Source organism: Jaculus jaculus, chromosome 5 (assembly GCF_020740685.1).
Source record: "Jaculus jaculus isolate mJacJac1 chromosome 5, mJacJac1.mat.Y.cur, whole genome shotgun sequence".
Classification (NCBI taxonomy): domain Eukaryota; kingdom Metazoa; phylum Chordata; class Mammalia; order Rodentia; family Dipodidae; genus Jaculus; species Jaculus jaculus.
Genome location: NC_059106.1, coordinates 103,846,130 through 103,912,433, shown reverse-complemented (window position 1 = coordinate 103,912,433; position 66,304 = coordinate 103,846,130). Strand labels below are relative to the sequence as shown.

General features: G+C 46.4%; 2 protein-coding genes across 10 annotated transcripts; one reads left to right on the top strand and one right to left on the bottom strand.

Annotated features, from left to right (window-relative positions):
- The first annotated feature begins 6,682 nt into the window (after nucleotides 1-6,682).
- Prr36 (proline rich 36) lies at nucleotides 6,683-13,210 on the top strand. 3 transcript variants are annotated; one of them, XM_045150758.1, is made up of 6 exons: nucleotides 6,683-7,004; nucleotides 7,587-7,861; nucleotides 7,954-8,053; nucleotides 8,277-8,389; nucleotides 8,481-10,535; nucleotides 10,647-13,210. In XM_045150758.1, exons 2-6 carry the CDS (start codon nucleotides 7,594-7,596, stop codon nucleotides 11,132-11,134), a joined length of 3,024 nt encoding a protein of 1,007 aa, XP_045006693.1. In that variant the 5' UTR covers nucleotides 6,683-7,004; nucleotides 7,587-7,593; the 3' UTR covers nucleotides 11,135-13,210. The 3 variants fall into 3 exon arrangements, with proteins under 3 accessions (XP_045006693.1, XP_045006694.1, XP_045006695.1); XM_045150759.1 differs by lacking the exon at nucleotides 6,683-7,004 and adding an exon at nucleotides 7,069-7,148; XM_045150760.1 differs by lacking the exons at nucleotides 6,683-7,004; nucleotides 8,277-8,389 and having other exon boundaries at nucleotides 7,673-7,861.
- A 902-nt stretch (nucleotides 13,211-14,112) lies between these two features.
- Nucleotides 14,113-53,312, bottom strand: Evi5l (ecotropic viral integration site 5 like). Of its 7 annotated transcripts, none has more exons than XM_045150761.1 (20): nucleotides 53,162-53,312; nucleotides 43,670-43,853; nucleotides 41,371-41,560; nucleotides 40,268-40,492; nucleotides 40,101-40,175; nucleotides 39,368-39,493; nucleotides 37,696-37,839; nucleotides 37,440-37,529; nucleotides 36,270-36,367; nucleotides 36,117-36,177; nucleotides 22,204-22,257; nucleotides 21,334-21,366; nucleotides 20,248-20,388; nucleotides 19,145-19,273; nucleotides 17,094-17,234; nucleotides 16,803-16,958; nucleotides 16,570-16,716; nucleotides 16,391-16,486; nucleotides 16,206-16,301; nucleotides 14,113-16,079 (listed from the first exon to the last, which is right to left on the bottom strand). In XM_045150761.1, the coding sequence occupies exons 2-20, from the start codon at nucleotides 43,804-43,806 to the stop codon at nucleotides 15,789-15,791; spliced, it is 2,430 nt and encodes an 809-aa protein (XP_045006696.1). In that variant the 5' UTR covers nucleotides 43,807-43,853; nucleotides 53,162-53,312; the 3' UTR covers nucleotides 14,113-15,788. The 7 variants fall into 7 exon arrangements, with proteins under 7 accessions (XP_045006696.1, XP_012807601.1, XP_045006697.1 ...); XM_012952147.2 differs by having other exon boundaries at nucleotides 14,113-16,064; XM_045150762.1 differs by having other exon boundaries at nucleotides 43,670-43,849; nucleotides 53,162-53,287.
- Nucleotides 53,313-66,304: the final 12,992 nt, after the last annotated feature.

Sequence of the window (66,304 nt, the reverse complement as noted above, 5' to 3'; positions counted from 1 at the left end):
TCCAGATGCATCTCTGTTTATTTCTTGCTGAGGTGATCTGTCAATTGAAGAGAATCGGTGTTGCAGTCATTCACTACAACTGTGTTTAGTGTTATCTGTGACCTTAGTTCTAATGTTTGTTTGATGAAATTGGGAGCCCCCATGTTAGGTGCAAATAATATTTAGGGTTGTAATATCCTTCTGTTGGAGTGTGCCTTTAATCAACATAAAGTGACCTTCCTTATCTTTCCTAACTAGTGTTGGTCTGAAGTCTACCCTGTCAGATATTGGGATAGGACCCCGGCTTGTCTTCTAGGCCCATTTGCTTGAACTGCTGTTTTCCAAGCTTTCACCCTATGATAGTGTCCATCTTTTGTGGAAAGGTGAGTTTCTTGGAGGCAACAAATTGGAGGATCCTGCTTATTAACTCCATCTAAAAACCTGTGTCTTTTGGTTGGGGCATTGAGGCTGTTGATATTGAGTTATTATTGAAAGGTGTGTATTTATTTTTGCCATTTTTCTTGTCTTGCTGTTCTTCCAGTTTTTTGTGTACTCTGTTGTGTTAACTAGTATTTGAGTTTTTTTTTTCTTTTTCTTTCTTTCTTTTTTTTTGTTTTTTCAAGGTAGGGTCTCACACTGGCTCAGGCTGACCTGGAATTCACTATGTAGTGTCATGGTGGGCTCAAACTCACAGTAATCCTCCTACCTCTGCTTTTTTCATGGTGGGATTAAAGGCATGCACCACTACACCAGGCTGGTTTGTTTTCTCCAGATTCCTTATGTGTGGGCTTTTCTTTCTCTTCAGTATGGAGGATCCTTTCAAGTATTTTCTATAGAGCTGGTTTGGCTTTATATATTTCTTTAGTCTGCTTTTGTTGTGGAATGTCCTTATTTCTCTGTCTACTTGAATAGGTAACTTAGCAAGATAAAGTAATCTTGGTTGACAGTTATTATCTTTCAGAACTTGGAATACATCATTCCAAGCCATTCTGGCTTTTTAAAGAATAATTTTATTGTGTTAGAGAAATGGCTTAGTGGTTTAGGCATTTGCCTGCAAAGCTAAGGACCCTGGGTGGATTCTCCAGGATCCATGTCAGCCAGATGCACAAGGGGGCCCTTATGTCTGGAGTCCATTTGCAGCTGGAAGCCCTCATGTGCCCATTCTCTCTGCCTCTTCCCCTCTTTCTCTCCCAAATGAATGAGAGAGAGAGAGAGAGAGAGAGAGAGACAGACAGACAGAGTCAGAGACAGAGACAGAGACAGAGACAGAGATTGGGCACACTAGGGCTCCCTGCTGCTGCAAACAAACCCCACATGCATGTGTCACCTTGTACATCTTGCTTAGGTGGGTCCTGAGGAATCAAACCTGTGTCTTTTGGCTTTGCATGCAAGTGCCTTAACCACTAAGCCATCTCTCCAGTCGCCTTCTGGCTTTTAAAGTTTAAGTTGGGTAATCTACTGTTATCCTGATGGGCTTGCCTTTGTATGTGACTTGATTTCTCTAACTCTTTCAATATATTTTCTTTAGTTTGTGTGTTTTGTAGTTTAATTGTAATATGATGGTGAGAGGTTCTTTACTGATTTTTTGTCTTTTTGACATTTTATAGGCTTCCTGTATCTGTATTGGCATCACTTTCCCTACTTGGGGGAAATTTTCTGCTATAACTTGTTGAAAATTTTTGTTATGCCTTTGGAGTGAGTTTCTTCTTTTCCTACTGTGCCCTGAATTCTTATATTTGATCTCTTCATAGAGTGCCAAATGTCTTGTAATTCCCATTCATGACTTCCTATTAGTTTGCCTTTCTCTTTGTTGGACTGCATTAGGTCTGCCACCTGGTCTTCTAGTTTAGATATTCTGTCCTCTCCTTGATCCTCCTGGTGAGACTTTCTACAAAGTTTTCCATTTGATTTACTCGGTTTTTTATTTCTAGTATTCCTGGTTGGTATTTTTCATTATGCCTATTTTCTCACTCATGTTTTGTGTTGACCTCCTTATTTCATTAAGCTGGTTTCCTGTGTTCTCCTTCAAGAGTGGGTTTTCTTCTTTGATTACTTTGATTCCTTTGATTTCTTTGAACGTAGATGTAATCATTTTTTTAAATTTTTTTTGGTTTTATTTATTTATTTGAGAGTGACAAACAGAGAAAGAGGCAGAGAGAGAGAGAATGGGCGCGCCAGGGCATACAGCCACTGCAAACGAACTCCAGACGCATGCGCCCCCTTGTGCATCTGGCTAACGTGGGTCCTGGGGAATCGAGCCTCGAACCAGGGTCCTTAGGCTTCACAGGCAAGCGCTTAACCGCTAAGCCATTTCTCCAGCCCGATGTAATCATTTTTTTTTTTTAAATCTTTGTCAGGCATTTCATCTAAAGCAGCCTTACTAGAGGTCATTTCTAATGGATTTATAATTTTTGGTGGGATTGTATTGTATTGTCTTGAGTTTTGTGTTTCTTGTATTATAATGTAGAGATTTTTGCATCTTGAGTTGATTAGATGCTTGGGTTTTCTAATTATCTGCAGTGTTGTTAGGTATGTAAATCTGATTTTATATATATTTTAGTGCAGGAGTTTAAGGTGCCAGGTGTAGCTCTCATACTCCAAGAAAAATAGCAGAAATAACCCTAGTGTTGAGTTTGCCTGCTGTTCAAGTATTGTGGTAGACTGGGTGAAGCAAATTACTGGCAACTTCTAAAATTCAACTGAGCAATCTAGAAATTCAATCAAAACCAGCACAGTATATTTATATCAGTATGGGGATTAAACGAAACAGATAATATAGTAATGCCAAAGTCCCTAAGGTTATGTGTTGCCCCACACCCTTAATCCTTTCAACTAGGAGGTCGAGTTTTCTAGTCTGAAATGGGTTCTAAGTCAGCCTGGGGCCAGTCAGTCCCTGCCTCCAATAGTGCCCTAAAAATCAGAAAACATCAAAGGCAACAATAGTCAACACCAAAATGCAGCTTATTTGAGAAACAGCTGCTCAGCTGGTCTTTGTTGTCTTCCCCTTCAGGTTTCTTGACTTTGTGTGGAGACTGATGTGAGTGGAAAATGCCCTCACTTTATTTCTGTTCCTGCCTCTGTGTGTAGCCAGGCAGGGGTGCTTGCAGGTTGGGGCTGTTGTCACCTTGGCAGGACTCTGGCCTGATTCCTCCTTTTTGGAAGATCTTGGTCTCTCCTGCTTCTCTGCTGTGTTTGATAATAACTTATACACCTTCACTTTTCAGTAGAACAGTATATTTTGCTGTATTTCTTTTCATTTCCCTCCCTAGGCTGCTTTGGTGTGGCTAGTATACTGTTATCTTCTTACTTTAATTTTTTTTTGTTTTTCCTTCCGTTTTTTTAAATTCTGTTTTTAATTCTGGTAAGAACATAAATTGATCAGTCACTGACTTTTTAAATTTTATTTTTATTAGATATGGTCATACTTATTATGTTAACAACACATGTAGGTACCATCTTTTCCCTCATCCCTGCCTCTTTTCTGGAGAGGCCCACCTTGTTGGGAATTTAGGCCAACCCCATGGGAATTGTGGGTCATGCATTGTGGCCACAGCAGTCAGGTATGGGGGAGAGGCAACATCTCTGTGCATAATGTCCCAACTTGTGGCTCTAACAATCTTTCTGCCCCTTCTTCCACAAAATTCCCTGAGCCATGTTGGTGCATTTTAAGTCTACTTCAGTGATGGGCTCTTAGGAGCCTCTGGATCTCTGCTTTGTTAGGTGTTGAGTGTCCTCAGTGTCTATCTCCTTCACCCTTGGGAGAAAGCAGCACTCTTGCTCATTTCACCAGTTCCTCTGTGGTTCCAGTAGGGGTCAGGGTGAAGTGTTATGGGTGGTTTATCTCCTCAGATCCTGCTCCTGTTTGGCACCTGCTCACCCACTATCCTGTGTAGGGAACCAGAACCGGGGAACTGGGAGGAGCCCGGAAACAGGGATCTGGCTTACTCACTCAGCATTGTGCACACTTTTTTTTTTTTGACTTTGCAGTGCTGGTGTGAGTGGTGAATTCCTTTACCATGATCTGCTCATATTGGTCCAGGCAGGGCCAGAGCATAACTCTTCCCATTGGACTGCCATGCTAGAAGCTCTGGGTCTCTCCTGCTTCTCTGCTGGGGTTAACAATTCTTTACACCCCTTCACTTTTTGATAGAAAAGTGTATTGGAAATTTTTCTGTCTTAACTTTTTTTATGATAAAGAGAGAGGGAGAGAATTGGTGTGTTAGGGTCTGCAGACACTCCAGTTGAACTCCAGACACGAGTGCTCCCTTGTTTGCATGTGCTACCTTGCGTCACTGTGCATCTGGCTTATGTGGGACCTGGAGAGTTGAACATAAGTCCTTAGGCTTCACAGGTAAGAGCCTTAACCCCTCAGCCATATCTCCAGCTCTTTTTAAATTTTTTTTTTTCTGTCTTTTTATCTTCCAGCCTGCTTTGGTGTAGCTACTACTACAACATCTTAATTGGAATTCTCTCCACACTTTTTTAAAAATCACTTACTCAGTCTTCCCTTTTGTCTAAACTTTAGGCAAATATAAAAAGGCAAGAACAACAATGTAATAATCTGAACAATAAAAATAAATATGAGGGTCTACTGTAGTGGGAAATTTACATATTTAATTTAACCCTCACAGTATATGAGAATTATAACCATTTTATAAACAACATCAGAAGCGTAGAATTACAGAATTTGGATTTAGTTCAAGTCTATAACTACAACTCCTAAGCTCTACTATACTGCTCTAGCTCCCTTAGCCCTTCAACTGGAGCTTTACATCTGTATTTGTGAGACTAGGTCTCTGAACCTCACAGACCAGCTAGCCAGGGAGTGCCAAAGAGCTTCCTTTCTGTGCTTCCTGTCTCCCCAGCTCTAGGATTACACATGCTCACCACTATGCCTGGCCTTTTAAGCCTTTTTATTGACACATTTCATAATACATAATTTATTTTGGTCATAATCCCCTCCCATTACCTTTTTTTTTTTTGTCTCCCTTCCCATCCCTTCTCCCTTCCAATGAACCCCTCTTCTTTCTAAGTAGTTCCTGTTCTATTTTGTTGTATTTTTCTCCCTCCTTCATCAGCCATGGGCCAATATGAGCAGAATATTGATGGGCCCAATATTATTCAGGTCTTGTGGAGGTAGCAACAGTTGTATTGAGGTCATAAAAGCTCTCCTTAATTTCTGGCTCTTAAGTTCTTTCCACTCCTTCTTCTTCTGTAGTGGTCTCTGAACCTCAGGGGCTGTGATAGAGATCTCATTCAGTGCTAAGAACTCAACAGTCACTTATTCCACTCCTGGCTTTTATATGGGACCTGGAGATCTGAACTCAAGCCCCAGATTCTTGCACTGCAAGCACTTTGCCCACTGAGCTATCTTCCCAGCCCCTAAAATGCTCTTTATTCTAGCAGTTATCACTTTAGCTGGTGTCGCAATCAGCTTCAGGTCACTGGGATGAACTTCAGACTAGACACAGTTTATAGGAGGAAGGGATTTATTGAAGCTTACAGATTTAGGAGAAGTTTCATAATGGCAGAAACTGGTTCACTTTCACAGGTCTAGACACAGAGAAAAGCCACCACTAACACACAAGCAAGCACACTCCAGGAACCCCAGGCAGAACTCAAGCACTTTGCATATTTTTAGACTGAAATTTCCCAAACACACCTTAGGGCTGGACTCTAGGATTCACCCACAGTGATACCTCCTCCAGCCAGATGGCTGGAGATCTAAGTTACAAGCTTTAATAAACTCCTGAATGTATTGGGGGCCATCCATTCAAAGTATTACAGCTGGTGTATACCCCTACTTCTGGAAGGTGTGGTAGTCTGTCCCAGGACTTGACCCTTTTTCTGGTAGCACCTCTAAGGATTCAATAAGCCTATTGATTGACTTATAGACAGGGAGGGTCTCAATAAGTAGCCCAGGCTGGAACTTAGGCTCCTTCCGCCTCTGCCTCCTGAACACAGCGATTACAGTTCACTACACCAAGTTCATTGAGCTCTTACTGCAGAGCTGTTGGCATCTAGAGGTTGGGTTTAACACCTCCAAGAGTGAAGTGTGCCCCCCACCACCAAGAAGTCTGTGGAATGGTTGGTGAAGAGACTGAGTCGTGACACCCTTCATTTATTCAGACTAGGCTAAGACCCTCAGGCAGGATGTTATGTGCTCCTTTATGCATTTGTTTGACACCTCCCGGACCCCTACGATCATGCACCCCACCCCCCGCAAAGCCGAGTTCTGCCAGAAAGCCCCTGTTACCTTGGCCAACTAGGAAGGTTGAGGTGCCCCGCCTTACAGAAGGCTGGGTCACTATTTTTTTTTCTCCTTTCCTTAGGATCTCCACCCTTTCCCAAGGTTGGATTCTCCCCAAAGCCCCCACACAACCCACCCCAGATAAGGGGTTTTCTAGGATGTTAGGAAAGTTTTCGGGGTAAGAGAGAGATGGACTTGTTCAGACAAGACTGGGCGGCCTGGACTCTACAATTACCAAGACCAGGACAAGGACCAGAAACCCAGAGTGGCTGGATTGGTCTGTGGGCCAGGTGCACGGTGATCCCGCCCCCTGGTTGCCAGGGTCCAGCCTATCCTGGTCCAGGCGGTACTTGGTCTCCAAGTGGTTGGGATGGAGGATTGGAGCAGGTGCATAAATGTGGGTGCTGGGGGTGGGGGTGGGTGCTGGGTTTTCCCGCCAAGCCCCTTGAGTAGGATCTGGGGTTTGGGGACACGGCCTGTAAAACAGGCCTTCTGGCTACTGCGGAAAGGCTGCAACTCTCTGGGACTTGCCTCTGTCGCCCCCATACTCCTTAGGCGCGCTTCCGGTTCACCCTGAACGCGCGGCGCGGCTCTCCCCCCCCCCCCACCGCCCGCGGCCGAGGGGCGGGGCTGGCTCAGCTTCCCCAGCCCAGCACCGATGCCTGCAGCCCCCTCCCCTCGCCTTCTTGCCGCTCCAGCCGCGGAGGTCGCCCAGCACCGGCCGAACTCCACCCTAAACGACCCTGTGTGGAGAGGCAAGAGGTCAGAACCTGAGGTAAGCACCATGCAAGCAGGTGTTGCGGCTGGGCCCCGGCGGGAGCCGGAGGTGGGGGGGGATGGGGTGGGCTTGGGAAGCAGCTCTTTGTCTCCCGGAACCCATTCGCGGGCTACGTTACCAGGCCACTCTTCCTCCTGGCAGGTGGTAGCATCCCTCCGGGGGTGGCTGGTTGGCGGAGGACGCTGGGGTGGGGGTGGGGGGTCGGCTGGTGAAAATATCCCAGCGCGCGCTTTGGTCCGCCTTGCTTTTGGAATCAGGGTGTGCCGTGTTCCTAAGGCTGGTCATCTAAGGCCCCGAGGGGTCGAGGGATAGGGGCGTGAAACAGAGGTGGAGGCGAGGAGTGGACAGGGCATTTCAGCTTCGGGGAAAGGCAATGGGGGTGAGGCTTGGGGACATCATTCAGCAGCCCGGCTGGTGAGCCTGTGTGGGTGGGTGGGAGGAAAGCAGATTGAGGCCCGAGACTGGGGTTCAGGCGCCCATGGGTGGCGTTGCTGGAGAAAGCAGTGTGGTGTCCAGAGCCTAAAAGGCAGCATAGCGGTCCGGGACCTGCAAGGCTGATTCGTCTGTCTTCCTAATCAGGTAGGCGATGGACAAGAAGGATAAAGCTAAGGCAGGAACCGCCTCGCGGACACTGGTTTCTCCATCGCCCGGTCTTCGGACTCCTAAGCTCCCAGAGTCTCCTCTCCCCTCTCCCCCAATAACTACCGCTGCCCTTCGAGTTCTGGGAGCTACTGGAGCTATGGGGCGAAGGCCGCCGGTGGAGCGTGCAGCGGGCGGTGGCAAAACCGCTCTCCCAGAAAATGCTGCCCAAGTGGGACCCCTGCGGAACGCTGGGACAGGTCCTCGAAGCCCAGGTATGTCTGCATCTTCGTGGCCCTAACTTACTCTCTTTCTCCTCATATACCCCTTTTATTTGGGGTATTGAGTTCCATCTTTTTCCTTGCAGCTTCCAGGCCTCCAATTGGTGGAAGAGGGGAAAGAACATCTACGAAGACCCCCAGCCAGGGCTCTGTTTCTAACCCCGGGCGTGCCAGTGGGACCACGAGGTAACACCCCACCTCCTTAATCCCCTAAGGAAGGGTTAGTTTAGTAATTTGGAACCTTTTAATATTACTCATGAGTTAGAAGCTCCCAAGCACTTGCAGATCAAGGAGTGCAAATTGGACGCAAGTCACTATTAGTCTGCGGAGAAGGTATGTCTCCCCTTGTCACTGTTGGGTAATTGAGGTCTGGGGAAGTTAGATAAGAGCTGGTCCCTTTTGTCTCCAGGCCGGTACTTGTTGGCCAGAAGGGACTACGACCCTCCACTGAAGAACCTGTGGCTAAAGCAAAAATCCCAGAGGCTCCCAAACGAAATGCTCTGAGCTCAGGATCAAAAAGAGGTATAGGGCCTGGGGACAAGAAGGTTTCTATTGTCCCGAAGGTATCTATGGACATACCTATTTCCCCTTTGGCCTTTTGTTTTGTCCCTAGACTCTTCAGGGCCTACCTCTGGAGCCCCTTCTCCAACCATCACCCGTCGGTCTAGGGCTCTGGCCACAGAGGTTGGATTCCCGCGGCCAGCTCCGAGTCCTCGGCAGCATCCCCCGACTGAGGCACCTAGGAAATTAGTGGGCAGTGCCTCAGAGCACAGTGCCACGGAGTCGAGCCCAATCACCAGGAGGAGATCCAGCGCTAGTGGCGGCCTCCAGAAGCTGGCCTCACGTTCCCTAGGCTCCCCAGCCCGCTCTGGGGCCTCACTGCGTGCAACATCCCGAGCTCCTGCTCTTACCTCGCAGCCAAAGTCGAAAGGGCAGCAGGCTCTACGCTCCTCTCAGACCACAGTCCCAAGGAAGGACCCAGCCTCAGTGCAGAGCCTGCTTTCTGCTCCTCCATTGAGCACGCCATTGCCACCTGGTCCCGCCACACGACAGGCACCGCCCACCCACGTCCCCGGGGTTCTCCCACAGGCCACACTCCCGCCGTCCCCACCGACTACGCCCCCTCCACCTGCCTCGCTCCATCCTCCGTCCTCGCCTTCTCTACAGGCCTTAAGCTGTCCACCAGCCCCTTGCCCTCTCTCTCTACAGACCCTCCCCTCTCCACCGGCCACGCCTCCTTTTCAAACTCCACCCCCACACCCGAGAACATCCTTTTCAGAAGAGGCATCCACCGTACCTTTGTCCATGGCTGCAGTTTCTCCATCAGTTTCACTCCCTGTGCCTCAAACCCAGGCTTGTTTGGCTTTGTCCCCTCTTACAATTCCCTTGGCCACAACCCCGCCTGCTTCTCTATCTGTAGCCACCTCCCTTCTAGGAGTCCCTCTTTCTACTCCAATTTCTCCACAGAATCTGCCCTCTCCACTTGCTATTCCTTCTTTGTCAGCACTTTCCACTCTGGCCACGCCCTCTTCACGGGCCAGTCTTTCTGAGTCTCCTCATCTTCTCCAGGCCACGCTCTCTAACACGAGTACGTCTCCTCCTTTTCTGGTTTCTTCCTCCGCCTCACGGTCTCCGCAGGCCGTGCCCCCATCTGTGGTCACGCCTCCCCTGTGTCCCTCACCTCTGGCTTTGCCCCCTTTACAGCACTTTTCCTCCCTCTTGACCCAGCCATCCAAGCTGGCTTCACCTTCTCTGCAGGTCACACCTCCTTTGGCCTTGTCACCTAAGCAGGTCTCACTTTCTAGGGGGGCACCCTCTCCGTATGCGACACCTTTTTTCTTGCCTACACTCCCTAAGCTAGCTCAACCTCTGACCTCACCCTCGTTGCAGGCCACGCCTTCTGCTACTTTCCCTTACTCTCTTGCCTCGCCCCCTGCCTTACCCCCACTGCAGACTCTTCTTTCTCCTGCTGCCTCTTCCCCTCTACAGGTCCCTCTTTTTCCTTCAGGCTCACCTTTGGTTACGCCCCCTGCACAAGTCTCACAGACACTGGACTCAACCCCTTGCTCTCTGATCACAGCCCCTAAAGACCCACTTTCTCAGGACTTGCCCTCGCAGCAGGTCCAGTTTTCCTTCGCAACCACGCCCCCTACACTTACCTCACCTTCTCTGGCCTTCCCCCCCCTACAGGCTCCACACTCCTCTTTGGCCGTACCCACATCTTCACAGGTGCCCCTTCAGGCTTTGACCCCCCTGCAGGTCCCACCCTCTCCCGTGGCCACGTCCCCTCCTCAAGTCCCCACTGGCCCGGACTCACCCCTTTTACAGACCCCTCCCTCGCCTCCTGCCACACCCATAATGCAAGCCCCACGTCGACCCCCGACCCCAGGTCCTGATGTTTCCATCTCAGGTCCAAGGCTGACCCTAACACTGGCCCCCGCCCCGCCGCCTCCACCTTCGCGCAGCCCGTCCAGTACTCTGAGCGGCCCCGACCTGGCCGGCCACAGCAGCAGCGCCACAAGCACGCCCGAGGAGTTACGCGGCTACGACAGCGGGACGGAGGGTGGCGCCACAGCCTCCCCGCCTGCTGACGCGGAGCTTGCCGCCTGCCACCCAGCGGCCTGGAGCCGAGGTTCTAACCCGACTCTGATAGTCCGCGGCGCCCCAAGTAAGGGAGATTTCTGGGGCTGTGAGCGGGAGGAGGGACTGCCGAAAAGGACGGGGTTTAGAGATGGAGGCGGAGCTTCCAGGTCGGTGGTCCCAGCGTCTGGTCTTACAGGTGTTTCCCTGCCGTGGCCCCCGACTGCTGGACCGGGTTCCGCTGACGGCTTGTGCACCATCTACGAAGCAGAAGGACCAGAGTCTGCGACCCCTACCCCTGGCGCGCTGGATCCCGAACCGGAGTCTGGCGCAGACGGTGGGAAGCCTGGGGCTGGGGCGGGGGCGTCCCCGCAGAGCCCAAAGTCCGCGCGTCTTGGCGAGCTGCAGCTAGGGGCGCTGCAGGCGAGCGTTGTGCAGCACCTGCTGAGCCGAACGCTGTTGCTGGCTGGAGGCAGTGGAGGTAGTCCGGGGTGCACTGGAAGTGGTTGTGTCTTCGGGGGCGCCCGTGCTCCGCTCAGCGACGCTGAACTGGGCCGCTGGGCCGAACTACTGTCTCCCCTGGACGAGTCTCGTGCTAGCATCACTTCGGTCACCAGCTTCTCTCCAGACGACGTGGCTTCCCCACAGGGTGACTGGACTGTGGTGGAAGTGGAGACTTTCCACTGAGCCACCTCCGCGTATCACATCATCCCAGCTTTAGGACCCGCTCCGTCGGCTACACTTTTGTCTTAGGCCCCTACTCCATTCCCTTCGACACGTCCATCTGTTGGATTGATTTTATCTCTCGAGACTTAAGTCTTTCGGCCCAGGTTCCGCCCCTGCTTTTGGCGCAGGTTCTGGTAGTCACCCACACATTGGCTTAGGCTCTGCCCCAGATCTCTGTCTCCTTAGTTTAGGACACGCCCCTGATCTGAGCCTCGCCCTCTTCCCTCAGTTTAGGCCGTGACCCACGTTCTATGCCTTGTCGGTCTTGCAATAAAACCCGGGGAGCTGGAGCCTGCGCCCCCTCGCTGTCGCCTTAGGGGCTAGGGCTTTGGGGCCTGCGTGGGCCATGCTGGTGACTGATTAGCTCGAGGGGCCAGGCTAGGCCATATTGATTGCTGTGCATAAGCAGGTTGGAGTTCTTGGCTGAACCCTGTGACTTTGCTACTGAAAGGCTAACAAGTTAGGGATCCCGTGAGTGAGTCTCTCCTGTTCATCGTCACGAACCCACTCTTGTGTAAACGTTTTATCGGGTCTTATTTTTGGTTTTCTGCTACCACAATCCTCCAACTGGGTCTCATCTCTAATGAGAACGTTAGGAAAGATCCTGAATGGATGAGACTGGGTATGAGCAACATGAAGGAGTCACGGAAGCTCCTGTCATACCCTTTTCAGGGGAACTCACGCTCCTGTGGATTAGGCAAAAAGGACTTGGTCAAGGTGAAGGGGATGAGGGATCCTTTTTCACAGCCCATCTGCCCTTTGCTTACCTCTTACCTTGCCTGGCCTTCTGGTCGGGTCTGCTTGAGAATTGGCCCTGGAGGCAAGAACTCTAAGGGGAGACCTACCTGAGTGGGTCGTTTACCTCCTGCGTTTCCTCTGCCTCCCTCTACATTCACTAAGAAGGTTGCAGAGTTTAGAAGACAGGGCAGCAACCCACCTAGAGTCCTTTTAGAATGATCCTCTAACTGACCTGGCTGTAGCTTGCAGAAAAGAGGCCTTGGTAGGGATCCAAGAATCCTCACAATGTCACTTTGTGTATTCCATCCCACAGACATTCTTGCTCGGTCGCTTACTCTAGGTGTCTTCATTCTCCCCCACCATCATCTTCACTCATATTCTCCCATTAGAATTGCTTGTCCCACCTCCTAGCCATCACCCGTGACCCTGGAGCTTCTCAAACTCCAGCCAAGGAAACCTGTCTTCCTATGTCACCTCTGAATTTTTCCTCCCTAAAGACCTTTCTTGGCACCAAAATGAGGTGGGCAAAAGGACAGGTTCTTATGGTGAGGTTCTTGCCAGGCACAGACTGCCAAATGAAACGACCACCTTTCAACCTGTCCAAAGAGAATGAATCTTGTCCTAGAGGGGCATTACTGAGAAGCCAATAAAAGTAGAGAGGAGGGAGGCTCGTCACTTCAGTTGTGAGATTTGTGGCAAGCCAGAGATTTTCTTTCTAGTTGGAGGCCCTTATTCTCAGATTCTAAGACAGGCAAGTGAAAGATTTGACTCCTGACATTCTGAGCAGCCAGAGTCTCAAGGCCCATCTCGTGTGTGTGTGGGGGGGTGGATGGGTGGGTGGTGGTGTTTTGTGTGTGCGCGCGTGCACGCACGTGTTGGCATTTGTGGTTTGTGTGTGTGCAGATGAGAATACTGCATGTGTGTAGAGGCAACAGGAAAATATCAGATGTCTCCCCTCTATTGCTTTCCCATGCGATGGAGTCTTACTTATTCTGGAGCTTGCTGTTTTCCTAAGCCCCAGTGATAATTCTCCAGTTTGTGCTCCCACATGACTGGGGTTACAACATTGCAGTACCCAGCTGTTTGTTGGATACAGGAAAATCAGGGCCCCTGAGATCTTTTGCTTGTGAAGGAAGTGCTCTTTCCCAGTGAGCCATCTCTCCAGCATTTCATGGCTTTGAATCCAGAGACCTGTCTCGGTCCAGGGAGCTAGTTTGGATGGAATTCATGACCTCATGAGAGAACAGCAGATATGAACAGTGACTGTTGAGTCTCAGTAATAAATCTCTGTGTTAAGAATGATGTGTGTGGCCTCCTTCTGATGTTATGGGAGAATACGTGAGACCTCTCTGTTCTGACATGTAACCAGTGTGTTGTCCAACTGCTCACAGTTACCAGTCAATGAGGCCCCCTGTGGGTCCACACTGGTATAGAGCAGGGACTAGCTAACATCTGCCTGAAGCCAGTTACATTTCTGCTCTTAGGCACCTTCCTTTGCCATCTCTAGCTTTGCCCCTACTCTCAACAGCTGAGGGTAAGCCTCAGTTGCATGAGGAGCCCTACAAAGATATTTGAGTATTCTAGGGAGCCTCCAACGCAGTCCCCATTGTCTGACTTAGTTTGGACTCTGATGAACTGATGTTATTACTGACTCCTGACACTAGTCCATTTGTTAAAGTCCCTCTCTTCTAAGCCCTCCACCAGCTCCCCACTACTCTATTCAAAACTCAAGCTCTGATTTTGAGTAGACATATCCACAATCTTCCTGGTTTAGCCATGTCCAAGTTCTCCTGTTCCTTCCCTGCCAGGACCCAGCTCCTTCTCTCTCTCCAAACTGGTCCTAGTGACATCTGGCCTTGGTACTTTTACCCTTGAAGAAGCATCTCACACCATCTTCTCCATAAAGCCTTAGATTTTCTGTCCAGTTGTCTATTTGGCATTCACATTAACAGAAGCTCCTCCCTCCAGTACCTGTCTTCATGCCACTGGGGAGAGTCCTCAGAGAAAGGTACAGGGCAGAACATCTCTAGGAGTCTATATTCAATGACTGTACCTGGATTCAACTCTTCTTGAAGCTATTTTAAAATTTTATTTGTATTTATGTGTGCATTTGTATGATGCGTGTGTATGTGGATTCATGCATGTGTGGCATGACATGTATGGGGAGGTCAGAAGATACTTGTTTCTCCTCTCCTTCCACCTTGTTTTTTTTTTTTCTTTTGAGACAGGGCTGTCTTGCCACTGCTGCTTGTGAGCTTTGGGATTCTCCTGGCTCTACCTCCCATTGCCATAGGAGTTACGATTATAGATACCATAGGCCACTTGGTGCCAAGCTTTTCAGGGGGATTCTGGAGAGGATGGAACTCACAGGCTTGTAAACAAATACCTTTAACTGCTAGGCCATCTCTTCAGCCTCAAAGCTGCCATTCTTAATCATACCCCATCCCCTTTACTAACTCCCTCTTGAACTTTTTTCTCAAACCAACCATCTGATGTCCTTTACCTGTCCCATCTGCCACTCCATTAGAATATGGGACACTTCTCAGGGCAATGATGATTACTTGGCTCCTCAGTTAAGTTGCTAGACCAGGGGCTAGGCATTTAATTGCTGTAATTCTTCCCACCCTCAGTCTTACCCCACTCAGCATCCCTTATCTGTGACTGTGTAAATACACTTTATTTTCCATCTTTCCTGCCTGGGCAACATGTGGTGTGAACAGGCAGTGTGTAAAAATGGTGGTGGGCAGTGTGGGGAACATATGAGAGGGCTCCATGGGTGCCCTTTGGTCCCCAGGCTTTGTAACACTGAAGAGTGGGCAATTGGGAAAGGAAACTGAGTTAGGGTCCCCACCTCAGGAAGCCTTGGGGAACTGCTTGTGACACTACTTTACTTTTACTCATGGCTCCAGGAGCACTGAGAAGGTCAGCCCTGAGGGTCCCAAGATGCAGGGGATAGGAGAGAAAGAGGCCTGGGGGGCTGTTGTTGGACTTTGGCACCATTCTCACCATTCTTACTGGACAGATACCATGGGACCACTGTGAGTGGAGGCAACTCTATCCAGAAGTTCAACCCTTGGGACCTAACCGTGGCCTGAAGGTGGGGCTTGGGACACAAAAAGGAAGAGCATGGAGGCTGAGGACTCCCAAGGAAAAAGTCATCTTCCATCACTGGCTAAGATTAGTGATATTAGTATCTTCCAAAGGAAGATGGGGCTCTAGGGAGCAGGGTCTCTTCCAAGCTTCTTTAGCTCCAGAGAAGCAGGGAGACACTGCCCAGGCCTGAGCTGGTTCCCAATGGCCACTCACACCCCAGGTGGCCCTTGCACACAGGATGGGGGGCTTTGGTTTCTGCTACAGGACCTATGATCCCTGCACCAGGCAGGAAAGCCTAGCCTGTCCATCTGTCTCTGGTGGTCAGGAGGCTGGCTGGTCAAGCTGTGTCCCAAGAGCCTGTCTGTGGGGTGCTCAAATTCAATCCAGAAATGCCTCTTTTTTTCTCACACTTCTTCTAGCTCCCCAGCCCTCCCCAACTGGGCCACCCTGATCCCAGAGGAGATAGGAGGGAGCTTCCTGCTAGCCAGGCCTGGGACCTCCTTCTTGCTGTTAGCAGGGCAGACACTCCAGATAACTAGCTGAGGCATCCCCTGAACACAGGAGGGCCTAGAGTGGTATGGACCATGATGGGTAGACACTGCTTTGGAAGGAGAACCTGCAGGTAGGCTCTGCCCTATGGGCGCTGTCTCTTTGACCTTTAGACGGGCAAAGCCATCCAGACTTGGAGTCCCTTAGTACAGAGCACAAGGCAGCTACCTATCACCCTCTCCCAGCAGCACACGTTGGTTGCAGCCTCCTGGCTCCCAGGGCGGGGCTCCAGGCCTCAGTTATCCAGGCCCTGGCTATAAGATGTGGCCAGCTCATCCACATCACTATCTGAACTGCCCTCGCTGTCCTTTGCTGGCCGCTCCAGACGGTGGAAGAAGCGTGCATCCCGGGGAGATAAAGGGTAAAGAGGGTCCTGCAGGGCTGCTCCCACACTGCTTAGCAGCTCTTCATCTGATGAAGGCAGAGAGTCCTCATCCAGGTGCCTTGTCAGACTCAGCCCATCAAAAGCCAGCGGGTCCTTGAAGGGCGGTGGGCCCTTCAGTAGTCGCACCTGGGGCAGGAAGACCTGCGTGTTGGAGGCGTGGACCAACATACACGCAGGAGCCCGGTCATCACCCTCTTTTCTTGCCCTCCTAGCTTCATGCTTCATTCTTGTCACTGCATCGATGTCACCCGTGTGCCCCGCGCTCACCTCAGCCTTCAACTCCTCGATCTGGTCCTTGAGCTCGCGGATGTACTGCGACGAATCTGAGTGGTTCAGCTGGCCCTGGATGCGGCCCTCCTCCCTCTGCGGTGTGTACCAGGGGCACTAGCAGTCAAAGCAGGGCCAGCCCTGGGTCTGCCTCCATCCCTCCCAAACTCATCCCTGAAGCTTACCTGGATCTCTAGCTCTGCGATGCGCTGCCGCATCTCAGCTACAGCCGCCATGCTGTCTGCTTCCCGCAGTCGCACAGCCATCACCTCTTCCTTGCTCTGAGGGTACGAAGGTAGAGTAAGGGTCAAGGGGGCGGCAGAGTCCAGAGCCAAGTCTGGAGAGCCAAGGGCAGGTTTGGCACCTTGCATTCGGCCTCTGCCTGTTTGCGGCGGCTTTCACTGAGTTGTGTCTGGAGCCCTTTGTTCTGCGCACCCAGGTATTGCAGTTTCTCCTGCAATGCTGCGCGCTCCGCCTCCACGCGGTTCAGTAGGTTACGGTGGATGTTGTCCTGGAAAGGAGAGCAGCAGGAGAAGGTCAAGGATTGGTCTAGGAGTCCCTCATGGGGCTTACTTCCACCTGGTATATGCAGCCGACCTGCGTCTCGAGTTCCACCACACGCTGCCGCAGCTCGCGGCCCTCAGCCAGGGCCTGCGCTTCGCGCAAACGCACACTCATTAGCTCATCCTGCAGTTCGCCCAGGACCAGCTTTCTCGGGGACTCCTTCCAGCGGCCGCCACGGGAAAGATGGGCCTTGAGGAGAGAAAGCGAGAGTAAAGCGGTCATTCTCTGCCTGGGATGCAGCCACCAGCCTTCTTCGCAAGGTCCACTAGAGGGGGCACACCGGCCGCTTCCATGCAGGTCAGGCTCTAATCACTTGTCACTCACCTGCCAGGTGTCTGAGAGCTCCTGCAGCTGTAGCTTCAGCTCTCTTGCCGAGGCTACGGCTTCGCCCTCCCGCACCTTGAGCGCCCTGAGCTCCTCCTGCAGTCTGGCCACGTTGTTCTCATCAGGCAGCGAGCTGTTTCTCTGAGGGAAGACAGGGACTGACTGAGTACCTCCGCGGCTGCACAGTCAACCCCATCTGCAGGACTGAAAACCTCAGCCTCATTTCCTTAGAGCTTTGCCTTGGACAACTCAGCTGGGGGAGGCACTCCGCCTTAGAGGAGAGTACCTTAATGTATAACCCTGCTCAGAGGTCATCACCTGCAAAAGGGGTGCACTAAAACACCTACTCTCTCACAGGGCTGTCCTAGGGGAACCACATGAAAGTATGGAGTCCTGGAGCTGGGAAGATGGCTCTTGTGTCATACACGCACATAAATTAATTTTCAAAAAGACTGTGAGGAAGCCCAGCGTGGTGGCACACACCTTTAATCCCAGCACTCAGGAGGCAGAGGTAGGAGGATCGCCGTGAGTTCAAGGCCACTCTGAGACTCCATAGTGAATTCCAGGTCAGCCTGGACCAGAGTAAGACCCTACCTCGAAAAACCAAAAAAGAAAAACCAAAAAAAAAAAAAAAAAAACCAAATTGTGAGGCAAACGGGCATGGTGGTGCACACCTTTAATCCCAGCACTCGGGAGGCAGAGGTTGGAGGATTGGCGTGAGTTCGAGGCCACCCTGAGAAAACGGAGTGAATTCCAGGCCAGTCTGGGCTAAAGTGAGACCCTACCTCAAAAAAAAAAAAAAAAGTGAAGCCTCTTTAAATGCTACTGCTAATTATACCATATATACTGAGGGAGCCTAGGTGAGGACAGGTGTTGTCTCACATCCAGGACTGAGAGATTCACCCCTCCCAGGGCCCATGACCAGTTCTGGGGCTGGGGAGACAGATGGGAACACCCTGTGCTCCCTCCAGGCTAGGCCAGGACACACAGGAACAAACACTCAGGAACAAACAGGCTGAGTGGCTAGTCTACATTCTGTCAGTGGGCTCAATAACTGGATTCATGCACCAGCTGCATGGGCCTAAGGCAGATACATTTCCCTACTGTGTGGAAGTACATGGGGAAGCCCAGCTCTGGGTGTTGATGGAGACTGAGGCCAGTGGCTCCTCACTCAGCTGTGGCAGACATAAGGGAAGTGCTCAAACAGTGTACTCTCTGTGGCAGCTCCTGGAAAAGTTGAGTCAAGAGTCAAGTTATCCCCCTCCCCCCCACCTTAAGACAAGGTCTCACATAACCCAGGCTGGCCTGGAGTAGTCAAGGATGACCTTGAACCTCCTGCCTCCACTTCTTGAATGCTGGCCTGATAAGCATGGGCCACCAGGCCCAGCTTATGAGGTGCTGGGGATCAAACCAAGGCCTTGTGCATACTGGACATGCCTATTGAGCTATATCTCCAGCCTGAGTGGAATCAATCAAAAAGTAGCTGGGGAAGAACTCAGGAGGCTTGGTGCTTTCTCCAGGGCTTCAGGCAAGAAAGGGTGGGCCTCAGTCAGCCTCTGAAGGATATCACCAGTGGAGAGGGGAGGTGGGGCAGTCATGATGGGCCTGGGCCTAACCCTACAGACACTCCTACATCCTGGAACCTATAAGCTGGGGAGATATGGACCATGCAAAGGGATATCCTGGCAGCTCATGAAATCTGCTAGTGCTGGTGGCATTTTGAATGAGAGACACAGAGTAAGTGTGCTTGTTATAGGGTTGTATGTAAGGCGACCATGTGGGTGTACAGGTGCATATGTGCTAGCACATAGCTTGGGAGATACTGGTGAGGGCTCCAATACTGCTAGATCCTTGTGAGCAGACCATGGTGGAGGGGACAGGCCCAGGCCATAATGGCTTCCAAAACTGCAGGCACAGAAAAATGACTTGGTGTGGGAGAATGACCTTAGACACCCCTTCTGTACATCTTAAGCTTACTCAGGATCTTCTGTCCTCTCCTCAGTCTCTGTTCCCCACACCCACCCATCTACCTGCTACCCACAGAAGCATACCTTTTCCATGTCCAGAACTTTGTCTTGCATCTCCCGCAGGGCCCCCAGTGTCTCTGTCTCCCGAAGCCGAGACTGCTCTAACTGTGTCTCCAGGTGGGCCACAAAGTCCTCACTGAGGCGCGGGTTCTCCTGGGAGGCATAGGAGTGTTGGTCCCTGGCAGTTGAGTCTGAACAGCCTCCATGCCAGCTTGCTACAGGCCTATACCTTGGCCTTCCTCTATAGAGACCCTGGTTTGGATGAGGAGCTCAGGCCAAACCCTTGTTCTGTGGCTAGACATCCTGGCACTGGGGATAGCAGAACCAGCTGGGTCATTTTCCTGGAAAGCTGCAGAGAGGCCCTTCGGAAGGGGACTTTTCATGGCCTCAGGATGCCTTCTGAGAATCACCAAGACTGGTTACCCAGAATCAAGTGGGTAGGACTGGAGCATGACCTCCTGAAGGTTACTGGCTGAATCACATGGTGGGTGTGGTCAAAGGGGCAGAGCTAGAAACAACTTGAATCTCTGCACTTGTCTCTATGGTTCCTTCTCAGGCTCTACTTCAAATGATAAGAGTTTTCTTGGTAAGCTAGGCTGCATCTAAGCTGGTAAAGGAGATATCTGGGGTGGGCATTGCAGCATGCTCTTGCTGCCCTGGTGGCTTGGCAGGGCATTTTTCTGAGGGACTGCCCTACCCCATCTTGGCAGAAACTCCCTTCTCCAGCCAAGGCCTCCTATTCCTTTTCCCCAGATGGGCTGTAGGCCTCTTGAAGTGTCCCATCCTCTTGGCCATTTCCTTTTTCTAGTGTTCGTCTTTGGGCTTCAGGACAAGCTCTGGACACCACCCATCTCTTAATCTTCAGGGGCTCTTCAGTTCTCAGAGTTTGGGAGCCAGAGGAAGATGACTACCTAGTCTCAAGACAAGTCTCACAGCCTTGAAAGTAATCCCAGGATGTTCCCTGAGTCTAAGGTGTCTTGCTGGGAGGTGCAGCAAATCTCTGGGTCCCTTTCTCCTTACTCCCTCCCAAGGAAGGAACATTCAAGCTAGGGCTGGTAGGAGCCATGAAGGCCAGCAGGCAAGGAAGTGGTGCTCTGGAGATGTGGCCCCGCCCACTCCCCTGGTACCTGCTGCTCCTGCAGCTGCCTGATGGTGCTTTGAGCTTTCTGCAGGTCCTCTGCTGCAGAACTGCACTGCTGCCTCACCACTGCCAGCTCCCGCTTGATAACATAGTTCTCCTCGGCCTCCTGTGCCCGCGTCACCTGTCCCTAAGCATAGTGAGGATGGGGATGGAAGGGGGGATTACCTTGACTCGCTGCTTCCATGCTAGGCCCTGCTTCTGGCCACAGGAGCAGGCCCAGACAGGATGAAGGAGGGGTAGAGTCAAACAGGCCCTCCTTTGGCTCTCAGAGCCTGGGAAGGGGGCCCCACCGGAGATCAGGGTGTAAGGGGTAGAGGCAGGCAAGGACAGGGCTTCTGGAGGTTCTGTCAGCTTAAATGATGAATGCGGGCCCCAGGCTTGGTTCCCTCCACAATTCTGCCTGTTGGTTGGTCTCTGTCTCAGGTGAGGAGGAAAAAGAGTTCTTATACAGAGCCAAAGGCCTCTCTGGGAGGTGGAATACACCTCTCTGAAGGGGGGCTACACTTCCCCCTCTACCTCATCCTCTTTCCCACCCAACTCCTCCCCCCACATTCCAGGCTCAGCGCCTGGGGTCCTATGCAAAAGCTTCCAGATGTAGCAATTCAAGATGCATCAGCAGCAGAAGCAGGTGTGAGAGAGATGATGATGGACTTGGCAGGTAGGAGCAGAGTGAAAAGTCAAAAGGATTATGTGCAAGTGTGAGAGCGTGTACATGTAAGCTTAGCATAGGACATGTGTCAGGTTCTGAAATGAATAATGCTCTAGTAGTCCCAAACCCTCCTACAACCCCACCCACTGCCTCTTTGGGGAGGAAACCTATCTATGGGTGTGTGGAAATTTATACCCAAGCATACTCCCAGAATGCCCTTTCATGTTTCTCTCCATCTCTCCCCAGAAAAGCTGGGTCTCTTTGGAAGCAGGTCCCCCAGATGCCTTCATGCACAGTGCCAGAACTGTCCCTTTACCCCCAAAATGGCAACAGCCAGAAAAGAGGTGGTTACTGTCTCTGGTGTGCAGGGATCAGGAATGGGTCAAGATGGAAATTGGAGATGGAGACAAAATGCTACAGTACCTGGATTAACCTATCAGCCAGAGCAGCGCTCTCCTACCGCGCAGGCAGGCAGGCGAAGGGGAATTTCCAGCAACAGGGGGAGGAGGCAGAGCAGAAGGGCAGGGACAAGAGAAGGGGAGAGACAGACAAGAACCTTGTCACTAACGCAATGGACTATCTCTAGAAGCAGGGAAGAGAGAAATAAAGACTAGAGAACCACCAGGAGAGGACCCAGAGGAAGACCAAAGCCAGAGCCAGCTCCATCCTGGTGAAGGGATCTGTGTGAGGGGAGGGTTTGGGGTGGCACTGGCTTACTATGCACTATGATGAGGAGGTCCCAGAGAGGCCTGGGACCTATCAAGTACTTTAATCTTGAAGGAAAACAAGAATGGAGGCTTTGGGGCAAGATAGTAACATCTTGCATATGACCCACTCACTATTCGTGGTCAGTGGATGGTCCAGTGAAGAGGAGGAAGGAGCAGGAAGTGGGGACCAGCTTCGACCTGGTGGGATCCAGGGTCAAGGCCATGGCTGCTCACCACAAGTGACCCCTCTTCCTCTCCATCACCTTTCCTTTATTTCTTGGGTGAGACTGACAAGTTACAGGGTGGCCCAATGCTGGGTTTCCTCTCCTACCCATCCAGCTTGGAACTGTCATCCAGTTGTAATTCAACCTCATTCCTAGGGTTAATGACAGTGCAAGAAGGGTGGAGTCTTTCCAGAGCCCCCAGTAAAAGGGCAACCCAAATCTCCTTGGGGTTAGGGAGTTTTAAGTCAGGCTTCTTTAGATAGCTGTTTCAGAGTGGCACCTGGACCCCAGCCCTAATGGCTGCTAGACACTACTAGAGGCCTGGAGATTTGGATTCCTGAGTTGGTGCCCACATTCCTCACCTTCTCTAGGGTCTCAATCCGCTGTTTGAGCAGCCGGTTCTCTGTCCGAAGCCTCTACAGAGAGGGAGGAAGAGCACATCAGAGCCTTTCCTGAACACTTGCAGACACTTAACTCCCTCTCACCCACCATGGAGGCCCCCTAAGGGCCAAGGCAAAAAGATGTAGTTAGTATCTTATATTCTGGGTCAACAATTTCAGAAAACAGGAAGCATTTCTGTTGAGGATTGTTCATTAAAAAGTTGGGGTGGGGCTGGAGAGATGGCTTAGCAGTTAAGCACTTGCCTGTGAAGCCTAAGGACCCGGGTTCAAGGCTCGATTACCCAGGACCCACGTTAGCCAGATGCACAAGGGGGCACATGCATCTGGAGTTTGTTTGCAGTGGCTGGAGGCCCTGGTGTGCCCATTTCTCTCTCTCTAACTGCCTCTTTCTCTATATGTCACTTTCAAATAAGTAAATAAAAAAGTAAAACAAAACAAAAAAATTTTAAAAAAAGTTGGGGTGGGGCTGGAGAGATGGCTTAGCTGTTAAGGCGCTTGCCTACAAAACCAAAGGACCTTGGTTTGATTCCCCAGGACCTACTTAAGCCAGATGCACAAGGTGGCACAAGTATCTGGAGTTCATCTGCAGTGGCTGGAAGCCTTGGCACACCCCTTCTCTCCCTCTCACTCTGCCTCTTTCCCTCTCTCTAATAAATAAATAAATAAAAGTTTAAAAATTGGGGTGGCTTGCCTGGTATGAAGGAAGCTCTGAATAATGTTCCCAGCACCACATTAAACCAGTGAGTGGTGCTACATGCCTGTAATCCCAGCACTTGGGAGATGGAGGCTGGAGGACAAGAAGTTCAAGGCCATCCTCAGATCCATATGGAGTTTGAGGCTAGCTTGAGTTATGAGACACTATTTTGTTTGTTGTTTAAAGACACTGTGTCACTCTAGCCCAGGCTGACCTGGAACTCACTAGCCTCAACCTCGTGGAAATCCTCCTACCTTAGCCTCCCAAGTGTTAGGATTAAAGATGTATACCACCAGTGCCTGGTGAAATGCTGCTTTAAAAATAATAAATAAAACCCCTAAAAGTGGGGGGCTTGAAGATGGCTCAGCAGGCAGGAGTGCTTTCCATGCAAGTGTGAAGACCAGAGTTCAAATCCTAGCACCCATGTAAAAATCCAGGAATGGCTGCAACACTGCCACTGAGCAGTGTTGAAACAGGGCTATAACTTGAGCTGAGCTGGCTGGTCAGCCAGACTGACCAAAAAATGCTGACAAACTTTTCAAGGAAAGAAGGCAGAAGAACAATAGAGGAAGATGCTGGATGTTCTTTGGCCTCTGCATGTGTGTACATAGGGTTCATGAACACCACATACCCCCCCCACACACACATAGAGGTGGGGGGACCTTCAATTAAAAAATGTACTTTCATGGATGTGTGTGGGGCAGGGAGTGGCACATCAGAATCTACACTGGTCTTGCCGGGCGTGGTAGTGCACACCTTTAATCCTAGCACTTGGGAGGCAGTGGTAGGAGGATCACCATGCGTTCAAGGCCACCCTGAGACTACAGAGTGAATTCTAGGTCAGTCTGGGCTAGGTGAGACCTTAACTTGAAAAAACAAACAAACAAAAGAATCTGTACTGCTCTAAGAAGTATGCTTCCAGCCCATGGTTGGGTCTTTCAGGGCCAGAGTTTTTTTTTTTTTTTTTTTTTTGGGGGGGGGGAACTAATGTCAGACAGTCTTTCCCCTTCTTATTTTGCTATTAGCAGCCTCTTGCTTAGTCTCCAGACTAACCCTTTCCGAATTCAGTTCTCCGTGTTGAACATGAAAGCTTTCTATGGTTTTAAACATTCTGAAAATATTTACTGGACTTCCAGTTAAGATGGTGGCATAGGAACCACGCCAAAGCAGTCTAGGGGAGGAAAAGCAAAAAACAACCTAGCAAAATACACTCTTCTACTAAAAAGTGAAGGTGTATAACAAATTAACAATTGTAGCAGAGAAGTAAGAGAGATCCAGAGTGTCTAGAGGCAACAGAAACAGGCAGAAGTGGCTGCAGCAGCAGTGGCACCAGATTTGTGTGGCTGCAGCCACCAGGCTCAGCCTGAGCCACAGAAAAAGCCAGGTGAGAGGATTTTCCACTCACACCAGCCTCCTTGCAAACTCAAGAATGTGAGGGAAGGACAGCAGGAACCAGAGGAGTGGCTTGTGAGGAAGAGGATCACCAGGACCAGTGGGAGAACTTCAGCCACCATCCACAGCCTCCCCTCCCCCTTCTGTCAGCACAAGCACCAGTAAGCACCAGAGACCTGAGGAAGGGGACTCACCTGCACAGCACCCAACATAGGTGATCAGAGCAGCAAACCACTGACCCAGCCAGCCTACCTGAGCCCACAGCACAGCATAGCAAAGTGGGACCATAGCTGAGACCAAAGCTATTTCAAAAGGTAACCAGGATTACACCAGGTCATCCCCACCAAAAAAAAAGCCTGGTATATAGGCTTGCATTGAAGTGCTAATTGCATCTTCCATGACAGGGTAAGATAAATGTTAAACCCCATGGATGGCTGAATTTGCCATTCCTAAATAAACTATATTTTGAGCTTGTCATTTGTTGCTTCCTGATTTATAGTGCCTTTGTTTTCTCTTTTGTTCACTAGAGAAGGGTCTCACTAGATCACAAGCTGACCTTGGGAACCCTCTACAGACCAAAAGCCTCCCAGTTGACAGGATTAAGGGTATGGGGCAAAACACATCCTTAGGGACTGTGACTTTGTTAGAGGATATGTTTGTTATAGTACCTACTCTTACATAAATATTCTGTGCTGTTTTTCATTGAATGTATATATTGTTGTTACAGTCTGGTTCACATTACTGGTAGAAATCACCCAACCAAAAGCAGCTTATGGGAAAAAGAGATTTATTTTGGCTTATAGGTTTGAGGGGGAAGCTTCATGATGGCAGAGAAAACGAAGACATCACCCCCTGGCCAACATAAGGTGGATCATAGCAACAGGAGAGTGCGCCAAACATTGGCATGAGGAAACTGGCCATAACATCCAAAGCCTGACCCCCCAAATACACTGCCTCCAGCAGGCGTTACTTTTCAATTGCCATCAGCTGGGAAACCTAACATCCAGAACACCTAGGTTTATGGAGGACACCTGAATCAAACCACCACAATTATTTAGTTAAATTTTAGAATTAGCCTGTATTTTGTTCCACTCAGCCTACTAGAATATTCTCATAGCAGACAATCCCAACACTTAGGGTCACTTTTGTGGTTACTCTGAGAGTCTTAAGAGCCACACCTAGCATATTAAGCTCCTACCCTGAAGATATATAACATCAGATTGATTGAGACATCCAATAATATTGCAGATAATTAGACAATCCAAGCATTAAAATAATTCATGATGCAAAAATCTCTACATTATAATACAAGAAACAGAAAAAAAATCAAGACAATATAAATCCACCAAAAAGTATTAATCCATCAGAAACTACCTCTAGTGAGACTGATTTAGAGGAAATGCCCAAGAAATATTTCAAAAGAATGATTATAAATATGCTCAAAGAAATCAAAGGAGGGCTGGCTTAGTGATTAAGGCGTTTGCCTGCAAATCAAAAGGACCCAGGTTCAATTCCCCAGGACCCTCAAGCCAGATGCACAAGGGGGCACATGTGTCTGGAGTTTGTTTACAGTGGCTGAATGCCCTGGTGTGCCCATTCTCTCTCTCTCTCTCTCTGGCTCTAATAAATAAATAAAAAAAATTTTGAAAATCAAAAGAATCAAAAAAGACACAGGAAACAAATTTAATGAAATGAGGAGGTCAATACAAGACATGAATAAGGAAATAGAAATAATAAAGAAAAACCAGTCAGAATTACTACCCATGAAAAACACTGTCAGTCAAATAAAAAACTATGTAGAAAACCTCACCAATAGAATGGATGAAGGAGAGAACAGAATGTCTAAACTAGAAGACCAGGTGGCAGATCTAATACAGCTCAACAAAGAGAAAGACAAACTAATACAAAGGCATATGTGGGGATTTCAAGATCTTTGGGACACTATGAAAAGATCAAATATAAGAATTCAGAGTATAGTAGAAGGAGAAGAATTTCACTCCAAAGGCATAGTAGGCATTTTGAACAAAATAGAATAAAACTTCCCCAAATTGGGAAGGAGATGCCAATGCAGATACAGGAAGGTTTTAGAACACCAAACAGACAAAACTTGGGAAGAACCTCTCCTTGTCATATTATAATTAAACTACCAAACATACAAACCAAAGAAAATACATTGAGAGCAGTTAGAGAGAAAAATCAAGTCACATACAAAGACAAGCCCATCAGGATCACAGCAGATTACTCAACACAAACTTTAAAAGCCAGAAAGCTTGGAATTATGTATTCCATGTTTTGAAAAATAACAAATGTCAACCATGGTTACTTTATCCTGCAAACCTGTCCATTCAAATAGATGGAGAAATAAGGACATTCCATAACAAAAGCAGGCTAAAGGAATATTTGAAGACAAAACCAGCTCTACAGAAAATACTTGAAAGGATCCTCCATGCTGAAGAGAAAGAAAAACAGACATATAAGGAACCTGGAAAAAACAAACCATACTCAAATACTAGTTAATATAAGAGAGCAAAGGTAAAACTGGAAGTACAAAGCAAGAAAAATGGTAAAAATAACACATACCTTTCAATAATAACTCTTGATGGCCTCACTGCCCCAACCAAAAGACACAGGTTAGCAGACTGGGTTAAGAAGTAGGATCCTGAGCCGGGCATGGTGGCGCACACCTTTAATCCCAGAACTAGGGAGGTAGTGGTGGGAGGATCACCATGAGTTTGAGGCCACCCTAAGACTACATAGTGAATTCCAGGTCAGCCTGGGCCAGAGTGAGACCCTACCTTGAAAAACCAAAAAAAAAAAAAAAAAAAAAAAAAAAAAGAGCAGGAACCTTCAATTTGTTGTCTCCAAGAAACTCACCTTTTTACAAAGGACACTATCTTAGGGTGAGAGGCTAGAAAATGGTGTTTCAAGCAAATGGGCCTAGAAAACAAGCAGAAGTTGCTATCCTAATATCTCACTGGGTAGATCTCAGACCAACATTAGTTAGGAAATATAAGGAAGGTCACTTAATATTGATTAAAGGAACACTCCAACAGGAGGGCATTGCAATCCTAAACATATATGCCCCTAACATGGGGGCTCCCAATTTCTTCAAACAAATGCTATTAGAATTAAGGTCATGGAGAACACCAAACACAGTTGTAGTGGGTGACTTCAACACCCCACTCTCATCAACTGACAGGTCATCATCCCAGCAAAAAATAAACAGAGATGCATCTGGATTAAATGAGTCATAGAACAAATGGACCTAACATATTGGAAATTTTATCCAAATGATACAGAATATACATTCTTCTCAGCAGCATATGGAACATTCTCTAAAATAGACCATATATTAGGACACAAAGCAAATCTTAACAAATACAGGAAAATTGAAATAATTCCTTGCAGTGTATCTACAAATCAATAGCAAGAAGAGCTGTAGAGCATACACAAAATCATGGAAACTAAACAATATACTACCAAATGATGAATGGGTCAATGAAGAAATCAAGAAGGAAATAAAAAAATTCATAGAATCAAATGACAATGAGAACACAGCATCACATTGGGACATACTAAAGGCAGTCCGAAGAGGGATATTTATAGCCTTAAGTGCCTATATTAAGAAATTAGAAATGTTCACAAGTAAACAACTTAATGCTTCACCTTAAGGCCTTGGGAAAAGAACAAGGCACACTGAAAATCAGTAGATGGGAAGAAATAATAAATATTAGGGCAGAAATTAATGAAATAGAAACCAAAAAGAGAAAAAATCCAAAGAATCAATGAAACAAAGACTTGGTTCTTTGAAAGAATAAACAAGGGGCTAGAGAAGTGGCTTAGCAGTTAAGGTGCTTGCCTGCAAAGCCAAAGGACCTTGGTTCAATTACTCAGGACCCACACAAGCCAGATACACAATATGATACATGCATCTGGGGTTCGTTTTCTGTGGCTAAAGGCCCTGGTGTTCCCATTCTCTCTCCTTCTCTGCCTCTCTCTTAAGCAAAAATTAAATTAAAAAAAAGTTTCAAAAAGACAAAAAGGATAAACAAGATTGATAACCCCTAGCAAATCTGACCAAAAGAAAGAGAGAAGAGACACAAATTAATAAAATTACAGATGAAAAAGGAACCAACACAACAGATACCAGAGAAATTAAAAAATTCATAGGGACATACTATAAGAACATATACTCTATTAAGTTTGAAAATCTTAAAGAAATGGGTGATTTCCTTGATTTATATGACCTACAAAAATTAATTCAAGGCCAGGCGTGGTGGCGCACACCTTTAATCCCAGCACTTGGGAGGCAGAGGGAGAGAATCACCATGAGTTCAAAGCCACTCTTAGACTACATAGTGAATTCCAGGTCAGCCTGGGCTACAGTGAGACCCTACTTTGAAAAACAAAACAAAACAAAACAAAATAAAACAAAACAAGAAATCAAGATTAACCACTTAAATAGACCTATAACAAGTATGGAGATGCAGGCAGTTATAAAAAAAAAAATCTCTAATCTAAAACAAGTCCAGTCCCAGATCTAAAACAGTCCAGTCACTGGTAAATTTTATCAGACCTTCATGGAAGAACTAACACCAATGCTTCTTAAACTTTTCTATAAAATAGAAAATGAAGGAATCCTAACAAACTCCTTCTATGAAGCCAGCACCACCTGATACCAAAACTAGACAAAGGTAGAATAAAAGAAGAAAATTATAGACCAATGTCTTTCATGAACATAAATGCAAAAATTTTCAACAAAACATTGGCAAACAAAATACAGGAATATATCAGAAAGATCATCCACTCTGGCCAAGTAAATAGGCTTTATCCCAGAGATGCTAGGATGGTTCAACATACACAAATTGATAAATGTAATACATTATATAAATGGACTGAAGGACAAAAATCACATGATCATCTCATTAGATATAGCAAAAGCATTTGACAAAAATCCAACATCTCTTCATGATAAAAGTCCTATAGAAACTGGGAATAGAAAGAACATATCTCAACATAATAAAGCCTATTTATGAAAAACCTATAGCCAACAAAATACCAAGTGGAGAAAAATTTGAAGCTTTTCCCCTGAAATCAGGCAAAAGACAAGGGTGTCCACTGTACCCACTGTTTTTTTTTTTTTTTTTAAGGCATGCACCACCATGCCCGGCTGTATTTTATTTTATTTATTTATTTATTTTTTAAATTATTTATTTATTTATTTGAGAGAGACAGACACAGAGAGAAAGACAGATAGAGGGAGAGAGAGAGAATGGGTGCGCCAGGGCTTCCAGCCTCTGCAAACGAACTCCAGATGCATGCGCCCCCTTGTGCATCTGGCTAACGTGGGACCTGGGGAACTGAGCCTCGAACCGGGGTCCTTAGGCTTCACAGGCAAGCGCTTAACCACTAAGCCATCTCTCCAGCCCGTCCCCACTTTTTTTTAAAAAAGATTTTACTTTTTTTTTTATTAGTGACAGAAAGTGGGGAGAAGAGAGAAAGAGAAAGTGTGAGAATGGGCATGCCAGGGCCACTAGCCACTGCAAACAAACTCCAGACGTATGCACCACCATGTGCTTACTTAGGACCTGGAGAATTGAACCAGGGTCCTTAGGCTTTACAGGCAAGTGCCTTAACCACTAAGCCAGCCCTCCAGCACCCCCCCCACTTTTATTTAATAGAGTACTGGAAATCTTAGCCATACCAATAAGGCAAGAGACACATATAAAAGGGATACAATTTGGAAAGGAAGAGATAAGTTATCATTATTTGCAGATGATATGATTCTATATATAAAGGCCCCTAAAGACTCTACAAGCAAACTGTTAGAGCTGATAAGCACTTACAGCTATGTAGCAGGATACAAGATAAACATACAGAAATCAGTAGCCTTCCTATATGCTAACAATAAACACATAGAGGATGAAATTAGAATCATTCCCATTCACAACTGCATCAAAAAAATTTAAAGTACTTTGTAATAAAACTAACCAAGGAAGTGAAGGATCTCTACAATGAAAACTTAAAAACACTCAAGCCAGAAATTGCAGAAGACACTAGGAAATGGAAAGACATCCCTTATTCTTGGATCAGAAGAATCAATATTATGAAAATGTCAATCTTACCAAAAGCAAATTATACATTTAATGCGATCTCCATCAAAATTCCAACAGCATTCTTCACAGAAATACAAAAAACAATACAAAAATTCATTTGGAAGCATGTAAAAACCTTGAATATCTAAAATAAATTTGAGTAACACAAATAAATCTCTTGGTATCATCATACCCGATTTTAGCCTAAATTACACAGCCATAGTAACAAACACAGCATAGTACTGGCCCCAAAACAGACATGTAGATAAATGGAACAGAATAGAGGACCCAGATGTAAGTCCGGGTAGTCATAGCCACCTGATCTTCGACAAAAATGCCAAAAATACTTGTTGGAGAAAAGAAAGCCTTTTCAGTAAATGGTGCTGGGAAAACTGGATATGTACCTGTAGAAGGATGAAAGTAGATCCTTATCTCTCTCTATGCACAAGAATTAAGTCCAAATGGATAAAAGCCCTTAACATCAGACCTGAAACTCTGAAATTTCTAGAGGAAAAAGTAGGGGAAATCCTTCAACTAATTGGTACAGGCAATGATTTTCTGAATATAACCCCAATTTCTCAGGAAATAAAACCACTGATCAATCACTGGATCCTCATGAAAGTACAGAGCTTTTGTACAGCAAAGGACACTGTAAATAGAGCAAAGAGGCAACTCACAGAATGGGAAAAAATCTTTGCCAGCTATACATCTGACTAAGGATTAACATCTAGGATATACAAAGAATTCAAAGGACTAAATAAGAAGAAATCAAACAACCCAGTTAAAAAAATGGGCTATGTGGCTGGAGGGATGGCTCAGCAGTTAAGGCGTTATCCTGCAAAACAAAAGGACTCAGGTTCAATTCCCCAGAATCCACGCAAACCAGATGCACAAGATGACGCATGCGTCTGGAGTTTGTCTGCAGTGGCTAGAGGCCTAGGCATGCCCATTTTCTCTCTCTTTCTCTCCCCCCTTCCTCCCTCCCTCTCTCTTTGTCTCTAATAAATGAATAAAATGTAAAAAAACTTTTTTTAAAGGGCTATGGAACTAAATGGTGAGTTCTCAAAAGATGGCATATAAACATCTAAAAAATATTGTACATCCTTAGCCATCAGAAAAATGCATATTAAAACGATGTTGAGATTCCATCTCATTCCTGTTAAATTGGCTACCATCATGACAACAAATGACCATAAATGCTGGTTATGTTGTGGAAAAAGAAGAACCCTTCTACACTGTTGGTGGGAATGCAATCTGGTCCAGCCATTGTGTAAATCAGTGTGGAGGTCCCTGAGACAGATAAAAATAGATTTACCATATAATCCAGCTTTACCACACCTAGGCATACATACTTAGGACTTGTCTTACTACTTTAGAGATACTTGCTCAACCATGTTTATTGTCATGCTAGGAAATGGAACCAGCCTAGATGTCCTTTAACTGATGAGTGGATAATGAAGATAAGGAGTTGTACTTATGGTAAGAAAAATATAATTATGAATTTTTCAAGAAAATGGATGGATCTGGAAAGGATTATACTTAGTGAGGTAACCCAGGCCCAGAAAGCCAAATATTACATGTTCTCTCTCATATGTGGATCCTAGCTACAAAGGATTGAACTTTTATGTGTGTAGGAATAAAACTCAGTAGCAGAGGCCAGAAAGCTCAAGAGGGGATAGAAAGAGGATAGAAAGGGAAGGACGGGGGATTTAATAGGATGGTATTATATATATGTAAGTATAAAAACAGATTAATGGGAGTGAAAAGGCCTAAGTGAATCCAGAGGAAGAGATTGAGTAAAGAAAAGGTGGAGGGAGGGCTAATCAAATCTAAGAGGATATAAATAAGTCATATGGAAACCTACTTTTTTGGATAATGTAATGCACAGGAGCCATAGATTGTTACTAGAAAATTTTCAGTGTCAGGGATGGGATACCTTCCATTGAGTTGTTGGCCAGGGAGGTCCCTAATGCCCCCAATACATTACAGACCATTGCTGAGGTGCTTGGTTTCTTACCAAGAACAGATGGTAAGACCCTATTTCTGAAGACTCCACATACTAGGGCTGCAAGGCTACTGAGAAATCCTGTTGGAGCTGAGCTGAAAACCTCCTCCATGTAGACCAGCTAACAGAAAGCTGGGAAAAGCAACACTGCATGCAGTTCAATGGGAGAGAGTAAAATCACCAGTGATGATACTCATCACTGGACACAGTAAGCCTTAAATTTGGCCAGTCAGGCCAAATGAGCCAATGGGTGCAATAGTGGCATGTCTGTTATGGGGAAAACCAACTGTTCTCTAATTGGACTGGAGGCCCTCTCCATGGGAGAGAATACATCCCTGATACTGAAAAGCTACAACAGGTATATTCATGAGCCCTAGGAATGTAACGTCTGCTGGTGTCTGGCTAAATGTACATACTATGTTCACCAAACTGCCCAGTTAGCACTTTTCTTAATGTTCATGCCCACATATTAATGCTACTCTCACTTTTGGTTAGAGAAGCTTCTCTTTTCAGATAGTAATACCTTGGTGCTGAGAAGTGACAGAAAGCACCATGTTGCTGAAAAGTGACAGAGGAGTGCTCAGCACTGACATATCTCTATCACATCTGTTAGAACAGGGTCCATTGTGGAAGAGGTAGCAGAAAAAATGTAAGAGCCAAAGGAAGTATAGGACTCCTTACAACGTGCTCCTCCAGACACAAAATGGCCTGCATATCTATGACCTCACAGTGCCTGACAATATCTACACAAGACCATCATAATAGGAGGAAAAGATGATGACAAAATAAAGGAGAGACTGACTGAGAGGGGGACGGGATATGATGGAGAATGGAGTTTCAACAGGGAAAATAGGAGGAGGGAAGGAATTATCATGGTTTATTGTCTACTATTATGGAAGTTATCAAAAAAATTAATATAGAAAAAAATTAGTAACTCGCAACTTAAGTCTCCAGCCTCCTGCTAGAGGATGTGTCACTGGTGTGAAATCTTAAGTCTAGCCCTAAGGTGTGTTCTGAGCAGTTTGAGCTCTGGCTGTTTATGTTTGCTGGCTGTTGATGCTTGATCGTGTTGGCTTCTTTCCAATGGGGTGAGCCAGCTTCTTCTGCCATTGATGAAAGTATTTTCCTTCTATTCTATAAGCCTGAAATAAACTCTTTCCTCCCATAAGCTGTTTCTGGTTGGGTGTTTGTCCTAGCAACACAAAGTTAAATGCAGTAGCAAAACTGGTGAAAGTGAGGTAATTGCTGCAATGAATCTGACCATATGGGGTTTGGTCTTTTGGAACTTGGGTGGAATGTGGAAGGATTTGGTACTTAAATTTTTTATTTATTTACTTATGAGAGAGAGAGGGCAGTGGGAGAGAATGGGGGTGCTAGGGCCTCTAGCCACTGCAAACAAACTCCAGATGCATGTGCTACCTTGTGCATCTGGCTTATGTGGGTACTCAGGAATTAAACCTGGGTCCTTAGGCTTCTCAGGCAAGTGCCTTAACTGCTAAGCCATCTCTCCAGCCCAGATTGGTACTTTTTTTTTGGTTTTTCGAGGCAGGGTTTCACTCTAGTCCAGGCTGACCTGGAATTCATTAGGTAATCTCAGGGTGGCCTCGAACTCACTGCAATCTTCCTACTTCTGCCTCCAGAGTACTGGGATTAAAGGTGTGCACCACCATGCCTAGCAGATTTGGTACTTTTGACTGAAGAAGTCTTATAGTATTGTTAAGAAGAGCTTCATGGGACTATTCTGGTGAGAGTTTGAAAAATGCTAAATGCAGAGAATTGTGGACTGTGAGGACTTTTTAAGGGGGAGATAACTTTGTTGGAACTGGGCTACCGGCATAAAGGTTGGCAGTGTTCTTTGGCCCATGCCAGAGAGTTTGATCAAGGTTGAATTTAAAGGTAATCGACTGGTGTGCTTGGCAGAAGGTATAGAACAGAAAGCTGTGAAAGGTATACAGTTTATCACAGGAAAAATTCAAGCAAGTTTAAAGTTATTGGCACATATTGGCACAGAGACTGGGTTTAGGTTACTGAAGCTGCTATTAAGTTGGTTACCACCACTAAGGGTGGGCAAATGCTTTGCACTGGGAGAATGGAAAAGATGCTTTTTTTTTTTTTTTTTCTGGGCAAAATCCACCCAGGAAAGGCTCAAATGAGTATGAATACAAATTACTTTGCAAGGAGGTGACTTAAATGAAGGAATCTAAAGGAATATGCTATTCTTTACAAGATCCCTCCCTTCCCCATTTACAAATTTGGCTATGCCAAACACCTGGTAAATGGTTTTGAAAGCATGAAAAATGCAGGGAAGTGCATAAGGTTCCAGGAATGTGAAACAGGGTTGAAACCCCAAATAAGACCATTATATGGAGATGTGAAGATGGATTTTCTGGGTAGACCCAAGGATGTTCTGAATATGTCAGGATTGTGGAATGGCTACCATTAATAGCTGCTTGTTTGGATGGAATTTTCCCTTGGCTTCTCAGTCTAGCTGGAGGGGTAGAAATGAATCCAGAGACTTTGTCCTTGGTTATGGATGTTGGGCTTGAAATGCGGATGTTTGATGTTTATCTGCTGGTTATTGACTCACATTGACCCAGTCTCTCCTTGTTAAGCCTTATTGCAATAGAAATGTTTGCTATGTATCATTATGGATTGGAAGTATGTAATTTATATTTTCATTTTATAAGGCACACTGTTATGAGGCAGTCTTAAATCTCAGATGAGACTTGGGACTATAGAACAATGTTAAAGTTTATAGAGACTATGGAGACCTTAAAGCTGGTTTGCTGCATTCTGAGATGATCATGAGTCTATGGGGACCAGGGGTGGAATGTGGTAGTTTGAATGTGAATTATATCCCTCACAGCATGAGGTCTTTCTTTCCTTCTTTCTTTCTTTCTTTCTTTCTTTCTTTCTTTCTTTCTTTCTTTCTTTCTTTCTTTCTTCTTTTTTTCAAGGTAGGGTCTCACTTTAGCTCAGGCTGACCTGGAATTCACTATGTAGTCTCAGGGTGGCCTTGAACTCATGGCGATCCTCCTACCTCTGTCTCCCGAGTGCTGGGATTATAGGTGTGTGCCACCATGCCCAGCTCCTGAGATATTTCTGATTAAGCTTGCAACTTGAGATTCCAGCAGCCTGCTGGTGGGTGTGTCACTGGGGTAGATCTTAAGTCCAGCCTTAAGGTGTGCTTAGAGCAGTTTGAGCTTGGCTGTTAAGAGTTTGCTGGCTGTTGACTGTATCTCACCAGGCATGATACTGCTACTCAAGGCTCTTTGCACTTAACTCCTGAGCCTGGAAGCAACTTCCCAGGTGTGCCTGCCCCACCTCTGCATGTCTGCATCCACAGCACTCTATAAACTCCATGCTATTTTAGTGATTTATTGACTGTCACCCCATGACACAAGGGTAGGGGTCACAAAGGCAGGGTTGGTTCTTGACTCTTGTTTACTGTTGTGTTGCCAGCTCTGAAAACACACCAGCTGGGGCAGGTACTCCCACACTGGCCTGGCAGGTAAAGGAAGGGTGAGGTAGATGAGAATCATCCAGAGCTCAAGGCTATCTGCCCAGGATAGCTAAGATATACTGTATACTAGGTAGGTCTGCCCTCTGGAAGACAGCTCTGGAGTTAGGCAGAAAGCCCCCAAGGACACCCATCCTGGTCCCTCCCCCTGGCCCCTGGGAGACTCACTTTGATCTCTATCTGTTCTTCCATCTCCTTGCTCTTCATAGCTGCATACTCCTTCTCCAACCTGTAGGGGGTGGAGCACACAGTCACTATCCTGCCTCCTCTAGATCTTCCCTGGGACAGAGGTAGGGACCACCTCCATGCCAAGGCACTCACCTCTTCATCTTCTTGGGGTTGTACTTGACCTGGTAGGCCTTGAGGACCAACTTGTCTGGGCAGCTGTCAAACTGATGGGGGATAACTCTCTGGAAGTACTGGGGGGACATAGGTGGTTAATGTCATGTGGGCCCTGACCACTAGCCTTGCTGTGTTTTCCTGTTCACTATGGCTTTGCCATGAACCTTGCATAGGGTCTGGACTGCCACTTAGTCAGTGTTTTATAAGTAAATGAATGACTACATGAGAAGGGACCATTGGAAAGAAGGGAGGGCCAACTTTTCCAGTGGACTTGAGGCCTAGGTTTGGGATTCTGGAGAAGTCAAGCTTGGGAAACTCCTGAAGGTTAAGGGATGGGTGAGGTCTCTAAGAATGGGGGAAATCTTCATTATGAAGGGCTAGGAAACCCCTAGTGGACACAGCTCTCATTCCCTGGCCCAGCTGGTCCCTGTGGCAGTCATGGACAATGGATGCCCGTGTTTGGGGACACAACTGTGGCCTTTGTGTATTCTTTCCCAAGTACCAGCTGGAGGATACTGAGAGGGGGCAGGGGCCTGTGTGATGGGGAAATGGCTATGAGAGGCTAGCCAGAAGACTGAGACCAGGGCAGGCTTGGGCAAAGCAAGGCAGGAGGCTACCCTTGTTCCTTCTTGTGCCCTCACCTGGCAGAGAATTTGAAGGGTTCCTTTGATGGCAGGCTTTAGGGACTAGCAGTGAGTGGGTGGGAGGGATGAAGCTGGCTGGACTGGGCCATCCTTTCTCCCCTTGGCTAGGCTGCTGGCCCTGAGCCACATGTGTCAGGGCTTGGGACTTTGGGAAGCCTTGGGGGTCAGAGTGGGAAGGATGCTTATGATGTCTTCCTTGTCTTTATTTATTTATTATTTATTTATTTATTTTTTGAGACAGGAAACCCAGGAAGGCCTCAAACCCAGTTTTGAAGGTTGGAACTTGGTATGTAGTAGAGGATGACCTGAACTTCTTATCTTCCTGCCTTGGATTACAGGAATGCACTATAATGTCTGAGATTTTATGTTATGCTAGGGATCAAACCCAAGACTTTAACATGCTAGGCAAGCATGAGTTACATTCCCCTTTGTCACTTGGGAAAATGTACTGTGCTTGGTGCCTTCCAGTGGGGACAGTCCAACCGTCCTTGCCACACTGGCCCACCTGGGACATGCCCTCCATATCCAGCTGCATCAGCTCCATCTGGTTCACCTGCAGCAGGGCAAGGCCCACTCTGAACACGATTTCCAGCCCCTGCAAAAGCAGCCACAGGGCTATGAGACTCCAGTTCCACCCTCAGATCCTTCCCCTGTATCCCTCAACCCTTCCTTAGTCAGTTGATCAGAATTCATTTCTAGGATGTAGCTTGACTCCCTTTATTCAGAGCCAACTAGGCAAAGGTATTCTGTGGGGTGCTCACCTCATACATGAAGATATCAAAAACCCGGGTAGCAACAGGCAGGGGGAAGGTGGTGAGGAAGAGTGTGAGGAACCAGGACGATGCATACATGGATGTGTGGAAACTCTGTGAGCGGAAGTGGGCGTTCAGATCCGGGAGCTGCTCCTGTGTGGTGAAAGGAGGATGGGTAGCCATGGAGAGTGGGCACTGGGTTAAGGTATCCCTGCCTTCCTCACCCTGGACAGACCAGGTCCCTTCCTTGGTGTTCTCTTGGTCACTATGCTTAGGGGAGGCTGAAGCATCCCAGAACTTTGTGTAGCACAAGGGAGTGGGAACACAAGTAGGGCTTGAGGAAATGCCTGGGTGATTGGCTTAAACTTCAGACTACTCTGGACCTAGGACTCCCTCCTGGAGCCAGGAGCTCCCTATGTCCTGGACTTATAAATCTGTTGGCTATGGAAGGTCTAAATCATTCAGCCTGAGGTAGAACTACATTTATTCTACTTTAGGGGGAAATGCTGGATATCGATGGTTTTTTTCAAGGTAGGGTCTTTCTCTAGCCCAGGCTGACCTGGAATTCACTATGTAGTCTCAGTCTGACCTTATAAACTCACAGAGATCCTACTACCTCTGCCTCCCAAGTGCTGAGATTAAAGGCATGAGCCACCATACCAGCCTCAGTCTCCAAGTGCTGGGATTATTGGCATGCACCCCCATACGTAACCAAGTTGTTCATTTTGCCTCTCCTTTTCTCTTTCTCTCCTCCTTCTCTTTCTCCTTTCATCTCCTCTTCCTCTTTTCTTTCTTTGTGGTACTGGGGATTGAACCTAGGACTTCATATACCTTGGCCAAACATGAGCTATATTCCAAGCCCTTTGGGGTCATTTTTCTAAGCACTGGACCTCTTGTTTGTGGAACTACCAAGCCCCCTGGAGCTTCAAACTCCCCTGTCCACTAGGACCTAGAAGAAAGGCCTTCACTGATCACTCAGACTTCTGACCTATGGGCCTCGGGACAGGCCAATGTATGTAAGAGTGGTGTACATGTGTGCATGTATGTATGGGTGCTTGAGCACAAACACCATGGCTCTGACTGCCAGCAAGGAATGAACCCTTTGGGGGCTGCTATTTATACACAGCTGATTACCTGGCTCCCAGGTAATCAGCTGTGGCAGGTAGACAACACTTTCTCTCTTTCCACCACACCTGGAGCACACGAAGAGTGGTCCTGGGCATGTCTATTGGGGCAGCTTTTCTCTTCCTTTTCTTCCTCTGCTTTAGCAGTTCTGGAAACTTCTGGTGGGAATGGAGACCTCCCTTAGCCAGCCCCATGCCTCCCAGCATGCTTCAGGATAGTAGACTTTCATTCCATCCTATGGGGTCAGAACAGGAACCCATTTTGGGTTGGTGGTTGTCTCCTTCCTCTTTGTGGCATTAGGGATTGAGTCCAGGACCCTTGTACTTGCTAAGCAAATGTTCTATCACTGAGCTGTATCCCCGGACCCAGGCCTTGATTTTGTGAGACAGGACTTCACTATGAAGACAGCCTGGAACCTATAATCATACTGACTCAGCATCTCAAGTGCCCGAGTAACAGTCACGTACCACTATACTGGGCTCTGAGGAGTGATTTCTCAGGCCTGAAATTTTTAGCCCAAGGGGACAGGGTAGGGTGCTGCCTGCAGCCCGCTCACCTGTAGCATGTACTCAAACTGGTAGATGCAGAGTCCCAGCTCAGCCATGCTGGGCTTGAAGAGCTCCCGTAGCCGGTACTCTTGCATTAGCCGGACAAACACACAGAAGGCCTCCTCCTCAGGCATCTAGGAGACAGGCGGATGCTCTGAGTTTGGGCAAGGTGGGAGTGGTCACATTTGGGCTCTTGGCAGCATCTTGGTACACTTGTTTCTGTTCTGCTTATGTTTACTGTAACTGTATCTGGTCACCTAGTTGATAGTCACCAGTAAATCTGGTCACTACTGTTTACTGATAGAAAGCCCGAGGCTGAAGTCATTTGCTGAGGGCCACTGGCAGGAAGCAACAGAGCTGACTTGAACCTGTCAGAGCCCTGTCTCTTCCACCTGGTTGAAACACCCTCTATCTTTCCATTTATTTCCTTTCTCTCCATCCTAAGCCTTCTGGTTCTTCTGGAGTAATGCCCCAGATCCCATAAACATCTAAGGCCCCGTGCCTGATGTCCTTCCTGAGCAACTGCCCCTGTAGCCCATCCTTATTCTGAATAATGTAGTGTCAAGACCCAACCAGAACTAATGCCTAACCTCTCTCATATACACCCCCTGGGGACTTGGCCTGCGAATTCTCAGGGGTCACAGTGACATAGCTGGAAGAAGGCTCTGGCCCTAGAGGGATAATGGATACAGGGGACACACTTGTATCCATCTCTTGGGGACAGAGTCCCAGACCACCTACCTGCATCAGAAGTAAGCCCACAATGAAGGCACTGCCTTGGCAATAGCCCACCTCCCGGTCTACCAGGGAGTATGCCTGGAAAGAATGAGGTGAGGTAAGCATAGGGTATTGTAGGCCTTGTGGAGCAGGTCCATGTGGGGGTTGCTGCTCAAGTGGCAGGGCCTTACCTTCATGACATTGAAGAGGACTTCCTGGCCCAGGCTATCCTGGCCTTTGAAGAACTCATGCTCTGGGTATGTGCGGGCGATATCCCTACGGATCAATTTCTCACATGGTGAGGACATTTTGAGCAGCTCTGAGTACTGGTTCTTCACTGGCATGTCTGTAGCACTGCAGAGGAGCTGCCACACAATGGCCCGGAAGTGGTGTGGGATGCCCTTGCGGATCAGCTCCTGCCATGGGAAGGGAAGAGCAGGAGAAGGAAGCCAGGGCTGGACCTGGCCCCATACACTGCATCCTCCCCATGGCCACACACAGTCCAGCCCCTCAGTTATGGCTTGCTCATGCCTCACCAGTGGCACAGGGGTATCTGAGCCACTGTGCTATAGCTAGAGTTTGTGGTGTTTAGTGGGCACCCCCATCCTTCAGGAGCTCCTCTACAATGAGCTGTACCCCTACCATTAGCACTTGTCTGTTCATACATATGTGTGTGTGTGTGTGTGTGTGTGTGTGTGTGTGTGTGTGTATATATATATATATATAATATTTAATATATTCATACCCATTGCCCTTTCTTATCCCCTTCACTAAATCTCTTCTTCCCAACTAATTCCCTTCCTATTTTCATGTCTTTCTGGTTTTATTTATTTATTTATTTTTTCAACCCATTAAGTTAAATCAGAGTTGCCTACAGCATGGGTAGGGGTTTATGTATAGGAGCACAGGCAACTTACCAGTAGCTACACTACTGAAGAACATGAATTCCCCTTCCCCAGGAGTCATTAACTGCCAATATCTCCTCTGATAGGGGTGGGGCTTTGTGAGCCCTCCATCATCCATGATATAATATTGGTGAATCCTCTGGGTTTTTTTTTGAGACAGGGCTTCACTAAACATCCCAGACTGGCCTTGACCTTGTGATCCTCCTGCCTCAGTATCCCTACTTCTAGGGTCACAAGCATGCACCACCATGCTAGGGTAGAAAGCAAACAGCTACTCCAGGCTTTGGGACCTCTTTAGCCCTATCCCTTTCTCTATCTTTTCTCCATCTTATGCCTTTTTGTCCAGCATGGCCACCCTCCCTGCCCATCCACAGACTGCCTCTGGCCACCTTGAGTAGTTTCTCCTTCCGCCGCCGCCATTCCTCCCACTCATTGGCGATGCGGCCCCACAGGATCCATGTGTCCTCCTCTAGGTGGCTCAGGTTGGAGGAGGCTGAGGAACTGGACACCAGTGAGGAGCCGCTGTTCCTCCGAGAGCCATTCATGGAGCGCATGGACTTAGAGTCAGCTTCCAGGAGCCTGCACAGGATGGGTTGGGGAGGGGTGATGGAAAAGGGGCTCCAATGTCTCCCTAGAGACAAGAGTCCTCTGGGGCACTTAGCACCTTCTCCTGGACGGGATTCATGTTGTTCTGAGTAACACTGGCTCAATGACCTGGGCCACAGTCCTTGGCCACTGGCCCCTTGGAGAGGATTCCACTTGCATCTGTGTCATTTCATTCACATACCAACTCTCCAGGGAAGGTTTGGGACTGATTGACATTTCATAGGGAGACAAATCCTAGATTAACTATAAGTTTCTTTTATGCCTTCTTCCATCTTTCCATCCCTCCCTCCCTTCCTTTTTTTTGAGATAAGTTTTCACATAGCCTAGGTTGTCTTTAAACTTGCTAAGTATCTGAGGATGGATGACCTCTAACTTCTGATATCTTGCCACCATCTCCCAAGTATAATAGGCTTATGCAATGCTAGAGATGGACCCCAGGACTATGTGCATGCTGGGCAAGCACTCTACAAACTAAGCTACATCTCCAGTCTTCTCTCTCTCTCTCTCTCTCTCTCTCTGTGTATACACATGCATGTAGGTGTGCACATGCTACAGTACATGTGTGGAGGCCCTCACCTGTCTAGTTTTTTGTTTGTTTGCTTTATATTGTTTTCCAAGGTAGGGTCTCACTCTAGCTCAGGCTGACCTGGAATTCACTATGTAGTTTCAGGGTGGCCTTGAGCTTTGTCTTCTAAGTGCTGGGATTAAAGGCATGTGCCACCACACCCAGCTCACCTATCTTCCTTGTTTGAGGCAGGGTTTCTCAGTTTGGATCTCTAGCCTATTTGCTGTACTCACTATGAGCTTCCAGTGAACTCTCCTGTCTCTGCTTCTCATTTTGCCAGCATGAGCATGGTGGGATTACAGAATTCTAGCCTTTTATGTGGGTTCTAGGGACTAAATTTGGATACTCTAGCTTGAGAAGTAACTGTCTTATCCACAGAATCATCTACTGAACTCTTACTTAGCTCAAGCTGGCATTGACTTCTTGATCCTCCTGCCTCAGCCTCCTACATGCTGGGATGACAGGACTGCCTTAACTACCTGTTGGTGATACTTTGACAGGTTTGCAGATCCAGGAGAGATGGAGGAACATGGATGGTCCCTCATAGCACTAGCCAGAGATAGGAAAAGTCCCTCCTGCCTATGAGTGAACTTTCATATACAGATCAAGTAATGTAAAGTTCACACCCTCACCACTTCCTCTACCAGGCTTTCTTTCACATTCAGTTCTTTATCCACCTGCTCACATAATACCAGGGCCAGGTACCTAGCATCTAGGACAGCCCCTATGCCTACTGAAATGATTCAAACTAGTAAATCAAAAGCCTGCCTTGACCATTCCTTTCCAGTGGAAACCTCCACAAAGGCTCTTGCCCACATTTTCCCTAGACTTTGCCTCCTAACTGACCCTGGTGCTTCCTTGTGTGGTTCTGCATGTGCCTCCTTTGGGAACTGTGAGTAACAAAGTATGTTTTCAGTGGCTCTGGTCTTCTGATTAGTTGGGTACACACTATCTCTGAATAATAATAAAACCTTTTGAGCTAGGAGTTGGCTCAGTGGTACAATGCCAAACTAGAATCCGCCAATTAGGTATGACTCAACAGTATCCCCCAGTGAGGGTGTAGTTTAATAGCAGGGTCTAGTGGTATGGTTTAGTGGTACAGTACTTGCCTAGAATCTACCAATGAGAGGCTGAGGCTGAGGGTGTGGCTCACTGAAGTCCTTGCCTAGCATGCCCAAGGCCCTCTGTTCAGCCTTAACACTCCAAAGAAAAACTCACAACCCCTCCAGAAACTTATTCTAAGTCAAGGGCAGGTTGGGATGGTAGGGGGTGCTTTAACCTCTTCCCTTTAAAGCTGGCCTGGTAAACAGCAGCCAGATCCATGTGGCCTTTTGAAACCTAGGGTTCCTCTTCGAAAAACGAGAGCAATCTATTCATCTCAGGATGGGGAGGACAGAAGGGAAGCCCATCACCAAGCATCTGATGGTAGCTGTGATCTTGTGTAGCCTAGGTTCAGCTCTGCATGTGAAGAGCCCCTGGAGCTCTGTCCCAGCCCCCAGCTAACTGCTCTCACTCACCTGTTCTGTTCTTCGAGCTTGGCCAGCAACTCCAGCTCATCTGGACTGAGGTTCTCAGAGTCAGAGGTGGGGGAACAGGTGGGGGCCGACAGGGCCTCTTGGGATGAGGAATCGGGGCTCAGAGTGGGGCTTGCCATGGTGTGCAGACTCCTCAGCTGAAAGGAGGACCAGATCACAGCTCTGTCTGGGGACCAGAGATATATGTAGTCAGCATTGGGTGGGTGCCAGCTGGACCTGTAGATATTGGGCCTGCTCACGTTTGAGACACTACATCACTCCCAACTTCTCACTTCAGGTCTACCCCCTATGACATAACACGTTATAGCCTAGGCCTGGCACAGATACTTCCTGTTACTCCAGGTCCCAAGGGCTCTGTAGGAGACCTCAGGGGTAGAGAAGCCCTTATTTGACCAGCCCTTTCTGATACTGTGCCCTGCTGTGGCCAGAACATGGAGCCTCATATCAGCATCTCATAAAGTAGAGTGAAGTGCTGGCACATCCTGAGTAATTACTATCCACTGTTAATTGTCTAGAGCTGCTGATGTCTAGAAAAGTAGTGTCTCATTGGGCTGGGAGGCCAGGGATGCATCAAAATATCAGGAATTCGTGCCCTGGCAGAAGAGCTGTGGACTCCAAGGGGCATTCTGGCTGCAATCTGCTATGTGTAGGATACATCTCTCTCCTACTAGTCCTGCGGTAGTCTACCTGACTTTTTGCTTTCTGTCTGTATGGTAGTAAGTAGATTAAGTATTCTGTTGAAAACAAAGGCTCTGGGGTTCATGTAGACCCATGTCTGAAGCCTGGCTTCCCACCATCCAACTGTGGGACTACAGGCCAGTCACTTGGCTTCTCTGGCTTCCAGAGACTGAGATCACAAACTACCTACCTCAGTGAAAACCAAACACTCTATGGCTTATATAATGTGTTAGAACAATGTCTGATGTTGAGTGTTTGCCCATCAATGTTAACTATTACTAAGGCTGGGTCTTGTTGGAAATCAAGGCTCCCAGGGTCTACCATGGTCTTTGTGGAGGTAGAACTGGCTTCCCTCTGAATTGAAAGGGTGAATCCTGGGGTCAGAAATGGCTCCAGGAGGGAGGCAGAGGCTTGGGAAGGCATTCTTTCTGTCTAGCCATATTTCATCCTGGTAAGCTCAGTTAGCACCCAGACTCTTGAGAAGATGGAGGTACCCAAAGTCATGGAAACAGAAAGAGATTTCACCTTTAGCCTCATTATACAGCATGGCATCTCCTATAAAGGACTCAGCTCTGTGCCTTTAGACCCCACCTGACCTGGCTCTGACAGCCAGGCCACATAAGAGGCCTTGTAGGGTCCCTGGAGAGAGGAAATCTCATTCCTTTGGCAATGGGGAGCAGTTTCAAGATGAGAGCAGACCACTTTTTTGTGTTTGTTTGTTTGTGTGTGTGTCTGTGTGTGTGTGTGTGTGTATGCATGTTTGTGTTGTCACACATGTGGAGCAGGTGTGCATGTGGAGGTTAGAGGTCAAGGTTAGGTGTCTTCCTCAATAGCTCTCCACTTTATTCTTTGAAATGAGGTCTCTCACTGAACCTGGAACTCACAAATTCAGATGGATTGGCTGGCCAGTGATCTCCAGGGATACCCTGTCTCTGCCTCCCAATTCCTGGATTACAAGTGAATGTCACCATGCTTAGTTTTTACAAGAGTTCTGGGGATATTAAGTCATGTCCTAATGCTTGTGCAGGAAGTACATTACCCACTGAGCCATCTCTTTAGGTCCTGAGAGCAGACCACTTTGCACTTGTTTGCTAAGTAAACTGTGTACCTTCCTGAAGCCTAGGGTCAGCCCCCAACCAACACCAGAGGGCCCAAGGATTGGCTGGACTTTGCCTTCATCATGTACTTGCCAGGACTTCTTCCATTACTACTCTTCTGTGGATGGGAAAGCTTAGAATCCTCATTTCCCAGAACCTTGGCTTCTCATAGCCTGCTGGTTATATTTCTACCTTCTATTTGTGGGCCAAGGGGTCTGAACTTATGGTGAGTGCCATGCTGGCTGGCTGGGGACCACCTGTCACAAAGGCCAAGCAGTTGTGAACTATGGAACCAAGAACTGATCATTCCTGACAGAGGGGCAGTGAGAAGGGCACTCCTGGGGCTCCTGTAGTGTTAAGTCTCTGACTAACCTAGCCTAGACAGTGAGGACTGTGGACAAGAAGTGCTGAGCAGATTTTTTGAGGTAGAGAGAAGCCGCTTTCAGAACTGGAGGAATATGGAAGAGGAGGTAAATGCTAGGATAAGGGACCTAGAACTACTGCTAGATTTAGAGAACCATGAGAATTCAGAGCAAGAGCACCTGTGGCAAGGGTGATGTCTCAGGACTACCCACACTGTCCCTTTTGAGTAGAACAGACCTTGTCTAAGAGAGTGAGTTGGCTTCACTCTTGTTCCCCCAAGGAGCCTGAGAAAATGGTTTAGCTCTGGGCTTACCCTATCCCTCTCTCTTCCTTCCCTTTTTTTTTTGAGGCAGGGTCTCACACTAGTACAGACTGACCTGGAACTTACTATGTAGCCTAGGCTGGCATTGGACTCATAATGTTCCTCCAACTTCACCCTCCCAAGTGCTGGGACCACACCCAACTTTTTTTTTATTTTTGAGACACAGTCTCATGTAACCTAAGATGGCTCCAAACTGTAGGTGTAGCTGAGGATGACTTTCAGTTTTTGAGTTTCCTGCCTCTTCCTCCTGAGGGCTAGTATTATAAGATTATAAGGCATGTACCACCATGTCCTGTCCTGTCTGGGGATAGAACCCAGAGCTTTGTGCATGCTAGGCAAGGACTCTATCAAGTGACCTATTTTCTCAGACCAGAAGTTCTAGGTTTATGATTAAAAGCAAAAAAGAGACATCCAAAGCCCAGGATTCATCCCTGAGCAGAGTCTGTTCAGCTATTTATCACATCCTAATGTGTACGTCACATAGTAAATAAAATATTAAACACACAGGACTGAAGTTTACAGTTTCAGAGGAAGGAACCTTCGGATTCCTCCATAACTTTCTCTCGACTTATCCAGACTCTAAACAATGCCTAGCACCTGATGACATCCTCCTGAAGACTGTATACGCATACACACATAACTCACTCTGTAGTTCCAGGCTGGCCTAGAACTCCAGTGATCCTCCTACCTTTGCCTCCCAAGTGCTGGGATTAAAGGCATGTACCACCTCCTTCCATTTCTTTCTGATAGAGTCTCACTATGTAGTCTTGGCTGGCCTTGAACTTATGATTTCTATCTTAGCCTCCTGAATGCTGGGATTACAAGGTACACATCATCATGCCTGACATCATACTTGTACTTTCTCATGCATGCACACACAGCATTCAATCACATCTACTTCCATTCACAGGTTCGTATATGCTCTCGCACATGTGCACAAACACAACATACTTCTTGTACTGCCCAGACCTTGCCACCCTAAGAAGCAAGTAAGTCTGGGCTTGGGAACTGGCTGACTGCTGTTCTGGCTTTTTGGGCCTTGCTGTTCTTGCTATGTACCATCATTATTCTCATGGGTTCAACCACTTGCTCCTGGCACTGACCAAGGGCTGTCTGAGGGCCTACCACTGCTCTAGGTAGGGAATATGAGGTGGGTGAGGCCCATTGCTACAGAGCATGCAGCTACTGCTCTCTCCTTGCTGAATGGGCATAGGTACACAGTCAAGGCTCAGCCTCTGAGACCTGTCTGCTGAGCTTGGAGCATGGCATCTTGGTTTCTCTATACTCTCAACTTAAGCAATTCATCTTTGCTTCCTTTCTGCTGTCTAAAAGGGGTTCCTAGCTACAAGAGCAGGCAGTAGGTCACTTGACCCTATGTCTGCTGGCTCCAGCACCTGCCACATTTCCACAAAGTGGCCCATAGTTTCTTTTTTCTTTCCTTTTTTTTGGGGGGGGGTACAGGGTCCCATGTAGTCCAGGCTGGCCTTGAGCTCTCTATGTAGCTGAGGATGACTATGAACTCCTGATTTTTCTGCCTCTACCTCCCAAGTTCTGGGATTACATGCATGGCTTCATTTTTTTTGTTCCCTTCCTTCCTCTTTGTTTTTAAAATATTTTATTTATTTATTTAAATATTTTATTTATTTGCAAGCAGAGAGAGATCTAGAGAAAGGAGACAGAGAATGAGCACACCAAAGCTTCCAGATGCTACAACTAAACTCCAAATACATGTGCCACTTTGTGCATTTGGCTTTACATGGGTAGTGGAGAATCAAACCCGGGTTATTAGGCTTTGCAGGAAATCACTTTAACCATGTAGCAATTTCTCCAGTCCCCTCATTTTTATGAAACAAGATTTTGCTGTGTAGCCCATCTGCCCTAAAATTCACTATGTAACCAAAGCCAGCCTCAAACTTGTTATCTTCCTTCTGTTGCCTCCCAAGTGAAGAGATTACAGGTATGCACCAATGTACATTTTACATGTGTGCTGGGGATCAAACTTGGTCCTTATGCTCACATGGCAAGTACTTTAACTCCTTAGCCATCTCTAACTTCACCCTTGGGAATCTTACCTCCATGTGAAGTGAATGCAGGCTGGTGATTTGTGAAACCCCCACCTTCAGCTTTACATTCCACCATACACTGAGTGATATGACCTAGGGTTATAGATACAGTTCAAGGACAACTAGGCCAAGTCAGTGAGTTTCAAAATGAAAAACACAAAAATGGCCAGGGTGTTGTAGAGATGGATAAGTATATAAAATGAATGTAGGTAGTTCTTTCACATTTCTTTGCTATAGGTGAGAATTTAGAGCCAGTAATCTGGGTTCATATCCCCTCTTCTACTTCTTTTATGCTCTTAGGTATCATGTACTTTGTCTCAGTCCTTCAATCTGCATAGAAACCTAATAATTTTACAGGTGGGACAAATGGGCTTAAACATCTGCTTTTTGTGGGGAACAGAATAACAGTAGCCCAAACTGCCTCAAAGTTGAATTCTCTATATGGCTGTGAATGACCTTAAATTCCTGATCCTCCTGCCTCTACCTCTCAGTGCTAGGATGATAGGTATATGCTACCATATCCAATTTTGTCTCATGTCCAGAATCACTGTTTGGCCGAAAGTTCCATGAGGACAGAGGCTGTCTAGGTCATTGTTGGGTCCCTACAGTCTAGTTTATCATCAGGCATCCAATGTTTGTGGAATGAATAAATGAAAATGTCCCTTGCTCAGCAGACTTCCCCTTATGTTTTACCCTGTTTAAGGACTAAACACAGTAAAACTATAATCATTATTACTGGTAATAATAATAGTAGCAGCACATACCTTCAGGTGAACACCTGAGAGAGTGGGTCATTATGACCTGTGGATTCTCTTTTGACCTAAAAATAAAAAACTTCTACAACTTCTTATCTTCAGTAGCTTATTTTCTGCTACCATAACAGGTTCATCTGGGGACAAATCTCTCATTCCTCTTTATATTCCTGTCCCTCAGAACAACAAAGGAAGAAAATCAAAACCTTGTCTCAAAGCCTTCCAGGGCTAGCTGAATAAGCAAAGTGGCACCCTGCAAAGGTTCTCAGCTCTTTGAGGTGAGAAGGTATTATATTCTTTGAAGGCTGTGGAGGCTCACTGGGCTGAACTGTGGGCAGGGTGAGAAAGGTTAGCGCTACCTTTAGCAGTCCCCCAAGACAGACAGATCTGATCTTTCAGAAATGTCTGAGAAGGGAAGCCTATCACCTTGTAAAGCCAACTGCATCTTTTACTGAGATCTGCTATGTGCCTTCTCCGTATCTAGGACTCCCTCCTGAAAAACACAGATAATACCTTCCTCTCATGGGACTTGGCATGGGAGACAGATATCAACAAAAAGCCTTCACGAGCACACTGGCACATGCTGAGAATGACAGTAAAGTATAGTTGAACTGTGCCACAGAGCCTTTGAAATCTCCTTCTGAGTGTCTTCCTTAGCTAGCGGTAGGGGAGCAAGTTAGTTGTCATCCATCTTTCTCCTAATGCCTGTCCAGGACAATGTACTATACTTTCCCAGAGACGGTGTGGCTTGTGCTTCCAAGATTTCCGAAGTTCAGATGCTTTTTGCTATGTGTACTTTGACCCTATGTGGATCTCATTTGGAACACCAAGGCTTGGAGGACGAGACCCACCCATCTTTCAAGCCATGGCAGAAGTCATACATCCCTGAAGGAACCATGTTGTTTCCTGCCTCCTGGGCCTCTTTCCAAGCACTTCTGGAACACCTGCCCTGCCATACCTGCCTGGTAACTGCATCCACACATCACCCCTTCTGAGCCTCTTCCCTGATGGCCTACAGATATGCTGGATTCTTTTCTACTGTACATTGTTTTGTCTCCTGCCTCACTGAAGAAGCAGTGGGATGTGCTCACAAGGGCACAAGCTGGAAGGCTGGTTCCTCCAGGTTGTTTGGAGGATTAAATGAGATAATATGCAAATGGTGCTTAGCACTATGCTGAGCATGTAGCATGCAGCGTGTGCACTTTGGGGTTCAAGTATCCCCTCATTTCACATCAGCCACTTTAGACATGAAGACCCTGACTCAGTTCAATGGGTAGGTGACTCATCACTTGTAATCACCTATATCTATATTCTAAAAGGGAAAATTAAAACATGTCACTTTTAGTTCACCAGTACCTATCAAAGGACAGACAAAGAAAAGACCTCCAGGCTATGGTAAAACTCCTGATTCTACACACAAGTCCTTTCCCTGAGCCATCTAGTACTTTCTATAGAGGGGGCTTTCTTCCCCACCCTGTGTCAGTCAACACACAATCCCCCCAGCCATGTTCCAACCAGGGGCAGTTCAATTTGGTTTTCAAGAGTCTTTTCATCTGCTCCTGCCTTCAGCAAGTGGACATGACAAACTTCTCCTCTATACCCAGGGATTTATATGGCACATTAGGATGGGAGCAGCATTCTTCTTCTCCACCTTATACCCCTTACTCCTTCCAGGAGGCTCCTGTACTACCACAGAACAAAAGATCATTTTTCTTCCTCATCTTTCTAGCCCCAATTCAAGCCAGTTTCCTGAAAGTTGGCTCAGCACTGGAGAAATGCCCCTTATCCAGTAAGGACAAAGATCAGTCAGGACAGCCACACTGCTAGCACCCATGGGTGGGCAACTGTTCCTCTGAATCCCATTGTCCCTTTTACAAGGCTCCTGGGAAACATTCAAAGCCACACCCTAACCTCAACTGTTCCTTTTAAGTACAAAATACTATTTTAAGGGTGTATCACCCCGTTTTCCAGATGGGGAAGTTAAGGCATTGGGCCAAAATGAGCTTTTTCTGCAAGGCTATTCAGAATCTGCTTGTGAAAATCCACAAGGACTGTTTTTACTCCAGGTCATTCTGGGCATGCTTATGTTGTTACAAGGATCTCAAATGCTCACTAGGGCTTGTTTGATCTGGATTCCTCCTTACACCCTGCAGTGCTACAAACCACAGTGTCTGGCTAGTTCTGTGATCTCCTCTCCTCTCTGTCTCACCTCACGTCTTGCACCAAGGCCAAGCCACCTGTGATCCCTTCCAAACCATCCACAGCCAACCATAGAAGCCCAAGAGAACTCACAGGTGGGACCCAGGATGAGCTATGGGGTAGCAGGATGGGTAGTGAAGAACCAATACAACTCTGAAAGAGGCAGGGATGTGTGGTTCAATCATTGCCTAAATTGAGGGAGAAAAATCATATGCTCCCAGCCTCTTCAGCATATTTTTTAACCTTCTGAAAATATTTCTTAACAAAGAAAAATATTTCTTAAAAAAACCTCCTTCTAGCAGGTCCTGACCCAATCCCAGCACAGCCCAAATGCCAGCACAGGAGGGAGCTGTTTTGTTTTGTCCAAACACACTGGTGGTAGGTGAAACTGCTCACAAAGGCTGTCAGGAACCAACCCCAATAAAGCACCCTGGATAGCAACAAGGGCTCTGCCATCTCACAGCAGCAGATGCTATGGGAACAGAATGCTGGTCCTACCAGTTTGGTCAGACTTCAGGATCAGGGCCAGCAGCAGTTAGAATCTCTATGTCCCTATGGGGGTGGAGGGTGGCATTGATCAAGGAGGTAGCTAGTGGTTCTTTTGGGATACTTTGATGTAGGAAAGAGTATGTATCCTTGTTGAAAAGGACAAAGCAGGGAGAGATGAAGAGGGGAAAGAGGCATGAGGTACATATTTACAGGAGTCTTGACAGATTCTGGGGCCCTGACACCCTCTAGAGTCCCAATGTTCACCAGCTCAGAGAGAACAGGGTGGAGAGGCAGGCAAGCTGCTGGGGACAGGGAAGTCCCCTCACAGTGTCTCCATGGGCCTGTTTGAGTTGGGAGGACCATTGGGAGGCTCTGAAAGGAGGGCCTAAGCTTGTGGGATTCATGGAGATGTGTAGAAGTGCTGCAGATGTGTATGTGTGGTCCCAAATGCTTTGGTCTGTATTAGAGCTTCTAAGTTTCTGTGTGCATTGAATCCCGTTGACCTTACCATGTGTATGACCCAAAATACTGTTATGTTGGCTCTTCTAAGTTTCTCTCTATGTTAAGAGGATCCAAGTAACCTCACTGTGTCTATGTTCATGCACACATGTGTGTTTCCGAATGCCTGGGTCTGTGTTATAGCTCCTAAGTTTCTGTGTGTATTGGGGAGTTTAAGTAACTCCACAGTGTGTTTGTGTTTGTGTGTGTGTGTGGGTGGGGGAGCTGTCAGAAAGGTGGCTGGGGAGGGTGTGTGTATATGGATGGGGAAGGGGTGTTCAGGATATATCCAATGGTAAAGCCTAAGATTTTTTTTTTTCCAGGAAGCTAGGATCCAGATGGATCAAGATAAGCTGAAGTGTGTGGTCTTCTTGGAGGACACTGGGAATTGTTTTAGGAGTGCCCTTGGGCACTAGGGGCTGATCCAGGAGGCTGAGCTGAGGTCTGTGGTCAGGGGATGGGAATTTAAGAGGTGAGGCAGGGGTCCTTGTGGGATCATACAGAAGGGCAGGGCCCTGAGCTTGGTCTCCTTGGAAAACGAAGAGGGGGCAGGTTAGATGCAGAAGATAGGATGTCAAGTGAGGGGGTGGAGGGGACACAGTGGCAAGGGATGAGCAAGAAGGGATGGGGCAGAGTGGGCAGGGGGTCGTGGGATGGGGTGCGGGTATGCAGAGTGGGGGATGGAAAAGTCCTGAAGAGGCTTCCAGGGAGAGGTCTAGAGGGTCTAGAGAGGTCTAGTGGAAAAGATGGATAGGAGTCTAACGATGAAGGGACATGGTAGGGTCTAGGAGGCCTTTGCCTGGGAATCATCGAGGAGGGATAAGGAACCAGGGTGGGCGGAGGCCAGGGTTGGAGGATCAAGGGCTTGGGAGTGGTGAGGCTCCCAGCGACCACAGGTTCCGTGGTGACACTGTCCGAATCACACTGTCCTTACCCCTCCCCCCTGCCCCCGCCAGGCCTGTATCTCTGAGAGGACCGCCAGCCCTGAGAGGCCCGGTTTGTATCCGCCCTACCTGCGCCGAGCACGCCAACATCGCAGTGCCCAGCCTCGCCGTCCCGCACGGCGCCGCCGGATCTCCGTCGCGCCGCTTGGTTCCCACTAAACCCCGGCCCGGCCCCCCTCAGCCGCCCCCAGGGATCGCGGCCGCCTCCGGCTCCGTAGCTGCCATTTCACCCGCTGACAGGAGCCACAGCCCCGCCCCTCCGAAGCCCGGTTAACCAATTCGCCACCTCTCAGACACTAGGCTCCGCCCACAAGCGAAAGTGACGGCTGGACTGGCCAATCCATAGCCACGGTGTGAGGAGGGCTGTGGCTACGGTCAGAAGGTTTACGCTCCTGGGGAGAAGCGAATTGAAGTGAGGGAAGCTATGATCGACGGCTGCTTTCACCAATTGAAATGAGGAATTTTTCTGATTGACATATGAAGAAGCCAATAGTCAGGCAGGAGAGGTGTGTTTGTGAAGGAAGGCCGCGGTCTTGAGGAACCCTAAGCAGAGGCGACCAAGCTTTTGACACTAAGCCCCTCCCAGAGTCGGGCTCTTTGCCCAATCACGAGACGTTCTGTACATTATTGTCTGCCCCTCAAATCTCAGCCCTAGCAACTGTTGGGGGAGGCGGTACTACAGAGAAGATTGACATCTACGCAGCCAATGATAATGAAGGAACACGGGACATGATACTTTTGAACCAATGAGTCTATGAAATTATTGTGAGTTTGTCCCGCCATTGAAGTCGGGGGTTGAATGAAATGGGAGCGGGGTAACTAAGCGACGTGGCTTATTTTAGGGGTAGGGCGGGGTCTGAAAAGGGGCGTTATCAGAAAGAGCATCCTCTGAGCCAGGCTTGTGTACTGTGGGCGGAGTGATGGGATTGTGGTAGATCATATTGAGTAAGGTTCTTCCCCTGTCAGGTTAATATCATCTCTGAAGCTGTGTGCCGCATGTTTTTTCCAACAAATTTTCGATTGCTATTTACACAGCTTTCCCATCTTCCACTCGACCAGACTAGTAGCTCTCCCAGGATGAGAGGTTTAAATCTTGTCTCCTGCTCTGGAGCCGCCCTCCTGCACACTGCTTACCAATGTTTTATGAATGAATGAGCTCACGATTTTTTAAATATAGGGTCTTGTGTATCCTAGGACTGGCATGGAACTCCATAACAGCTAAAAATGACCTTGAGCTCCTGCCTCCACCCACCTCCAGGGTGTTAAGATAACAGGCTTGCCCCACGAGTTCTTTTTGTTTTTTTCTTTTTTCTTTTTGGAGGTGGGAGGGAAGGGTTTCAAGGTAGGGTCTCACTCTAGCCCAGACTGACCTGGAATTCACTATGTAGTCTCAGGCTGGCCTAAAGCTCACTACCATCCTCCTACCTTTGCCTCCCAAGTGCTGGGATTAAAGGCGTGCACCACCATGTTCAGCTCCATGATTCTTTAAATAAGGAAATGAGGCACCGGGATCTTAGCAAAATGACTTAGCAAAATGGACACATTTTCCACCTCAAAATGCAGGGATGAATCCTGGAGAGGCTGGGCCAAGGAAGGACTGTGTCATAGAACCAGTGACATCACAAGTTCAGAATGGTGATTCATGCCTATAATCTCTTAGGAGGTGGAGGCAGGGGTATTGTCATAAATTTGAGGTCTACGTGGTCTACACAGTGAGTTCCAGGCCAGTCTCAAAAGGCCTTATCTCAAAACAAAACTAAATAGGGCCTGGGGAGATAGCTCAGTGGGCAAAGTGCTTGCTCTCCTAGTGTGAGGATCCCCTCATCCATGTATATGCAGGGTGAGTGTGGCAGCCTGCCTGTTAGCACTCGGAGGCAGACAGGATCCTTGAGTATGCTGGCTAACTAGACTAGCAAAATTGGTGAACTCTAGGTTCATCCAGAGACGCTGTCTCAAAAACTAAGGAGAAAGACGCTTGATGTCAACCTCTGGTTTCCACATGCAGACAGTGTGTCTACAGGCATACAAACATGCATTCACATACATCAAGAGCGCACGCGTGCACACACACACACACAAACACACAATTTCAGTAAGGGACCTGAAAATAAGGAGACCAATGTGGATGGACAGATGAGGGCTATCCAGATTGGGACATTTCAGGACCTTTTAAGATTTGAGACTTAAACCTCCTATATAGTTGGAGGTTCTGTCTGTTTGGTTTTGTGAGTATTGGTGACAGGATTTCACTATAGCTCAGGATGACCTTGAATTCAAAATACTCCTATCTCACTTTCCCAAGTGCAGGGATTACAGATATGAGCCATCATGTCTGGTGTCCATATGCTTTTTGCAGCTGTAAGTCTTCCCTTTCTCCCTCAGTCTTGCTAACTATGTTGTACCTATTAAAATTCTGGAGCTTTTAAGAAAAGCCCCCCAAATTACTAAAAACCCAGGTAGTAAAAAGAAATCTAATGCATTCCTCCTCCCCTCCACATTCTTATCCTCTCTTCCACCAAGTTTTTAAAAAAGTATTTTATTTATTTGAGAGAGAGAGGAAGGGCAGAGAGAAAGAGAGAATGGGCACACCAGGGCCTCCAGCCACTGTAAACAAACTCCAGACATATGTGTTCCCTTGTGCATCTGGCTTACATAGGTCCTGGGGAATTGAACCAGGATCCTTAGACTTCACAAATACCTTAACTGCTAAGCCATTTCCTCAGCCCTCTTCCACCAATTTTTAAAAAGCAGATCTCTCTCTCTCTCTCTTTTAAGTTTAGAGAGACTTTATTAGATTAAAACAAGGAAAGAATGAGAAGTCAGGAAGGGGTAAAGCCCACTTAGAGACCCAAACTGGGGTTCTTTATGTGTTCTGAATGGAGGCTGAGCAAACCAACCATAATGCTAGCTTCAGGTTTCAGGTCTTTTCTTTTAAAGTCAGCTTGTGTGCTGGGATTCTATTGAAGAATACCAATATAAAATGCACCTCTGGTGGGATACTGTAGTTCAGTTGGCAGAGTGCTTGCCTGGCATGCAGGAAGCGCTGGGTTCAATCTCCAAACACTACATAAACACTTGGGAGGTAGAGTCAGGAGGATCTCACGTTCTAAGTCATTCTTGACTACACAATGAATTTAGGGCAAGTCTGGGCTGCATGAAACCCTGTTTAAAAGAAAAAAAAAAAAAAAGAATGAAGTGAATCTCTTAACAGCATTGTGTCCTGCTTCTTCAGTGTCCCTGGGAGGGACCTGTGGTCTTTCATGAACATACTGGCAACACACAGTATTAACTCAGGAGGCGTGGCATGAAGCCAGAATGTAGTAGGGGCCAAGTGATCAGTAAGAAGACAATTCCTGATCAGGCTGTCTATGGTCCCTCAGCGTGGGGGTTCTGAGGACTCATCATAAGGTCAAAGTCTTGGAATTCACCACTGGTTTTAGAGATTCTAGTTTTTCTTCTTTTGGTTAACAAAAAAGCCACAAAAACTTTAATGTAAAACAAAAAATGAAAATATAGGTCCATGGCTAGGAAGATTACTCAGTGGGTCTTTACTCACTTGGTACACAAGTGTGAGGTCCTAAGATCACATCCCCAGCATCCATGTAAAAATGCCAGGCACGGTGGCATGTGCTTTGAATCTCAATGCTGTAAAGGCAGAGAGAGGAGTGACATAGGACCCACTAGCTATTTAGTGTAGCCAAATTGGTGAGCTCTAGGTTTAATGGAGACCCCATCTCAAAAAAAGGGGGTCTGAAGAGACAGCTCAGTGGTTAAGTGCTTGCCTGTGAAGCGTAAAGACCTTGGTTTGAGGCTTGATTCCCCAGGACCCACGTAAGCCAGATGCACAAGGGAGCACATGCACCTGGAGTTTGTAGTGGCTGGAAGCCCTTGCGCTCCCATTCTCTCACTATCTATCTCCCTCTTTCTCTCTCTGTCACTCTCAAATAAATAAAAAGAAACAGCAACAAATTTTTTTTAAAAAAGGTAAAATGAGGCTTAGTGGTTAAGGTTGCTTCCTTGCAAAGCTTGCTACCCCTAGTTCAATTCACCAGTTTCCACATGAAGCCAGATATAAAATGTGGCACACAAGTCTGGAGTTCATTTGCATTGGCAAGGAGCCTTGGCATGCCTATACTATGTGCCCATTTCCATGTGAACGTGCACACACACAAACACAGACCTACATGACCATCCAAACACACGTGTCTATTCCCATATGAACACACACACACGCACACACACACAGTCTATTCCCATATGAACACACACACACACCATATACCTGCATGAGCATCCATCCACACACATGTGTACCCATTCCTATATGGACATACACACACACAGACCGTATACACACATACATACACCTGCATGAGCATCTACATATACATATGTGCCCATTTCTATATGAACATGCACACATACACCATATACACATACACCTGCGTGAGCATCCACTCACATGTATACCCATTCCAATATGAACATACACACACATTCACACATACACCTGCATGAGCATACACACACACACACACACACACATGCCTACTCCCATAAGAACATGTGCACATGCACACACACACACACACACACACACACACACACACACACATATACACACATGCCATACACACATATACACCCAAATATTCAACAGTATAATGATGGGCAGATTTGATCCTCTCCTTTATCTTTGATTTAGCCAGGCATGGTGGCGCATGCTTTTAATCCCAGCACTTGGGAGGCAGAAATAGGAGGATCACTGTGAGTTCAAGGCCAGCCTGAGACATCATAGTGAATTCCAGGTCAACCTGGGCTACAGTGAGACCCTACCTCAAAAAAAAAAAAAAAAAGATTTTAGTTTTGAGATGCTTTGATTCAATTTTTATAAGCACCAGTAGGGAAAAATAGAAAAATTACTGTTAGAAAGGAATGTTTATTGTAAGTTGTACCTCGCTAATTAAACTCCTAGGTCATTTTTCTATTCAGTGCAGTGAAACCATTTTGAAATATTTTCAATTTAGTTGACAGAGGTTGTTTGAGGAATCTGAAAATGAAGCTTAGTGGTAGAGAGCTAATGTATGTGAAGCCCAGTAGTTCCATCCTAGCACCACAAAATGGTTCTTTTCTTTTATCTGTTTTGTCTTTTGAGGCAGGGTCTCATGTAGACCAGGCTGGTCTTGAACTCATTAGCCAAAGATGACTTTAAACTTCTGATTGCCCTACCTTTGCCTCCTGAGTACTGGGATTACAGGTGTAGGACACCATACACAGTTTATGTGGTTCTGGGTATCGAACCCAGGGCCTTGTGCATGTTAAGCAAGCACATTACCATCTGAGCTATATTCCCACACATAACTTGATGGACAAATTATTTTAAATTTTACTTATTGACATTTTTATACATGTATATAATGTATTTTGATGGTAATCACCTCCAATTACATTCTCTTTCCCCCTTCCCTTCCCACTGAACCTCTTCTCCTTCCTAGTTAGTCCTACTTCTACCATTTCTTTTTATTTTCTTATTTTATTTACTTGAGGGAGAGAGACAAAGAGGCAGACAGAGAGACTGAGGACTGGTGAACTAGGGCCTTCTGCCACTGCAAACAAATTCCAGACCCATGCACCACTTTGTGCATCTGGCTTTACATGAGTACTGGGGAACTGAACTCAGACCATTAGGCTTTGTAAGCAAACACCTTTAACTACTGAACAATCCCTTCGGCCCCACTTATACCATTTTTACTCTGATGTCTGCATGCACATGTGTGTGTATATGTGTCCCACTGAATTTAATTAAGGTTGCTTGCATGTACGTGAGGATGGGGTGTTATTTATCAAATAATGTATAACTTATCAGTGGCTATTGAATAAAATGTCTCCCCCTCCCCAGCAATCACCAACTGCCAATCATTCCTCAAGGAGGGCTGGAGCCTCATGCCCTCTTCCAGCATCCATGGTGCAGTGTTGATGGGCCCAATATCATACAGATCTTATGCATGAAATAGCAGTTGCTGGGAGTTCATGAGTACAATAGCAATATCATGACTATCCTCTTCCACAATGTTCCCTGAGCCTTGGAGGGAGTGATATATATGTTTAATTTAATGTGGTACACTAAACAGTCAGTTATTCTCAGCACTTTGGCAAGTTTTGAATCTTCCCAGTAGTAACCATCAAATGCAAAAATAAACTGTTTTTTTTTAATTGACAGCTTCCATACTTACAGACAATAAATCATGATAATTCCCTTCCCTCTCCCATTCTCCCCTTCACAAATCCACACTCCAACATATCCCCTCCCTCTCTCAGTTAGTCTCTCTCTCTTTTTTTTTTTTTTTTAAATTTTGATGTCATTATATTTGCCTCCTATTATGAGGGTCTTGTGCAGGTAGTTCTAGTCACAGTGAGTTCAAGGATATCAAGACCAATTTCTGTCTGGATGATTGCACTGTAAGCAATCCTACCCTTCCTTTGACTCCTACATTCTTTCTGTCACGTCTTCCACAATGGACCCTGAGCCTTGGAAGGAGTGATAGAGATGTCTCAGTGCTGAACTGTCACTTCTTAGCACTATGGTGTCTTCTGAGTTATCCAAGTGGTTACTGCCATCTGAAATAAGTAACATCCATAAACAAAAGTGAGAGAAGCATTAATATATGGGTATGAACATTGAGAAAAGTGCTTACAATGTAGTTTGGTGGGCATAATATATGCCGGGGTGTTATTCCCCTAGAGCTCATGACCTTCCCAACCACAGGCTTTTGATTAGGTCTTCAGTACCATACATGTATTCCCTCCCATGGTTTTGGCCTCCAGTCCAATTAGAGAGTAGTTGATTTCCCCCTTAACAGGCATGCCACTATAGCACCAGGTGGCACATTTGGCCTGGCTGGCCAATCTTTTGATTAGACCTCAAGTTGCTCAGACGGATGTTGGTCACTTTCCCCCAGTAGCTCATGTAGCACCTTCTAGCACTAGATGGACTGTCTGGGGACTGGCTCTCTTCCAGATTCCAGCCAGGCCTCTCCATGCTCCATACCAACAGCATATAGTGTCTTCAGCAATAGGGTCTTACCATTAACCTCTGCTGGGTAATCAAGTGCTCTGACAGAAGTCTGTCTTGTTTTGGGAAACCTTGTAGGTCCCTCTGATCAACAGCTTATTGTGGGTGTTAACCGCATCCTAGTACTAGGAGTTACAGTCCACTGGCTGGCCAATCTTAAGGCTTGCAATGTCCACTGCTGCTTACCACCACAGATAAACTTCTCTCTCATTCCCACAGGGCTGTACACAGCATAGCTTTTGCCAGCTTTCTGTCAGCTGGACCACGAGGAGGAAGTTTTCAGCTCAGATTTCTCAGTGACCTGCAGCCCAAGCATGGGGAATCTTCAGCAATAGCGTCTTACTACCTGTTTCTGGTGGGAAATCAAAAGCTTTGGCAATGGCCTGTAATGTTTTGGGAGCATTAGGGACCTCCCTGGCCAACAACTCACTGGAAGGTATCTCACCCTGGAACTGAAATTTTTCTAGTGTGCCACTATTCAAAAAAATAGGTTTCCATATGGCTTATTGATAACATCTTAAATTTTAATTAACACTCTTCCAACCAAAACTTTCTTTCTTTCTTTTTTTTTTTTGGTTTTCCAAGGTAGGGTCTCACTGTATCCCAGGCTGACCTGGAATTCACTCTGTAGTCTCAGGGTGGCCTCGAACTCACAGCAATCCTCCTACCTCTGCCTCCCGAGTGCTGGGATTAAAGGCGTGTGCCACCAAGCCCAGCTTTCAAAACTTTCTTTACTCGGTTCCTTTCCCTGACTCCACTTAGACCATTGCATTAATAGTAATTTGTTCATCTACATATATATATATGTACCATACCCTCCCCTTAATACTCCCATCTCCTCCCTTCCTTATAGCCAGCCCCTTTCTAGCTTATTGACTTCTGCTACTGACTTTTACTCCAACTCACATACAAATCTAAACATTTGTAGCTAGGATCCACATATGAGACAAAACATGTGATGATTGCCTTTCTGGGCCATCATTTAATATAATCCTTTCCAGATATACCCATTCTCCTGAAAATTGCAAATTTCATAATTTCTGGGTATTTAGTTACTGTTGTTCAAGATAGGGTCTTGCAATAGCCCAAGCTGATCTGGAATTCACTATGTAGTCTCTGGGTGGTCTCAAACTCATACCAATCCTCCTACCTCTGCTTCCCAAGTATTGAGATCAAAGGCGTGCACCACCATGCCTGGCCACATAATTTCATTTTTCTTTACTGCTAAATCGAACTCCATTGTATAAATATGCCACATCTTTTGTGGCACATCTACACAATGGAGTTCTACTCAGCAGTAAAGAAAAATGAAATTGGATTTCCGGTTAAGATAGTGGCATAGGAACCATGCCAAAGCAGCCTATGGGAGAAAAAGCCTCCCCCTCCCAAAAAAAAACCCCAGTAAAATACACACTTTTACTAAAAAGTGAGGTGTATAAGAAATTAAAATGGCAGCAGAGAAGTGAGAGAGATCCAGAGCATCCAGAGCCCACATAGGCAGGAAGAAGCAGTTCCATCAGCAGCAACACCAGGTCCGTGGGGCCACAGTTGGCAGGCTCGGCTTGAGCTGCAAGAAAATCCAGGTGAGGGGATTTTCCACTCACACCAGAGCTCTTCACAAACTCAAGAAATGTGAAGGGAGAACTGCGGAGAACTGCAGTGAACAACAGAGGAGCAGATCACAAGGTAGAGGATCACGTGGACCAGCAAGAGAACTAGAGCCACCCTTGACAGGTCCCCTCCCCAGCTGCCAGCATAAGCGCCAGCAAGCACCAGAGACCAGTGGAAGGGAGATCACAGTACCCAGCACTAGCGAACAGAGCAGCAATCCAGTGATCCAGCCAGCCTACTTGAACCCACACTGCACCAAAGAGGGACCCAAGCAGAAGCACAGCATAACTGAGACCAAAATCATCCCAAAAGGTAACTGGGATGACACCAGGTCAGTACCTGCCTAATTAACCTGGTATATAGGCCTGAACTGGAAGTGCTAATTGCACCTTCCATATCAGGATAAATTATATGTTAAATCTGATTGATGGTGGTCAGATTTGCCATTCTTCTTCTTTTTTTTTTTTTTTTTTAGGTAGGGTCTCACTCTGGCTCAGGCTGACCTGGAATTCACTATGTAGTCTCAGGGTGGCCTCGAACTCTCAGCGATCCTCCTACCTCTGCCTCCCGAGTGCTGGGATTAAAGGCATGCGCCACCATGCCCGGAATTGCCATTCTTTTTTTTTTTTTTAATTTTTATTGACATTTTCCATGATTATAAAATATATCCCATGGTAATTCCCTCCCTCCCCACCACCACACTTTCCCATTTCAAATTCCATTCTCCATCATATTACCTTGCCATTACAATCATTGTAATTACATATATACAATATCAACCTATTAAGTATCCTCCTCCCATCCTTTCTCTACCCCTTTATGTCTCCTTTTTAGCTTACTGGCCTCTGCTACTAAGTATTTTCATTCTCACTCAGAAGCCCAATCATCTGTAGCTAGGATCCACATATGAGAGAGAACATGTGGCACTTGGCTTTCTGGGCCTGGGTTACCTCACTTAGTATAATACTTTCCAGGTCCATCCATTTTTCTGCAAATTTCATAACTTCATTTTTCTTCACCGCTGAGTAGAACTCCATTGTATAAATGTGCCACATCTTCATTAAACACTCATCTGTTGAGGGACATCTAGGCTGGTTCCATTTCCCAGCTATTATAAATTGAGCAGCAATAAACATGGTTGAGCACGTACTTCTAAGAAAATGAGATGAGTCCTTTGGATATATGCCTAGGAGTGCTATAGCTGGGTCATATGGTAGATCAATCTCTAGCTGTTTTAGGAACCTCCACACTGTTTTCCACAATGGCTGGACCAGATTGCATTCCCACCAGCAGTGCAGAAGGGTTCCTTTTTTTTCCACATCCCCGCCAACATTTATGATCATTTGTTTTCATGATGGTGGCCAATCTGACAGGAGTGAGATGGAATCTCAATGTAGTTTTAATCTGCATTTCCCTGATGACTAGTGATGTAGAACATTTTTTTAGATGCTTATATGCCATTCGTATTTCTTCCTTTGAGAACTCTCTATTTAGCTCCATAGCCCATTTTTTGATTGGCTTGTTTGATTCCTTATTATTTAACTTTTTGAGTTCTTTGTATATCCTAGATATTAATCCTCTATCAGATATATAGCTGGCGAAGATTTTTTCCCATTCTGTAGGTTGCCTCTTTGCTTTTTTCACTGTGTCCTTTGCGGTGCAAAATCTTTGTAATTTCATTAGGTCCCAGTGGTTAATCTGTGGTTTTATTGCCTGAGCAATTGGGGTTGTATTCAGAAAGTCTTTGCCAAGACCAATATGTTGAAGGGTTTCCCCTACTTTTTCCTCTAGCAGTTTCAGAGTTTCAGGTCGGATGTTAAGGTCTTTAATCCATTTGGACTTAATTCTTGTGCATGGCGAGAGAGAAGAATCTATTTTCATCCTTCTGCAGATATATATCCAGTTTTCAAAACACCATTTGCTGAAGAGGCTGTCTCTTCTCCAATGAGTATTTTTGGCATTTTTATCGAATATCAGGTGGCTATAGCTACTTGGGCTTACATCTGGGTCCTCTATTCTGTTCCACTGATCTACATGTCTGTTTTTGTGCCAGTACCATGCTGTTTTTGTTACTATGGCTTGGTAGTATAGGTTAAAATCAGGTATGGTGATACCACCAGCCTCATTTTTGTTGCTCAGTATTAATTTAGATATTCGAGGTTTTTTGTGATTCCAAATGAATTTTTGGATTGTTTTTTCTATTTCCATGAAAAAAGCCTTTGGAATTTTGATAGGGATTGCATTAAATGTGTAGATTGCTTTAGGTAAGATTGCCATTTTCACAATATTGATTCTTCCAATCCAGGACAAGGGATGTTTCTCCACTTTCTAGTGTCTTCTGCAATTTCTCGCTTGAGAGTTTTAAAGTTCTCATTGTAGAGATTCTTTACTTCCTTGGTTAAGTTTATTCCAAGGTACTTTATTTTTTTTGATGCAATTGTGAATGGGAGTGATTCTCTGATTTCATCCGCTGTCTGTTTGTTGTTAGCATATATGAAGGCTACTGATTTCTGTGTATTTATTTTGTATCCTGCTACATTGCTGTAGGTTTTGATCAGCTCTAACAGCTTGCTAGTAGAGTCTTTAGGGTCCTTTATGTATAGAATCATGTCATCTGCAAATAATGATAACTTGATCTTTTCCTTTCCAATTTGTATCCCTTTTATGTGTGTCTCTTGCCTTATTGCTATGGCTAAGACTTCCAAAACTATATTAAATAAAAGTGGGGACAGTGGACACCCTTGTCTTGTTCCTGATTTTAGTGGAAAAGCTTCCAGTTTTCCACCATTTAGTAATATGTTGGCTGTAGGCTTGTCATAAATAGCCTTTATTATATTGATTATATTTGATTTCTTCATTGACCCATTCATCATTTAGCAGTGTATTGTTTAGTTTCCATGATTTTGTGTATGCTCTATTGCCTTTCTTGCTACTGATTTGTAGTTTAATTCCATTGTGGTCAGATAGAATGCAAGGAATTATTTCAATTTTCCTGAATTTTTAAGATTTGCTTTGTGTCCTAATATATGGTCTATTTTAGAGAATGTTCCATGTGCTGCTGAAAAGAATGTATATTCTGCAGCCTTTGGATGAAATGTCCTGTATATATCTGTTAAGTCCATTCCTTCTATGACCTCATTTAGTCCAGATGCCTCTCTGTTTATTTTTTCTCGGGATGATCTGTCAATTGGTGAGAGTGGGGTGTTAAAGTCACCCACTACCACTGTGTTTGGTGTTATCTGTGACCTTAGTTCTAATAGTGTTTGTTTGATGAATATGGGAGCCCCCATGTTTGGTGCATATATATTTAGGAGTGTAATGTCCTCCTGTTGGAGTGTGCCCTTAATCAATATAAAGTGACCTTCCTTATGTTTCTTGACTAACGTTGGACTGAAGTCTACCTTGTCAGATATTAGGATAGCAACCCCTGCTTTTTTTCTAGGCCCATTTGCTTGAAACACCATTTTCCAACCTTTCACCCTAAGATAATGTCTATCCTTTGTAGAATGGTGAGTTTCTTGGATACAACAAATTGTAGGATCCTGCTTTTTAACCCAGTCTGCAAACCTATGTCTTTTTGTTGGGGCATTGAGGCCGTTGATATTAAGAGATATTATTGAAAAGTGTGTATTTATGTTTGCCATTTTTTTTTCGTAGTTCCAGTTCTACCTGTGCTCTTTTAACAAGTATTTGAGTATTGCTTGTTTTTTCTAGGTTCCTTATATGTGTGCTTTTCCTTTTCTTCAGCATGGAGGATTGTATCAAGTATTTTCTGTAGAGCTGGTTTTGTCTTCAAATACTCCTTTAACCTGCTTTTGTCATGGGATGTCCTTATTTCTCCGTCTATTTGAATGGATAACTTTGCAGGATAAAGTAACCTTGGTTGACAGTTGTTATCTTTCAGAACTTGGAATATATCACTCCAAGCCCTTCTGGCTTTAAAAGTTTGTGTTGAATAATCTGCTGTAATCCTGATGGGCTTACTTTTGTAGGTAACTTGAATTTTCTCTCTGGCTGCTTTCAATATTTTTTCTTTGGTGTGTGTATTTGGAAGTTTGATTATAATATGGTGAGGAGAGGTTCTTTCCAGGTTTTGTTTGGCTGGGGTTCTAAAGGCTTCCTGTATCTGTATTGGCACCACTTTCCCAATTTGGGGGTCATTTTCTTCTATGATTTTGTTGAAGACACCTACTATGCCTTTGGAGTGGACTTCTTCTCCCTCTACTATGCCCTGAATTCTAATATTTGATCTTTTCATAGTGTCCCGAATATCTTGAAATTCCCACTCATACTTTTCTATAAGTTTGTCTTTCTCTTTGTTGGCCTGTATTAGATCTGCCACCTGGTCTTCTAGCTTAGATATTCTATCCTGTCCTTCATCCATTCTACTGGTGAGATTTTCTACAGAGTTTTTTAGTTCATTAACTGTGTTCTTCATTGCTAGTAATTCTGACTGGTTTTTCTTTATTATTTCTATTTCCTTATTTATGTCTTGTATTGCCTTCTTTATTTCATGAAATTGGTGTCCT

Coding starts and splice junctions, on each gene's coding strand:
- Prr36 (XM_045150758.1), top strand. CDS start 7,594: ATGGACAAGAAGGATAAAGCTAAGGCAGGAACCGCCTCGCGGACACTG. Junction 7,862..7,953: donor GACAGGTCCTCGAAGCCCAG/GTATGTCTGCAT, acceptor TTTTCCTTGCAG/CTTCCAGGCCTCCAATTGGT. Junction 10,536..10,646: donor GATAGTCCGCGGCGCCCCAA/GTAAGGGAGATT, acceptor CTGGTCTTACAG/GTGTTTCCCTGCCGTGGCCC.
- Evi5l (XM_045150761.1), bottom strand. CDS start 43,806: ATGGCAAGCCCCACTCTGAGCCCCGATTCCTCATCCCAAGAGGCCCTG. Junction 21,367..22,203: donor GGATTGAGACCCTAGAGAAG/GTGAGGAATGTG, acceptor CCTGCGCGGTAG/GAGAGCGCTGCTCTGGCTGA. Junction 17,235..19,144: donor AAGTTCTGGACATGGAAAAG/GTATGCTTCTGT, acceptor GTCTTCCCTCAG/AGAAACAGCTCGCTGCCTGA.